The 72,089-nt window shown below is 36.2% G+C and overlaps 3 protein-coding genes, 1 long non-coding RNA gene and 1 pseudogene across 7 annotated transcripts; 3 read left to right on the top strand and 2 right to left on the bottom strand.

Annotated features, from left to right (window-relative positions):
* Positions 1-9,939: 9,939 nt before the first annotated feature.
* On the top strand, positions 9,940-14,643 carry LOC110792762 (protein FAR1-RELATED SEQUENCE 5-like). The gene is made up of 4 exons (XM_056829784.1): positions 9,940-9,961; positions 12,013-12,108; positions 13,692-14,529; positions 14,622-14,643. Exons 1-4 carry the CDS (start codon positions 9,940-9,942, stop codon positions 14,641-14,643), a joined length of 978 nt encoding a protein of 325 aa, XP_056685762.1.
* Positions 14,644-25,287: 10,644 nt separating this feature from the next.
* Positions 25,288-29,886, top strand: LOC110792035 (protein FAR1-RELATED SEQUENCE 5-like). 3 transcript variants are annotated; one of them, XM_056830430.1, is made up of 4 exons: positions 25,288-25,568; positions 25,948-26,015; positions 26,412-27,294; positions 27,520-29,063. In XM_056830430.1, exons 2-4 carry the CDS (start codon positions 25,967-25,969, stop codon positions 28,982-28,984), a joined length of 2,397 nt encoding a protein of 798 aa, XP_056686408.1. In that variant the 5' UTR covers positions 25,288-25,568; positions 25,948-25,966; the 3' UTR covers positions 28,985-29,063. The 3 variants fall into 3 exon arrangements, with proteins under 3 accessions (XP_056686408.1, XP_056686407.1, XP_056686406.1); XM_056830429.1 differs by lacking the exon at positions 25,288-25,568 and adding an exon at positions 29,319-29,886 and having other exon boundaries at positions 25,771-26,015; positions 27,520-28,973; XM_056830428.1 differs by lacking the exon at positions 25,288-25,568 and having other exon boundaries at positions 25,771-26,015.
* A 185-nt stretch (positions 29,887-30,071) lies between these two features.
* LOC110799339 (uncharacterized) lies at positions 30,072-38,925 on the bottom strand. The gene is made up of 14 exons (XM_056830436.1): positions 38,565-38,925; positions 38,448-38,482; positions 38,314-38,361; positions 37,960-38,040; positions 36,399-36,515; positions 35,019-35,904; positions 34,316-34,564; positions 32,872-33,755; positions 32,533-32,688; positions 31,634-31,811; positions 31,425-31,553; positions 31,193-31,336; positions 30,804-31,007; positions 30,072-30,409 (listed from the first exon to the last, which is right to left on the bottom strand). The coding sequence occupies exons 2-14, from the start codon at positions 38,480-38,482 to the stop codon at positions 30,287-30,289; spliced, it is 3,234 nt and encodes a 1,077-aa protein (XP_056686414.1). The 5' UTR covers positions 38,565-38,925; the 3' UTR covers positions 30,072-30,286.
* Positions 38,631-41,752, top strand: LOC110792764 (cell division cycle 20.2, cofactor of APC complex-like; annotated as a pseudogene).
* A 1,041-nt stretch (positions 41,753-42,793) lies between these two features.
* On the bottom strand, positions 42,794-44,405 carry LOC130460720 (uncharacterized). 2 transcript variants are annotated; one of them, XR_008920800.1, is made up of 2 exons: positions 44,244-44,405; positions 42,794-43,457 (listed from the first exon to the last, which is right to left on the bottom strand). It is a non-coding gene; the product is annotated as an uncharacterized lncRNA (long non-coding RNA). The 2 variants fall into 2 exon arrangements; XR_008920799.1 differs by having other exon boundaries at positions 42,794-43,219.
* Between the last annotated feature and the right edge of the window lie 27,684 nt (positions 44,406-72,089).

Genomic DNA, 72,089 nt, shown 5'->3' with positions numbered 1-72,089 from the left:
CATAAGTATTCTTGATCTCAATCTAGTTGATCTTCACTTAGATCAATAGAGATTGGTATATGTTCGTCATGCCTAAAGTCATACGATACGTTTTTGGCGATCCTCATATTATATCATACATGATAAATTCTTTTGCAGAATAATTCCCAATTGAATTCTATTCATGTAACTTTAACTCATTCAATTTCAGTAGATACTGAATCCAGCTAAATTCTTTGACATATAATATAGGTTAAGAATCTTACTTAGATCCTTTGATGTTTAACTTTAGTAAATGCTTATACATAGTTCAAACATTCTTTACTTAGATTTATTCATATGGGTCAAATGTCTCCAATGGAGACTTTCGTGTTTGATTTAGTAAATGCCATTACTTAATCCAAAACATTAATATAAGATCTTTGTAAATAGATCTTAATACCCATTATGTACTAAGTTTCGCCTTGGTCCGTCATTGATGAATAATTTCAAATCTAAGTCATTAGCATTTGAATGTTATTTTACAATAGAGAGATATGTGTGTGATACACATAGGACCAATTAAGTTTTATGTACTCCCACTAAACTTCTTATATATCTATAAGAATCATGTATATTTTATGAAACTAAAATACTTATTAGCTTCACTAAAATATAGTTCTAATTCCCAATTGCTTGCTTAAATCTGTACTTAGATTTTATAAACTAGCTTTTCTTTTCAAGCATTTATTTGGATCTACAAATCCTATGACATACCATGTACATAGTTTCTTCCAACATTTGACTGAGGAAGATGTTTTGTCATCCAATTGCCATATGTACCAATATGCAATCATTGCGTGAATTATAGACTTAAGCATTACGATTTTGCATGAGGTTTCAACACAATCCACATCGTGAATTTGCTTGTAACCTTTAGCAACTAATCTAGCTTTGTGTGTGAACACAATTTCATGTTTGATGGTTTTTATCCTTAAAATAAACTTTTGCAACAAATAGGTGTGAAACTATTCTTGCAAATCAACAAAATTTTAATTTTGTCATCAAAACATTGAGTATGTTTTATGGCCTCTAACCATTTAAAACATTTGAGTCTATATATGGCCTCTAACCATTTTAGGGAATCTGGGTTTCGTCATAGCTTTCTTACAAGTCACAAACTCATTAATCTACATGATAATAGTTTGACTGCAAGTTGTAGGTTTCTTCACTATCTAATAGAAGAATTCTCATAGTTTCATTGACCAGAACTCTATGTTTCTTTATAGAAGAATCTCATAGTTCCAGTGACTTGAACTCTTTGCCTACTTGGGTATAGAACATCAAACAATAGAATATCAACAGGCACTTTGAGAGTCCTTTGAATATTCAATTCTCTTTGAAGCACTTGTAAAGTCTTCTAAGAGATGTCTATTCTTTAAAGCCACTTCTAAAGTCCTTAAAGAATAAGTTCGGGTTTTCTGAAGCACTTCGAAAAGCCTCCGGAATGTCCATTTATGTTTGTTGTTTGCCTCGAAGACTTTCGAGGTCTATTTTCTCCCACTTGTCATTTTGGAAACGAATCTCCAAAAGGACATCATTTCGAGCAAACAAACATTATGTTCTCAAAAATTCGTGGTAGAAACAATACCCTTGTGTCTCATTTGAATAAATCACAATGAAACATATATCTAGACTTGGGCCTTAGTTTGTTGAATAACAAACACTAAGCTCCCACTGAGTTTAGCAACTCTTTAGATATATATAATTGAAAAGATATCCTGAAATTACTTTTCAATAGCTTTGACGAATTTGGTTTAGTTTGGTGGTAGTTGAGCATTTTGTTTTAGAAATTATAGGAAAAGTCTTTATGATTCATCATTGATCGAATCAAGTACTAATTGACTTCGATTATTCCAACTAAGATATGCCATATCTTATGGACCTAGATTGTGAAATTACAACACACAATCATTGATGATCATATTTGGTCTCAAGTAATCATCAACATGATCTAACCTAGATCTTTATGATTTCTTGCCAAGTGGATTTTATACTTCTGAATCTTGGAACTACCCAAACAGATTCAACTTATATCACATTTGAGTCAATAAACCTATATTCACTCAAATCCATGTGAAATAATAAAGTCATAAAATCTTTCTTTAGCTTTGAACTCTATCGTCTAGGCGTTCTAACAATAGTTCATATCTTTTGTTACTTTCAACAAGTAAGACTAGCTTGTCTTAAGTTGATCTAGAAATCAACCAACTTTCAAAAGTCCATTAAAATAGAGCTTTTGAATGTTAACTTGTTGATATGGTCTAAGCAACAATGCCAAAGATTAGTGGAACTCAAATCAGGGGGTTGATTTGAACCTAGTAAAGTTTTTATTTTAAAGAGTTGTTTGTTTTAATCAAGCATATTGACTCATCCCGTAAATGACCATTTCATTCAAATAAACAAACAAACATTGTTTTTGTTTTTCTTGAATGTGAGTCTTTCTGTTTTTGAAAACAGAAATTTAGGTATGTTGATTATGGAACAAAATAGCCATTAAGTTCCAGCCTTTGAAAGGACTTAAAACAAACTAGATGACCCTACAACTAATGTAGCATTGCCATGCTTCATTTCCCACTTGCAGGTCATTAGTGTATCCTAGCTTCCATTGTTTGAGTTATTACCGAAATAAGAACCTCAAGCGGTATATGATACCAAGGAAGTTTGATTGCTAGGTCACTTCTCTTTAAACATAAATTTATAGGTAGAAACGGAATCGTAAATTCCTTTCATTTGTTCCTCGTTTTCCTATTTCTTGTACCCTTTCTTATAGTCTTAAGAATTGAATTCTTTAGTGTTGACTTTTATACTTTGTTAGATATGTCCAATGTCACCAACAAGGTTCTTTACCATTTTAATTTATGTTGAATATTTTGTTTCAACTAGATGATCTTACCAGAAGCTTCTAAAGTTCTCTAAGCATCGATCTATTCGAATGTCTAGGGACTAGACTCATTCGAGAATTAAATGGACAAAGATATTAGGTTGTTAACCATTGGTAAAGCTGAGCGTATTAAACTCAATGCTTTATGATCTCAAAACTACATTGTATTTTGAATTCACAAGCACCAATTGGTTTGCCATTCGATTTTGATATTCGAAAACAACCATAAAAGTCGCTAAAAGAAACGTACATTTTAAATTGCTCACTTTCTCTCATTTCCGTGAATCGTTCTTGGATTCACTACCAATCGAGGAAATTTACTGTTACCTTTCTAAAAGGATTTATTGCAGTGCAAGATATTTAATTATAAACAATAATTAAAACATACATTGAAGCATGCAAAGTCTAAACATTTATCATGAATAATAACTTGAAAATCAAAGCAATCATGCAATTTCAACAAGTTATTAGCATTTTATTCGAATTTTTTGTTCCGGCAGGTGTGAATAAAATGATTCCAAGATCCTAAAATCATTGAAGAACTAAGCACAGTTTGTCGACTTAATCCTAAAACATCTTAGGTAAGCAAAAGCCTTTTGCTAATAGTCTAGAAACTATTCTTGGTTGATAGGTACGTCTAAGAACTTATTAGGTAAACCTATCGATTTTGCCACGACATAAAAGGACTCCTTACTTATATCGTTGAGTTTCACCAAAACTAACATGTACTCACAATTATTTGTGTACCTTGCCCCTTTAGGACCAATAAGTAACACCTCGCTGAGCGAAAACTATTACTAGATTGATGTAAAGGATATCCAAGCAAGTGTATATTTTGGCATGGCACCTTTTAACTCAATTTTTAAGTTTGGAACTTAAGGCTCTTACTATGTTGGTTAGATTTTAAGTGAACTAAAATTCTTAATCATGCAACATAATCAAGCTTTTGATCTCATGCATTTTAAGACATATTTAAAAGCAATAAATAACTTAAAACATGCATAAGATAAATGTGATCTAGTATGGCCCGACTTCATCTTGAAGCTTTAACTTCAAAGTCCGTCTTGAAAATCTCTGTGGGAGGCACCATTTTCTTCAAATAGGATAAGCTATAATTAAAACTAATTACAACTATTTGATGGTACGCAGACCATATTTGAATTGAAAAACAACTTTGGTACTTTAGACCAATTACATTCAAATTAATGGTACGCAGACCATATTTTCTATCCTATTTGGGCCATACTAGTCACTTCATAATCTGCAAAACAGTACATATACAATATATACCATTCACCCATTCATTATCATGAATGGCCCACATAGCTGGTTAGTAAAACACATTATGCATCACGTAAACATTTGCAGCAATTAATCAAGGGCACCAATAATCTACCAATTATTCAGTCCTTATTAATTCTAATCAAGTTGTTTTAACCTTAAGGATTTGTAGACCTAATCAAGAGTTTATGACTAAAAGGGCTCCCACTCAAACCAATAAATTCATATGCTTTACTAATTTTAAACATAAAAATGTATTTCTAGTCTAACCGGAAACATACAAATTTAATTAAAATTTAAAGCTCATATAAATTTATAATTGAATCCAAAAAGTTTAATTTAATTTCAGTCGCATTTAAATTAATTCATGATTTTAATTTTAGTAAAATAATTAGAATAAATAAAATTTATTATAATTACAATATTCAAATTAAAATCCAAGAAAATAATTTAAATTATTAATTTTAAAATTAATTAAAATTACGTAAACTGAAAATTTCAAATTAAACATTCAAAACGATCTAATCGTAATGCAAACACCCTACGCATCGCACGCCCATGGGCCACACGCACACAGCCATCGCTGGCCATGTGCGCGCAGCCCATGCGCTCGTCGCATAGCTGCTGCATCTACCCATCGCAAGCCATCGCACAAGTTGGTACTCGCTGCGCGCGCGCCAGCGCTCGATGCACGCGAGCCATCGCTCGCTGTGCGCGCTCGCCAGCGCTTGCTGCGCGCGCTCCAGCGCTCGATGCACGCGAGCTATCGCTCGCTGTGCGCGAGCCAACGCTCGCTGTGCGCGAGCAATTGCTCGCTGCGCGCGATCGACGCTGGGCGCAGCGCTCGTGGAACGCGAGCTTGCGCTCGCTGCGCGCGAGACAGTGCGCGTTGTGGCGCAGCTCGCTTGCTGCCCACACGCGACTGCCGTGCCTTGCCTTCGCCCATGCCCATTCGTCCATAGCTCGTGGCCCACGACACAAGGCAGGGCTGCTGCCTTGTGCTCGTGCACCATGCCCTTGCTCATTGCATTCGTGCCGCACGGGCGACGAGCTCCCTTGCTCGTCGTCGCATGCCCGCACTATACAACACCCCTTAAGGGTAACACGAAGCGTCCATTGCTTTGTGCGTGCAAGTTATATGAACGAATCGCATAAAAATTTAAAATTTATATTTAAAATTAATGACAAATTAATAAATTAATATTAATTTCATAATTTTAGGGCGAAAAATCGAAAATTTATTATTCAATTGATTTCCGATTATCATGGATTCAAGCCTAGGTCATAAAAATTTAAAATTTATCATAAATTTACAATTTTTATGGTGGTTTTTAATCATAGGTTTCTAATTAAATTATAATTAATTATGAAAATCAAATTAATTCTAAATTATTCTAATTTTCAACTAATTAATCATAATTACAAATTAGATTGCATAATTAACAAGGCTAGGCATTCAAACTTGTTAAACATATACAGTAGGTCAATCAAAAATTCAAGATTTATCAACAAGAATCGCAAATATTTAATTTAACATCTTAAATTTACGAAATTTTGCATTCGAAAAACTAAACCCTTCGAAAAGTCATAGTTAGGCTTCGAATTTGAGAATTCTTGGTTCGGCAGAAAAATACTATTTTTGTCAAAATTTTAGAATGCCTTTTACATGCGGAATTGACACAAAAATCACTCGATTTGGATGAGTAACGAAGAAACTGCCGAAAAACTGCGTACGTATAATTAAATAAACGCAATTTGCAATTAATTAAGAATTACGAAAATTAATCACCCCTTTTAATTCTTGCAAAATTTGTAATATTTAACCATGTTCATGCAATTTAGATTATGAAAATAATAAGAGGCTCGTGATACCACTGTTAGGTTATGATACATATGACAATTCATAAATCATGCGGAAACAACCATTAAGCCAAAAATACATATTATTTACACATAATCATTTAGCATAGTTAGATGCATACTCTTTGTTGCGTGCCTTCCCTAGCTGCGCCCGAACCGAACAAGAACAAGTCATTAGGACTCCAAGTGTCGTCCCTCCGTAGATAGTCCACAGCACGTCCGGATCCGCCTTAAGATTGACCAACTAGAATCGCCCCTAAGGTACTATAAATTTTCGGCACTTTTGAGCAAGATGTGTGACTGAATTTTTCTCTCAAAAACTCACTTTGAATACTTGAAATACTCGTTATAAATTGTGAACCCAGGCCACATATTTATAGGGGTATGGAAAGAGAATTGGAATCCTATTAGGATACGAATTAATTAAATTAGAATCATAATAAAACTCTTATTTAATTAATTTATCAAATAGAATTAGGAATTTAATCATTAAACGAATCCTGTACGTTTTAGGTTTCGTATGTGAACACAAACACCCACGCACGCACAGCAGCCCACGAGGGGCGCCATGCGCGCGCGCGCACAGCCCGAGCATCGCAGCCCACGACTGCCGCAGCCTTGGGCGCGCGCTGGGCCTGCCTTGCGGTGGGCCTGGCGCAGCCTTGGGCTGGCGTGTTGTGGCGCGCGTTTCCCTTGCTGGACGTGTGCCTTGCTTCGTGCTGGGCCTTCGTCTAGCAAGCTCGTCCGATGCTAATTCGTACGACGCGCTTCCGATTAATTTTCCGATTCCGGAATTCATTTCCGATACGAACAATATTTAACATTTCCGATTCCGGAATTAATTTCCGTTTCGAAGAAATATTTAATATTTCCGTTTCCGGAATTATTTTCCGATTCCGATAATATTTCCAATTCAGACAATATTTCCGTTTCCGGCAATATTTCCGATTCCGGCAATATTTCCATTTCCGATAATATTTTCCGATAAGTACCATGTTTCCGTTTCCGGTAACATCTACGACTTGGATAATATTTGTATTTCCGATACGATCCATATTTCCGTTTCCGGCAATATCATCGTTTCCGGAGTATTCATTTCTTGCCTGTGACGATCTCAGCTCCCACTGAAACCAAGATCCGTCGATTCCGAATATCCATAGATGGAGTATTTAATGCCATTAAATACTTGATCCGTTTACGTACTATTTGTGTGACCCTACGGGTTCAGTCAAGAGTAAGCTGTGGATTAATATCATTAATTCCACTTGAACTGAAGCGGCCTCTAGCTAGGTATTCAGCTCACTTGATCTCACTGAATTATTAACTTGTTAATTAATACTGAACCGCATATATTAGACTTATGCATACTTGGACCAAGGGCATTATTTCCTTCAAGCGGCACTGTGTTCCAATCGCCGCTGGAACCACGCAAGATCATACTCTGGCATGTGGTTTTCCCAGGCATGCTTAACAGCGTCCTTGGCCGCTTGCTCCCCCTGATCATAGGACTCCAGAAGACGCTCGCGCAAGGTGCGAACTTGCGACCTGGCCGTCTCCAGTTCCCCCCGAAGATGCTCGGCTTCCTCAGCCGCCTCTTTGACTTGAGGGTACTCCCGCAACTGGTCCTGAAGCGTCCGTATTTCCGCCGCCGCTGTCTTGGCCTCCTCGACCATCGCCACCATGTCTTTGTCCTGCGCCAAGATCTTCTTAAGCAGCTCGGCCTTGTCAGACCTCAATGAAGCTACCTCCTTTGCTTGAAGGTCTATGGTCGTCTGCATCTGCAGGCGGACCTCTTCAATGGATTTGAACGCATAGTCACCATGGTGGGTGGACTCAGCCACCTGAGCTTTGAGCTCCTCAGCAGTGCGGGTCTTCCAACCCTTGCAGAATTCCATCCGGCAGAACAACTGCAAAAGGAGCTACATGTTAGTAAATGACTTGAAAAGAAAAACAAGTACAAGGAAAGTGGGAAATAGACTCACGTCGAGTAGAGTGGCCTGGATTGCACCAAACTGGGCGTCAGTCTTGCGGCCAGGAAGAGAAGCAACATACTCTGCGGGGACGGCCTTAAATACCTTACGACATATAGCCACCCTATCCTTTGACGAATAGTGAGGAGTAGCGGGTACGTTCTCGTCCTCTGCAGCAGTTGCATCCTTCCCTTTGTCTTTAGCTATAGGAAAAACAACGGCCTTAAGATGACGCGGAGAGTAAGAAGAACTGCCAGAGGAGGCTCGATACGTCTGAACGACGTTCAAATAATACTTACCGCCCGATGACCTAGCTCGGCGGGCCACCTCCGCAGGTATCTGGGAACGAACGTCGGTCGGAATTCCCGAAAGAGGGTCCTCCAACTCGTCAGGATGCCCACCAGACTTTGATTTGGACACCAAGTCCACAACCAGAGACGGCTTGTCCACGCCAATCTCATCGTCATCGGGGCGACCCCCCTCAGCAACTTTGACTCGCCCTTCTTCACCAGACGGCAGGGTATAGGTCTTGGCTTTTTGAAGGTACTCGGAGTCTCCGAGCCAGCTGGCACGACTCTTTTCTTCAATTGGGACAGAGTCGTCCCCTTTTTCTTCCCTGACGCCTTAGCCGCGTCCTTAGCTTGCTAAAAAAGAACGTAAAGGACAGTCAGATATTTGGCCTCGTGATGAATTACAAGTCACTCACTGAATAGTGGCTCGTCATTAAAAAGGACGCCCGTCTTGAAAATGATGAGGCGTACCTTATCAATCTCAAGTCACTCACTGAATAGTGGCTCGTCATTTAAAAGGACGCCCGTCTTAAAAATGACGAGGCGTACCTTATCAATCACAAGTCACTCACTGAATAGTGGCTCGTCATTCAAAAGGACGCCCGTCTCAAAAATGACGAGGCGTACCTTATCAATCACAAGTCACTCAATGAATAGTGGCTCGTCATTAAGAAGGACGCCCATCTCGAAAATGACGAGGCGTACTTATCAATCACAAGTCACTCACAAGATAGTGGCTCGTCATTCAAAAGGACGCCCGTCTCAAAAATGACGAGGCATACCTTATCAATCACAAGTCACTCGCAAGATAGTGGCTCGTCATTCAAAAGGACGCCCATCTCAAAAATGACGAGGCGTACCTTATCAATCACAAGTCACTCACTGAATAGTGGCTCGTCATTAAAAAGGACGCCCGTCTCGAAAATGACGAGGCGTACCTTATCAATCACAAGTCACTCACAAGATAGTGGCTCGTCATTATAAAGGACGCCCGTCTCAAAAATGACGAGGCGTACCTTATCAAGTGCAAGTCACTCACAGAATAGTGGCTCGTCATTAAAAAGGACGCCCGTCTCAAAAATGACGAGGCGTACCCTATCAATCACAAGTCACTTGTGAAAAAATGGCTCGTCACCAAAGGGACGCCCGTCTTAAAAAGTGACGAGGCGCACCTTGGCAACCGCAAGAAAAACACTAACTTAAGGGCCCGTCATTAAAAAGTGACGAGGCCTACCTTAGCAAACACGAGTCACATGTCAAGATAACGGCTCGTCACTAAAAAGACGCCCACTGTAGACACTGGACGGGAAAAGCTTAACTTGCAAAGACAACAACCTAAGAGAATACTCACCTTCTCCTCCAACTCGGCCTTGGCTTTCTGCATCTTGGCCTCATAGATGTCGGCCATCCAATCGGTCATGTCGCCCTTCCCAATATCCGCCGCCGATAACTTGCTCATCCCTTCCTCTGTGAACAAAAAGAAATCCAAAGTTAGAAAAAATGAATAGACCAACGCGGAACGACACATAATTTGGCATACAACCTCGAGTCATAGAATATCCTAAGCCTACGGCCGCTAGAAAGGCCTCATTCCGAAACTGGCTAATGTGCGGCAACCACTCGGCCGGCACATGGAATGTCTTGTCAGCGGTTAAGTGGTAAATGTTGGCCTTGAACAAGACCATTATTTGATCCCACTCCTCGGCAGTAAGGGGTGGGAGGGGCTCGTCACGGTCCATATAGTTGGCGTTGCAATTCCAGCGGCTCATCCTCTCGTACATCTCCTGGTCGTCCGTGTAAAACACGACCCACCTTTTCCTCCACATATGCCATTTGCTGAGCTTGCCGACCACTATCTGGTATGTACCACGGCTGCTCAGATTAAACCACCCTTTGGCGGCACTGGGGATCGAGAGAGGGAGACCAGATGCAGAAAAGCGTTGAAAGACGGCTCCACGTCGTTCATCGCACATTTGGCAATATAGCCAAAGATATCATCCCACGAGTTGGGGGTCAGCTGGGCCACCCCAAAGTTAAAACCATCTAACACTTCCACAACGAAGGGGTGTGGAGGGAATCTCATGCCGAGCTTGATGGATGCGGCATACACTGGGAATTCTCCCTCGGCAAGCAGGCTGACGGTCGAGTCCAGACCGGCCGGCACACATCTGGTACCCTTCCCCCACGCAGAGGTCGTCCCTCATCTTGGCCCCATGCCTGTCTAGACACCGCATCCAGCCTATGTCTGGGTGAATCTCCGACGGAAGCAGTTGGGCCTCCTCCCGTCCTCTGGGCCTAATAGGCTGGGGAGCAGCCTCTTGCTCCTCGGCGGCCGATGGCGATGGAGCGACGCTCGACTCCCCCACTGCCTGGCTCGCTGTACCCCCTGACGAGATTGCCGTTTGCTCCTCCACCTCGACATATTCGTCGATCTCTTGAAAGAGTTCGGCATATTCTTCGTCGGCTGCCGGGGCGGTGGAAGAATATCTCTCCCTAGGGGGTGTGAATGTTTCCTCCCGCAGGCGCAGGCGCGTAGGATCTGCCGTTTGCTTGGTTCTAGCCATGCCTTCTGCATAGTGAACGAACCACGGCTTAGGAGTGACCAACAATGAAGAAAAAGACGCGATTGGACGTCTGCCCCGATAAAAGACGAACGGCGGAAAAATCTCAATTAAAACCTTCAAACCTTTACCTAGTACTAGGAGGCCGGCCGCTAACAAAGGGAAAAATGACGAGGGGATAACAAAAACAAGAAAGAAAGGCGAAAACTAACCTTGAAAGATCTGTGAAGTACTTGGTGAAGAACAAGTTGAGTTTGGTGAAGAACAGGTTGAGTTTGGTGAAGAACAAGTTGAGTCTCGCGGTGGCCGGAAATCGCCTGCTGGTGGTGGGAGTTCGCCGGAAATCGCCTGTGTATAGCTCTGTGAAAACGAAATGTAATAAATGAATTTTACCCCCCTCTATATATAGGGAAGGGAAAAATGGAGAAAGGTGACACGTGTCACCACCTCAACACCTGTCCCAAAGACGAAGATGCAAATCAAAGGTCAAGAAGCGATATCTGGAAAGTGTTTCCAGAAATGCCCTTCTTGAGTGGCAAATGTTGTGGGCAAAATTACCATGCCTTCGTGTACCAATGAGGATGCGACACATGGCACGTATTACGCCCCCTAAGTAGAAACCATACGAAGACTACTCCACAGCATGGGTATCAATCTACGTATCTACAATGTATATGTATTTGTATTTAAGAGTGTATAAATGTATGTAATGCACCTATACCTGACAAGGGGCCTAAGTAGTAGGTATCCCAAGTGGTATGAATAAGGACAATAGGCTCAAAAAGCCCACTATTGCCAAAAGGGGCCAGAGAATTGTAAGGAGAAATGACACATGTCCTCCTCCCATACCCTAGCCAATCATGTAAAGGGAATATTAGGTCATTCCCACAAAAACCTAGTACTATAAATAGTCTCACTTCCCTAGAAAAAGGGGTCACAATCAATACAATCAAGAGCAATTGCTGCTCTGCCTTCTCTCTCTATAAAAATACAATCTTGTGAAATCCTTAGAAGTTACCGGAAAACCTCCAAGGTATCTCACCGGAAAAACCCCACAACAATTATGACAGTAATATTCGAATCCTAATAACTAACTACGAAGAATTATAGTAACTTTCATACTCATTGAGTAATTATTATTATTTTAGAAAATTTAGAGAATCATAGAGAAGTATATGACGTTGAAGATGAAGATGAAGGCACATCTCAGCAAGTTATGGTTGCAAATCAATGTATTGAAGAAGGTATGATATAGTATCTCTTAATATATATATAGTAACTGTTATGTTGATATAGTTAACCTATTATAATTGCAGTAGTGTAACTAACATATAAAGAGGAATTATATTTAACGTAGAGTAACTATAACATACAAAGAGAAACTATGTTTAATATAGAGTAACTATCTCATATAGACAGGACTTAAGAGTAACTATAAACTATAGAGACTAACTATATAACATGAAGAGTAACTATAACATATAAAGAGTAACTATATGAACTGTAGAGTAACTATAACAATTAATAGATCTAAAATAACAATGTTAAATATAGAGTAACTATAACATATAAAACGTAACTATATAAAATGAAGAGTAACTATCACATATAAAGAGGAACTATATACTGTAGAGTAACTATCACATATAAAAAGGAGTTATATTAACTGTGAGTAACTATAATATATAAATAGTAACTGTATAAAATGAAGAGTAACTATCACATATAATGATAACTATATTTAAAATAAAGTAACTATAATTTATGAAAGGTAACTATATTAATTATAAAGTAACTTCACAAAACGAAGTAATCTATATAAGAAATAAACTACATTTAACTTATAGTAACTACTACCTCCGTTTCAAGAAGACCTTTACACTTACTATTTACACGGACTCCGGTGCAATGTTTGACCGTTAATATATCCAATTTCGTATGACAAAAAATTATAAAAAGTTGATATTTATAAAATACATTTCGAGATGAATCTAACAAGATATCTCATGATAATTTTTTATAGATATAATAGTGAGAATTTATGGTCAAAGTTTTGGTTTTTGGACACATTTTTCAAAGCGTAAAGATCTTTTTGAAACGGAGGTAGTATAAGATATAAAGAATAACTATAGTAACTGTAGAGTAACTATAACAAATAATAGATCCTAAGTAAGTATGTTAACTATAGAGTAACTATAACATATAAAGAGTAACTATATGAACTGTAGAGTAACTATAAGAATCAATAGATCTTAAGTAACAATGTTAAATATAGAGTAACTATAACATATAAAAAGTAACTATATAAAATGAAGAGTAACTATCACATATAAAGAGGAACTATATACTGTAGAGTAACTATCACATATAAAAAGGAGTTATATTAACAGTGAGTAACTATAATATATAAACAGTAACTGTATAAAATGAAGAGTAACTATCACATATAATGATAACTATATTTAAAATAAAGTAACTATAATTTAAGAAAGGTAACTATATTAATTATAAAGTAACTTCACATAACGAAATAATCTATATAAGAAATAAACTACATTTAACTTATAGTAACTATAACATGTAAAGAATAACTATAGTAACTGTAGAGTAACTATAACAAATAATAGATCCTAAGTAAGTATGTTAAATATATAGAGTAACTATAACATATAGAGAGTAACTATATGAACTGTAGAGTAACTATAACAATCAATAGGTCTTAAGTAACCATGTTAAATATATAATAAGTATAACATATAAAGAATAACTATATAAAAATGAAGAGTAACTATCACATTTAATGATAACTATATTTGTATTTGTACAGGTTCAATAATACATTCAATTGATACAAACCACAGCATCTTTGAAAATCTAAATAATGAGCAGGAAGAAAACATTGATAAAGAATTAGATGGCAGTTTAATTGGAGAAGCAAGGAAAACAACCGATGAGATTTATGATCTATATTGCAAACATGCTGCTATTATTGGTTTTAGTGTACTAAAAGGGAAGAATAGATATAAAGAAGGAACTACAATTGTTAATGGAAAATACTTCTACTGTTCTGCTGCTGGAATAAGAGACCCTCCTAAAAACAAAGAACTAAAAAATGAAGATGATCAATCAGATGCAAAGAAGAAAGAAAGGAGAAAGAGGGTTATGATAACAAGAAAAAAATGTGAAGCTCAAATATTTGCAAAGAAGAATGAAAATGGAGATTTTGAAATAGAAAAGCATGTAGTGGTATATAATCACCCATTGACAAGAGAAATAAGTAATTATCTCCACCGATCGGAACGACAAATGACAGAACCTAAAAAAGAAGCTATTGAGGCAATGTCAGAATGTGGTCTAAGACCAATGGAGTCTTATAGGTATATGTCAACAGAAACTGGCGGAGACGACTGTGTTGGTCATACGATGATTGATCATCTAAACTACTGCTACAAGTTAAAAATGAAGCAAATTGATGGCAAGGATTCACAAACACTAGTGAACAAACTGTATGACATACAATCAATAGATCCCGAGTTCTTTTTCAGAGTAAGACTCAATGCTGAAGGAAAAGTTGAGTGCCTATTTTGGAGGGATTCTATGATGAGAGAAGATTACAAAATATATGGAGATGTTCTAGTTTTTGATACTACATTTAGAACCAATAAGTACAATATCATATGTGCTCCATTTGTTGGTATAAATAACCATTGGAAAAACACAATGTTTGCTTGTGCTTTCATTGGGGATGAAACCACAGAATCATTTGTTTGGGTGTTTGAAACTTTTCTGAAGGCTATGGGAGGAAAGCACCCTATATCAATTTTCACTGATCAAGATGCAGCTATTGCTGCTGGAATAGAACAGGTACCTCTTCATATATTATAGTTACTATGTTGACAATATAGTAACTCTTTGTAAAAAAATTTACTATTTTGACAATATAGTAACTCTTTATAAAATATAGTTACTATTTTTACAATATAGTAATTCTTTATAAAATATAGTTACTATTTTGACAATATAGTAACTCTTTATAAAATATTGTTACTATTTTGACAATATAGTAACTCTTTATAAATTATAGTTACTATTTTGACAATATAGTAACTTTTAATACAATATAGATACTATTCTGAAATTATAGTAACACTTTATAAAGTATAGTTACTATTTTGACAATATAGTAACTCTTTATAAAATATAGTTACTCTGTTGACAATATAGAAACTCTTAATACAATATAGTTACTATTTTGACAACATAGTAATTCTTTATAAAATATAGTAACTCTTTATAAAATATAGTTACTATTTTGTGGAACTATATATATTCATTATTGTTTTTCAGGTTTTTCCTTCTTCAAGACACAGGTTATGCTTGTGGCACTTGAGTAAAAATGCAAACAGTAGGTTTGGTTTATTGAAGTCTGATAAAAATTTCAAAAACGCATTCTACAAGTGTTTAAGTGGGTGTATAACACCAAATGATTTTGAAGAAACTTGGAAATCTATGATCAACACTTTTAAGTTGGAAAAAGATGACTGGTTCAACAGATTGTATGGTCTTAAAGAAAAATGGTGTACAGCTTTAAGTAAAGATTTTTTTTCTGCCGGTATACTTTCTTCACAAAGGAGTGAAAGTACAAACCATGCTGTTGGATTTAAAGCAAATAAAAGTACAACATTAACAGAGTTCTATAGTATTTTTCAAGCTACAATAAATCGATGGAGAAAAACCAAAGAAAAAGACGACTTTGACTGTACAAGGGGAATACCTACTTCAGAGCTAAGTATGAGTGCTATATTAAAACAAGCAGCAAATGTATACACGATAACACTTTTCCGTGATTTTGAAGAAGAGTTCAAGCTTTCTGTGGCAAGTAATACAATGTTCAAGGGAAGTGTTGGAAGAACAGTGTTTTTTGAAGTGTGGATAGAAGGAATAACAGGTAAAAAAACTATAAATCTTTATTTAATATTTGGAGTAGATGTTCTTTTGAATAATATTATATTATATGTAAATAATCTAACAGGATCAAGGCAAGAAGTTCAATACAAAATGGAAGATTCAACCGTCACTTGCACATGCAAAAACTTTGAAGAATCTGGATGGTTGTGCTTCCATTGTTTGAGAATATTGCATTTACATTCAATCAATACAATTCCCGATCGTTACATAACAACAAGATGGACTAGATATGCAAAGAAACAGATATGGAAAAGGGTTGATACAATAAAAAGGGAGAAAGGTGAAATCAACAATTTTACTGGTTGGAGATTACATATGATCAGAAGGTAATTTTTCAATATACATTAGTTCATTTTCATATAGTTACAATTACAGTAGATATTTGACTTCATGCTTAAACTTTATACCACAGATACTATAACTTAATTTTGAAAGGGCATAAGATAGCAAAGGCCAGAAAATTTATCAAGGAGAAGTTTAAAACGGATAATAAAGCAGTTGATGAAATCATAAAAAAGGAAGAAGAAAGGAAGGCAAAAGAAGAAGCTGCAAAGATAGCAGAACAAGAAAAGGAAAAAGCTGAAGCACAACGACAAACACAAGACGAAGAATCAACTAATTCTGAAATAACAATTGTGATTGATCCTGATCGTGCTAATACTAAAGGAAAGAGTAAGAAGAGAATAAAGGGTCAATATGACAATTACAAGCAGCCATCAAAGAAAGGAAAAAAGAAACACAAAGAATTTGGATCCAAGACACCAAATATTCAATTATTTACACCTAAAGAACAACTATTTTAGTGATGTTCTTGTTTTATATTATAGTTTTGACAATATAGTTACTCTTAGTACAATATAGTTACTATTCTGAAAATATAGTAACTCTTTATAAAATATAGTTACAATTTTGACAATATAGTAACTCCTAATACAATATAGTTACTATTCTGAAAATATAGTAACTCTTTATAAATTACTATTCTGAAAATATAGTAACTCTTAATACAATATAGTTTACTATTTTGACAATATAGTAACTCTTAATACAATATAGTTACTATTCTGAAAATATAGTAACTCTTAATACAATATAGTTTACTATTTTGACAATATAGTAACTCTTAATACAATATAGTTACTATTTTGATAATATAGTAACTCTTTATAAAATAGTTACTATATTGACAATATACTAACTCTTTATAGTTACTATTTTGACAATATAGTAACTCTTAATTACAATAGTTACTATTCTGAAAATTATCTCTTTATAAAATATAGTTACTATATTGACAATATAGTAACTCTTAATACAATAGTTACTATTCTGAAAATTATCTCTTTATAAAATATACTTACTATTTTGACAATATAGTAACTCTTAATACAATACAGTTACTATATCATACAATATAGTAACTATATATTCATCAAATAATAAAATACCATAAAAAAGAGAGTAACTATATCTTATTAAAGATAACTATATCTGTAAGATAGTAACTATTTAGATTTATACACCAAATTATTCACTATTTATGTATACTAACTCTTCACATTTAGTGGCCACCCTTCTTTACATATAGTAACTGTTTATAAAATATAGTTACTATTTTGACAATATAGTAACTTTTGGTATGTAATCATATAACTTACAAATTTATAAGAGTAACTATATTTTTAAAAAGGTAACTATTTCATTGAAATAGAAACTATATTCGTACTTAGTAATTGAACAATATGACACGAATACTGTAAAAGTCATAATTACTCTCATATATCAAACAATTAAAAATCACTGAGAGTAACTATATCAAAACTAGAATTAATTGTATTTTCTAAACAGTAATTTGACTATACACTAACACAAAAAATTAAATTGTTTTTTCACCAACAATCATTATTAACCACGTGAAGCACCTCGTCCACGTCCCTTACCGCGTTTGCCTCCTCTAGCGCGTCTCCCGCCTTTGCCACGTCCTTTCTCTTCGACAATGACATCTGTCTCAGCTTCATCTTCTGTTTCAACATATTTGGATTTCCTTGCTGAACTATTTTTTGCAACAATTTCAATTTTTGAAGGGTCATTTATGTATTTCTGCGTCAACTCTTCCCTTTGTTTAATCAAGGCATCCAAAACATCTTGTTTCCTGTTTCCCCTAAATGCAACCATTTGTTTCAGAAATTCATCCCTGTAAACATTCAAATTTGACAACACAATGGTGCTACACAAACAAGCTATGAGAAACTTCCTGAAATCTTCCTGCAAATATTTGAGCAGAAACTATTAGAATAAAAACAGTAACTATAATAAAAAAAAACAATAACTATGATGAGAAAATAAAAATAACATTAATTAATTTAAACACAGAAACTTACATCTGCCAAGGGATCAAAGTCAAAAATCCCAACACCATCTTGGATAGTTTCAACACCATGAAAGACCATCATAAACATCATCAAATAGACACAACAGTCTTTGTCATAAGCTCCTCGCTTCCAATTACCACCAACTGGGATAAATCTGAAGCTTCTTATATCTTCATGATGAATGTTATCCATCTCTTTCAATAGTTTTTCCAATGGAGAACACTGTACAAAACAAAGTATTTGTATTCAATAAGGACATGATTAACTATTAAAATCATATAGTAACCATTAAAATCATATAGTAACTATTAACAACATATAGTAACCTTTGGAATCATAGAGTAAATATTGTACACATAATTATTTCTAAAAGAGTATAGTAACTATTGCACACCATATAGTAACCTTTCATATAATATAGTAACTATAGTACACATAGGGTATCCTATTAAATCAGACACTAACTATTTATACTGTTTTAAAGTTAAAATTACTTTCTAAAAAAGATAGTAACTATTTTAAAAACATAGTTACTGTTTTAAAAAAAATAGTAGCCTTTTTAAAAATATAGTTCCTCTAAAAAACTCAGACTAGTATAAGGGTAACTATAAAATTTATAAAGTAACTACAATAAATATAAGGTAACTATATAAAAACTTACCAAGACAGAAAAAGATTTCTTCCTTCTTTCAATCTCTTTGGGTTCAAGAAGCATATTATCAATGAAATAGACACTTTTGTCTTTCATACTAACCACAAACAGATAGTAATGCTTCGGATCTTCAATCAGAACAGGAGCAAAAATCTATATAAAAAAGAAAAACAACAGATTACAACTACAAAAAGTAGACAAAAAAAAGAAAATAATATAGTTATATAAAGAAAATATAAATCATACCATATTACAATCTTTCAAAGATTGAACTGCATTAACATCTTTCACACCATAAGAAAGACAAACAGACAATTCAGACATAACTTTTGCATCGTCTGGTTTCTCAATCAATGCATCAACATATTTCTGCAAATGAATATTAGAAGAAAAATTAAACAAAGGCCAAAAAAATTAAAATTATTAACATTCTATATTATTAAAAATATAACTTACACAGTATGTGCCACCTAAAAACAGCTTTTGAGGACAACCAACAGAATTCCTTTCATTTTCATTCAATAAGAAAGCCCAAGCTTCAATATGAATCAAAGGAATATCAAAGGTAGAAGGAAGTGTCCACATGTCCTCTCTTGCTACCGCAATAAACGGATTGTATTCAAGAACTTTATCACTGAAAAATATAAAAAAGAAACAATATCTAGGTCAGAAATATTATAAAGATTACTATAATAAATAAAAATTAACAATAGAATATAAAAGGATACTATAGTAAATAAAAGGGTACTACAGTATATAGAAGGTAACTATAAAGTATAGAGAAACTATAGTATACAAAACATAACTATAGTATATGAAGTTACTATAAAATACAGAGGTAACTATAGTATTCAAATGGTAACTATACGGTATAAAAGGTAACTAATATATATAAAAGATAACTATAAAGTATAAAAGGTAACTAGAAAATATAAAAAGGAAACTATAAAGTATAGAAAGAAACTACAGTATATAATAGGTAACTATATCAGATATAAAGATACTATATCAAATTATAAAGTTACTATAACAAATATAGAGATACTATATCAAATATAAAGTTACTATAACACATATACAGAAAAACAATAAATTATGAAATGAAAAAAACTTTAACTTACTCAGTCAAAATATCCTCTCCATCAGACAAAGCAGCAAAATCCACAACTTCTTGAACAAATGCTGGAAGATGTCTCATTAAATCTTCAAATTCAATCATAAACGGAGACATGAACAACACGTTCTCCTCTATGCCATAGGCACTCACATCCACATTGGATACAACATTGTTGTTAATGATGCATTTTTGGAATGCAACCCACACGCGCTCACATTCATCCATTTCATCATCATCATCCTCTGTAGTTCCTTTAATTTTGCCATTCAAATCATCAAGAACTTCATATATTTGAGAGGTAGCTTGAGCTGGATTACCAACTGCTTCAGTAGATGTTGTTGGATCAACAACGGCAGCAGTAGACAAAACTGCAGGCTCATTTGGAACAACAGCAGAAGGTTGAGGGGCAACGGTAACAACAGGATTGTTACTATCATCAAAAAGAGCATCCCAACCATTTGGTAGATTCTTCACCATTTGATGAAAATCCACCAACTCATCAACCATCTTTTGATAAGTGGAATTCTCCAAAATATCATCACCATGGCTCTGTGCTGCCATCGAAGCCTCTATTTTGAACAGCTCGTCAGCATGGATGGCCGAAACGACATCCAAATCTCTCCTCATCAACAACCACTGACCATGAAACTTCTGTAAAACAAAATACATAAATTTAAATATGGAACATATTAGGAAAATTTAATGAAAAATACAACAAATATTATAAGAAAAGGTATCTATAGTATATAAATATAACTATATAAAAGGTTACTATAGTATATGAAAGGTAACTATAGTATATAAAAGATAACTACAGTGAATAAAAGATAACTATAGTAAATAAAAGGTAACTATAGTATATAAAAGGTGACTATAGTAAATAATAAGTAACTATAGTATATAAAAGATAACTGTAGTATTTATTGTATATAATACAATTACTAAAACAAAGTAATGATAACTTAGTGTATCAAAGATAACTATAGAACATAAATGATAACTATAGTATATAAAAGATAACTATAATATATCTACAATTACTAAAACAAAGATAATGATAACTATACTGTATAAAAGATAAGTATAGGATATAAAAAATAATTATAGTTTATAATGACAAATATATCAACCATAAAGTAAACTTACATAAGTGGCTTTGGAGAGAATTTCTTCATCACTAGGATGAGAATCAGGGAGCTCAAACTGAAGAATCTTAGGACGCCGACTTGGACGTCGACGGCCAACAGAGGGCTGTTCAGCACTTCTCCCACTGTTGTCAGGTTCACCTTCTTTGGAAATAGATTCTATTTGTCTCAAATCTATTTGACCATCAACAAAAACAAATTTTTTGGAAATTGGATACTTCTCCTTCTCCAAAATTCCAGAACCATATAATGCACTCATATTTGCATTTTCAGCATGAATCCGATCAGTTACCATCTTCGATGTCCAATGCTGAATAAGAGGTAATTGATCAGGAATACTACTGGAATTCCTAAACTTAATCCTCTGAAAATAAACAAGTTGCAAAAACACAACACAGCCTCCAAATGTCTTTTGATCTTTGCCTTTCAATAGACAATTTTTAAATTTCACAGTTTCCTCACATAATACGTCAAGAACGTATTTACACCAATTGTATTGGGGAATCATTTTAGGATCTTCCAAAGCCTTAGCCAATCGTAAATCTACAGTCCTATTGGCTGTAGGAGTAAAAAATGTAGAAAAAGCAACAAAAACAAACAATTGTTTAAACAGATCACCACCGTCTGTCAACAATTTGATCTTTTCCTCAAGCAACCTCACAGGAATTTGAGCATTGACTTCTTCAAATCCAAACTCTTTTCTCCACTTGACCTTCAAATCCAAATCAGGATTAGTAGAATTGCGCCCGCGTTTAACCCCTTCAACCTCCAGCTCAGAAAGGGGGAGCATAAACAAATCGTACACATCATAATCAGTGATTTCAAACTGCTTGGAATCACTGATAGTGAACAAAGAACTCACTCCATCAAAGCATTTGATGCACCAGTACATCATTTGAGTGTTCTTTCGACTTAATTGAAGGCATAACAATCCTCCAAAGCCTATCTCTTGAACAGCTGCCTTTTGTTCAGGAGAGAAGTCTTTAATTAATTTACACAATGATCCTCCTGAACATTGTGTATCAAAATTAAACCTGAAAATAATGAATAATGAAAGTAAGTCAGGTATTTCAATCATATAGTAACTATTTAGAACACATAGTAACTGTTTAAAACATACAGTAACTATTAAAAACACATAGTAACTATGTAGAAGATATAGTAACTGTTACAAATATATAGTAACCTTTCAAATAATATAGTAACTATAGTACACATAGAAACTATTTAAACATATAGTAACTGTTTAAAACATATAGTAACTATTTAAAACATATAGTAACTGTTTAGAACATATAGTAACCTTTGGAATCATATAGTAACTATTGTAAACATAGTACACATAGAACCTATTTAGAACATATTTAAAAACATATAGTAACTATTTAAAACATATAGTAACCTTTTGAATCATATAGTAACTATTTAAAACATGTAGTAACCTTTGGAATCATATAGTAACTGTTTACAACATATAGTAACTATTTTAAAAAATATAGTAACTATTTATAACATAGTAACTATTTTGAACATATAGTAACTATTTAGAACAATTAACTAAATTAAACTAACACTTACACGATAAGCAGGCCATCAGCGCCAACTTCTTTCAAAACTTGTGAATGAAGTTGATGAGATTCAGGCTGTGGAACGTCAACCAGAGAAGAATTTTGTAAAACTAGTTGATTAGGTTCTTCTTCTTCAATTGGTTCTTTTTCAGGTACAAGCTCAATTGCTTTTGTTTTCGGATTGCCAGCTTTTTTGTTCTTCTTTATAGACACAGATTCCTTAGCAACTGAAACAAAACAATTAAAAAACAAAATATTACTATATAGTAACCATTACAATCACATAGTAACCAATAAAATCATATAGTAACCTTTCAAATATATAATAAATACATAAACATAGAGTATCCATTTAAATCAGATAGTAACTATTTATTAGACATAGTAACTGTTTAATTTTATAATAACATTTAAGAAAGATAGTAACTATTTATAACACATAGTTACTGTTTTAAAGTTATATTTACTTTCTAAAAACGATAGTAACTATTTATAACACATAGTTCCTATTTTAAAGTTTATTTACTTTCTAAAAAGACAGTAACTATTTATAACACATATTTACTGTTTTAAAGTTATATTTACTTTCTAAAAAAGATAGTAACTAATTATAACACATAGTTACTATTTTAAAGTTAATTTACTTTCTAAAAAGACAGTAACTATTTTAAAAACATAGTTACTGTTTTAGAAATATAGTAACCTTTTAAAAGTATAATTACTCTGAAAAACTACTAGCACTACGAACAAACCAGTCACTAATAAAAACACTTAAAAACTTCGTAACATAAAATAAAAGGTAACTATATCTTTGAAACAGTAACTTCATGAAACACTAACCCTAATTTCAGCAAAAACCACAAACATTTCAATAATTCAAAATCAAACAAAAAATAAGTTCGAATTACTAGAAATTTCTTCAGAAACAGCAAATAAAAGGTAACTATATCTTTGAAACAGTAATTGCATGAAACACTAAACCTAATTTCAGCAAAAACCACAAACATTTCAATAATTCAAAATCAAACAAAAAATAAGTTCGAATTACCAGGAATTTCTCCAGAAACAGCAAATAAAAGGTAACTATATCTTTGAAACAGTAACTGCATGAAACACTAAACCTAATTTCAGCAAAAACCACAAACATTTCAATAATTCAAAATTAAACAAAAAATTAGTTCGAATTACCAGGAATTTCTTCAGAAACAGCATTTGGCCTTCTTCCTCGCCTTCGAGGAGCTTCAACAGCCATTTCAGCGATGGAATTGTCGATTTCAGGTTTCTTCGCTGCCGGTTTCTTCGCTGCCGGATTCTTCGGTGCCGCTGTCTTCACCATTTTTTAGAAAAAAGAAGATCGGAAGAGTAATTTGATGCAAATGGATGAAAATAATCACTGAAATTAAATTTGAAATGGAGAGAGAAATTCAGAGAGAAGTTCGAAAGCAGTTTAGAGAGAGAAGTTGAGTGAGAAGTTCAAAAGCCGGGAAAAAGGAAATTAAAAAAAAACATATATATAATTAAGAAATCACGTGGCAGTTACATTTCAGCAACACGCAACTTCTCACACACGAAACCACTAAGACAATAATACCCTGGTCCATAGCATGGACCCGGTTTAGCATAGTGTAAATAACATTTAAATTCTCTTAATTAAATGAAAAAGTGAGTAATGTTTTCCTTTAATGTTAGCCCACACTGGTTCTATAGCTGAGTAATTTAAAAGAAACACTCATGGTTTATTTAAAATAGTTTACAAACAAAAGATTTGGATTATATCCGTGTATTTACGGCCCCCAACATGCATCTTTTATTATTATTTATATCTTTTGTTATACTACCTCGATCCGTTTCATAAAAATATTTACAGTTATTATTTGTACAAGTAGTAAGACAAAAATGAGAAAGTTGGTTGAATATAATAAAATATAGATAAATTAAAATAAATGTGTAAAATTGTGGGTGAGTGCAAGAAATTAATGAATAAAGTAAGAGAAAGTGAGTGAGAAGATGTAAATATTTTAGGGTAAGAAAAGTAAGGTAGTAAATATTCATGTCCAAAAATAGAATAAAGTAAAGTGTAAAGAACATTATGAAACAGACTAAAACGAAAAGTTTATATATATATATATATATATATATATATATATATATATATATATATATATATATATATATATATATATATATATATATATATATATATATATATATATATATATATATATATATATATATATATATATATATATACTTCCTCCGTTCCGAAAATATCGCACCATTTATTTTTTACACTATTCACACTACGACTTTGGCCATTTTTTATGATCCGTACGTAAGGAAATTTTATTCATGTGGGATCATGTTAGATTCGTATCGATATATATTTTTTAAATATTAAATTTTTATTATTTTACTTGCACACGTTTTGAGATATTAGAAGTCAAAGTAATGGTTAAAGAAGTAAAAGTCAACCATGGTGCATTATTTCCGAAACGGAAGAAAATTATATATATATATTATATATATATATATATATATATATATAGAGGAGGGCTCATATGAGAACACCTCCTTTATGTGAGAACACATCCTATGTGAGAATAGATCTTAACCCTTGAATCATCTCTAATCTAACAGCCTGAAATGAAGGATTATTAATGGCAATTTGGTAAATTCTTTTAAGTATAATCAGCCCATAAAATTCAGTTTTCACGTAATTAGTTTCTCTCTCTAATCTCTGCTTTCTCTCTCTGTTTTCTCGCCTTTCTCTTTGATGTTGCTGCCGCCATTAGAGCACCTTAATCAAGGTCCAATTCGTCTCCAAATTCGCTTCAGAATTCAATTCAATTCTCGAATACATTCATCTACTTGATTATTTCAAGGTATTTTTTTATCAATTTTCGCAATTTTGATTTGTGTATTTTGCTTGATAATTTTCCAATTTCTGACCTAGTTTTGATTATCGATTCCAATTCTATTAGTATTGAATTGAAATTATTAATTGTTGATTATCGAATTGTTTATTTGCTGAATTTCGTGAGCTTCTTTTATAATTTGAATTGTCGAATTGCACTCATATTTGGTGAGTTGTTTTTGTTTTGTTTTTTATTTTCTGATTTGTTTTTTATTTTGATTTTTGATTTGTATTTGTTATATATTTTAGATTTTTGATTATCTATTTGTTCCTTTGAATTTTGTTTTTAATTTATGTGTTCAAATTTGTATTCAATCATGTATGTGTTTCATGTTTTTGATTTACAGATCAGTATTCTTTCGAGCAATGGCATCAGAATTTCATCATAGTTCGTCCTCATCATTGACGGAATCAAGTGAGTTTTCTTATTATTGTGTCTAATTTGTTAACGTTCTGAATAATCGCTATAAATGTTCTGAATTTGTAACCCAATGTTCTATGTACATATTATACACGTTCTGAATTGTTTTTAAATTCGTTTTTTGATCATGTTGTGAATAATGATCACCTCTAATGAACTCCAAGTTGTAAATTATTTTTGATGATGTGAATGATTGCATTATATCTTCGGCATAGTCGTTTAAAATGTTTTGAGTAATACTTGCTTCTAGGATTTTGTATAGTTCTCTATTTTCCTGTCTCATTCTTTCTGATGTTCTGAATTATTCTTACATTGTTCTCCACTTTTAACCCAATGTTCTATGTAAACTTTATACATGTTCTGAATTATTTTTTTGTTATTTTTTTCTAGATTCTGTTGTGGATAATGAACAATATGCAAGTTGTTCTAATTCAAATGTGGCTGTTACTCCTGAAGTAATTCCTATATTAAGTCCAGGGGGAACGAGAGAATGGATTCCATGTTGTTCTGATGAGTTAAAACCTGTTGTAGGGATGAAATTTATGAGTGTCGAAGAGGGTATTTCATTTTATAAAGCATATTCAAAAGCTGCTGGTTTTGTGATGAGGAAATCTACTGCTACAAAAAGGAAGGCACTAGACGTTATTGCTTTTCAGTATTGTTTATGCAACAAGGCTGGTTTCAAAGAAAAAGCAATAGTTAAGGTTGGAGGCATGCCAAATGTTAAAAAAGGGGAAGGTAATGAAGATAAAGTACCTATACCTCGAAGAAGGCTAGTTACTCGTGTTGGTTGCAAGGCTCGGATGGTTATGAAGTATAAAAATGAAGGTTTTTATGTGGTGACTGAATTCCGAGAGCCACATGTTCATGCTCTTTACACCCCGGGTTGTCTAAAATTTCAGAAAGCGGGTAGGAAAATGAATATTCTTCATAAGAAGATGATTATTGATAATTCGAAGGTGAACATTGGTCCGGTTAAGACTTTTAGATTGATGAAGGAGTTAGTTGGATCGTATGATAACGTTGGTGCATCCAAGCAAGATTTCAAAAATTTTCATAGAGATTTGAAGGCTTACATTGAAGGATCGGATGCCCAAATGTTTGTGAATAACTTTCAGAACAAGAAGTTGTTATGGAGTGCATTTTTCTTTGACTATGAGGTGGATGAAGACGAGCAACTTTGTAAAGCTTTTTGGGCAGATCCAATATGTAGAAAGAATTATGCACTCTTTGGTGATATGGTTTCTTTTGACACCACATTTCAAACAAATAGGTAATTTCTTGTCATGTTCTGAATTCATCTAAATTTTGTTCTACATAATATTCATGATGTTCTAAGTTAAAATCTGCATGTTTTAAACATTACTCATCAAGTTCTGAATGCATGGTTATCTTGTTCTAATAACTGTACATATGTTCTAAATATTATTCAGCATGTTCTATATAACTATTCATATGTTCTGAACATTATACTGAATGTTCTGAAATTTGTTTTTAGGTATAATATGATATTTGGCCCATTTACTGGAGTTGATCACCACAAGAAGTGTGTTACTTTTGGTGCTGCTTTAATAGCCCATGAGGACATCGTGTCTTTTGAGTGGGTTTTTAGAACTTTCCTCAAGGCAATGGGAGGTAATGAGCCAGCTTGTTTGATTACGGATGAAGATCCGGCAATGAAAATAGCTATTCCTAAAGTGTTTCAGACCGCTGAGCATAGGTTTTGTATGTGGCATATAATGAAAAAAATGCCTGAGAAAGTCGGCCGTCAGATTACGCAAGATACCCTGTTTCTTAATAAAATTTGCAAATGTGTTTGGAGTGAAGAGATTGAGCCAACAGAATTTGAAGAGAAATGGGGAAAGGTTCTTGCTGAGTTCAAGCTTCAAGACCATGAGTGGTTGAAGCAGTTGTATGAGAAGCGTCAAATGTGGATCCCAGCATACTTTAGAGATTCGTTTCTATGTGGTATCATGAGGACTACATCAAGGTCAGAGAGTGAGAACAATTTTTATACAAAGTTTACCAATCCCCATCTCACTCTAGTAGAGTTTTACATGAGATTTGAGAGTGCATTGGATGCTCAAAGACATACTCAAGGTCAATTTGACAATGATTCTAAACACAAGCATCCAGAATGTAAGACTTCCTTTGCATTAGAGAAACATGCTTCTAAAATCTACACTGTTTCAGTCTTTTATGATTTTCAAGAGGAGCTCGAGATTGGTTGCTTTCACTGTGGACTTGAGGAGTACAAGAAAGAAAATGGGTTTGAAATCTTTACCATTAGAGAAGGATGTAGAATAAGAAAGTTTGATGTTAGTTTTAACCCGGCTAACCTAGATAGTAAGTGTATGTGCAAGATGTTTGAGAGGTTAGGGATTCCTTGTAGGCACATGATTTGGGTGTGGAAGGCAAAGATGATTGAGTATATTCCTGATGCTTATGTGCTAAATAGGTGGACTAGTTTGGCAACTAAAACGCCAATTTTTGATTTAGAAGGAAATATCTTGGAGGCATGTGTTAACTTTGTTGATTGTAAAAGAATGTTAAATGAGTTATGGTCAGAAATTCACACATGTGTGAGTTTGGCTCAGGGTAATGAAGAAGATCTTACTGATCTTGTGAAGAATTTAAAAGGTTTAAGGTTAAACTTGGAAGCTAAGAAGAGTTCTAACAATCATGAAAACAATGGTTCTCCTAGCAAAGCAACAGACATCGAGCTACTGATTGGAGCTACCCTTCCTACTGAAATTGTGGTTAAGCCGCCTAAAATTTCAAAGAACAAAGGCACGGGGGTTCATGTTCCAGGTACAGGTAGTGACAAACGATTGAAAGGTGACAAGGAAAAGGCAATTGAGCAAAGCCAAAAGAAGAAAAGGTTATGTAGAGGTTGTGGAGAGCTTGGTTACCATGATATCCGGAATTGCCCACATAAAGTGAAAGAAAATTGTAAGTTATAAGTTTTTATAACATGGTTTGGATGTAAAAAATTCTATTACCTTGATGTTCTGAATAAATTATCATATATTCTAATTAATATACATGATGTTCTAAACTTATCACTATATGTTTTAGGGAATTCTGCATTCTGTTCTACACAATATTCATATTGTTCTAACCAATCTATATCATGTACTACACTTAAAACTGCATGTTCCAGGAAACTGTGCACTATGTTCTACACAATATACATAATGTTCTAAACTATAGAATTATAATGTTTTAATTTCAATGATGCTTTTTATTCATTATTTAGTTCCCTTGACACAATTTGTTTTGTTTTTTTTTTTTCAGAATTGTCATTAAAAGCTTCTCGCCAAAGAATACACAATTTCATCATTCACCATCGCCACATAGATCCTCTCACTTTTTGAAGTGTTATTTTTTTATAGTTTTTTTTTTTTGTGTTACGTTTTTGGACATTGTCATATTTTCCATGAACAATGTATATCTATATAGTTTTTTCATGGCTCTGAAAAATATACTTTATGTTCCTTTTGCTTAACTATTATTTTCAACAATTAAAAGGTATCCCCATGCATATTGTTGATATTATTATTTTCGCCCGCATGACTTCTCATTTTAGCTTATCGTTGTACAAAAGTTCACTTCATTCATCTACAATACAAACACTAAACCAAATTTTAAGAAATAAAGTTAAAAGTTCGATGTTATGAGTAAGTAAAGTAATTGTTCTAATTCAACTAAGTAAATGTTCTGAATTCAAAGAGACAAAGTTCTTAATTTAAAAAGTTCTTAGTTCTTAAAAAAGTTAAAAGTTAGTGCACAAAATGTAAATGCTCTAAGTCAACTTACCATACGTTTTGAAATAACATAGTATTTGTTCCGAATCACGTTCAACAAGAAATGATTACAAATTATTGGAATATATTTTATTTGTTTAATAGACTTGTTTCTATTTGCATTAATTAAATCAAGGATAACAACAAATTATGAAACAAAGTCATTGCATTGAATATTTAGTTTGACAATACTAAATATCAATAATACTAAATTTTGATAATGCTAATTCTCACATTTTTCAACTAATTATGCTAATACTCATAGTATTTATAATACTAACAAGAAATTCACATAAATGTTCTAACCACTTCAGAAATATGTTCTAACAAGAAAGCCAAAAATTCTAAGCATTTAAGCTACATCTTCAACACAACCTATTTATAACAAGTACGAAATTTGATGCTACATGTAAGCTACATGTTTCTAGCATTGATCTACAACTAGCTATTACAATTTCCTCAAATTTTGTTTTCTAGTGCCCATGTTCTTGATTTTGAAATCATTGTATGATGTTCATCATTCTCTTTGTGCGCCAATAACTTTCCACAATATTCAACTCTCAATCTCTTCATTTGCTCAAACTGCAATGACATCAATTTGAAGGTTAGAACAAAAAAATAGATGTTAAATACACTTTGTTTTAAGCATTTAATCCAATTGTTCTAATAACTAACCCTATATGTTCTAACAAATTCAACAATATGTTCTAAATATTTTCTGAACTCATTTAATATAAGTTCTAACAATCAATACACTTTGTTCTAAGCATTTCATCTAATTGTTCTAATAATTAATTCTACATGTTCTAACCTGTTACGGTATATGTTCTAACAAGTTGAACATGTTCTGTATCAACAAGTATATGTTCTAACTAGTTAAGGAACATGTTCTGTATAACCAAGTATATGTTTTGAGTGTATTCCAATGTTCTAAACTCATGAGGCTTAGCATTAAATTTAAATTTTAAACACTTACGTTGTCTTTTTCCAGTCCCGGATTCCATTCCTTTGCACTCTCTCCATAATAAGTTTCCATGTGCTTCAGCAAAAACACTCCACAATCATCATAATTGGCGTTGCTTTTCCATTTCATATTCAGGTTTCTTGTTTTGAAATCAGTTACAGAACTTTTGTTTCCTCCATTGTGTCTTGCAAAATAATATTCTGCGAAGCCTTTCAACTGTGAAATTGTCAAAGTGAGAAACATTATTTTTTCTGAAGTTTAGGAATATGTTCTGAATTTGTAGCACAATGTTCTAAATATTCTTTCTATATGTTCTGAATTTGGAAAATTTTGTTCTGACAATAATTAGTTAGTTAAAATCTATGTCATCACTTTAACACAGATTTAGATAGAAAGCGTACCATATTTCTTGGTTCATTCTTGTATTTTCCCAAATACGTCATAGGGGGTGTAATGCATTGGTTGTCAATCACGTCCAAACTGCCATTCATGAAGTTAATGCACAATAGATAGTAATGACCACCATTAACTATCGGAAAAAACACCTGAAAATTTAATGTTTAGAGTTATGTTGCTGTTTGTGAAAGTAGTATAATATTACGTCAACACTGTCACACATAATTAGAATCATACCAATTGAACTCTTTGCAAGCTTGTTACTTTAGCATGTGCTAGTTCTTCATCCATTCTTTTAAACAAAGCAGGATATCTTTCATTGAACTTGATACTCGAAAGAAAGTACTTATCTTTGCATAAGATGTCCTGAAAATGTTTAAATATTTGTCAAAAAAAAGTGCTACTCGAATTTTAATTTAGACATCATTTTATATGTATTAACTTACATATGGCTTTGTGCTGAAGAAAAATCTACTTTCTGTTCCTACACCTCGCCTTCTGTTTTCAACATTTAAAAGGTATGCCCATGCATCAGCTATATTGTTGAGCATATGATTTTCGCCCGCAAGACTTTTCATTTCTTCTCTTGTGATTTTGTTTAGCTTATCGTTGTACAAAAGCTCACTTCATTCAACAAAAACACAAATATTATATCAATTTTTGAGAAATAAAATTAAAAGTTAGATGTTCTAAATCAGGAAAGTAATTTTTCTAATTCAACTAGGTAAATGTTTTGAATTCACAAAGATAAAGTTCTGAATTCAAAAACTATGGATTGCACAAAATGTGAATGTTCTGACTTAACTTAGTAATTGTTCTAATTCAACTAGGTAAATGTTCTGAATTCCTAAAGATAAAGTTCTGAATTCACAAAGATAAAGTTCTGAATTCAAAAACTATGGAATGCACAAAATGTCAATGTTCTGACTTAACTTAGTAATTGTTCTAATTCAACTAGGTAAATGTTCTGAATTCACAAAGATAAAGTTCTGAATTCACAAAGATAAAGTTCTGAATTCAAAAACTATGGAATGCACAAAATGTCAATGTTCTGACTTAACTTAGTAATTGTTAAAATTCAACTAGGTAAATGTTCTGAATTCACAAAGATAAAGTTCTGAATTCACAAAGATAAAGTTCTGAATTCAAAAACTATGGAATGCACAAAATGTCAATGTTCTGACTTAACATAGTAATTGTTCTAATTCAACTAGGTAAATGTTCTGAATTCACAAAGATAAAGTTCTGACTTCACACATATAAAGTTCTGAATTCACAAAGATAAACTTCTGAATTCAAATAATATATAAAATCTTAATAATGAAAGTGAAAATTTATAACTTACTCAATTGGTCCTTCAGCAAATGCATAATCAGCCATCCTTCTTTTAGCAACATCTACTCTCTTGAACGCTGCATCATGTTTGACCATGAAAGGCGATCTTAAATATTGCGGGAGCTTCTCAATGCATCTTTGACTCTTTCTACTTTCATCATTTCCCCTGTACATAAAATCAAAGTTCTAAATCATAACACTTTGTGTTCTAAAAAACATTAAGCATTCGAATCTTTAAACAATTCTGAAAATAATAATTGTTCTAATCCATCAAAATACCAAAATACAATTATTTCATTGTTTCACGGTTTTTCCAAAATAGGAATTACAATAAATTATGTGTAATTACCCTTCCTGCTCATCTATTTTCTGTTTTGGCTCCTCATATTTTGGCGAACCAGCTTGCTTTCCATCAATATCTAAACCAGTTGGTGTTTTAGTAGTTTCTGTTCCCATTTGCTGATCATTGTTACCCAAAGTAGCCTCTGTTGGAACAACATCAGACGCTCTTTCCTTAGGGTCATCATCTTTACCCGAACTTGGCTTGTTTGTTGCATTTTCTGTGTCTGTTTGTTCTTGGCTTTTGACATTGTTTGCTGCATTTTCCAAGGATTTTTGAACTCCAAGTGCCAGATCCAAGTCCAAATCCAAATCCATATTTTCAAACGATTCAGCACTGTCGAGAGAAATCACTTCTGTTGGCTTTAATGCAGATGAAGATGGAATATCCCTAAGGATCACTGGTGATTCTGATTCTGGAACAAAGATGTGTGTCGTTGTTGTAGCAAATGGGAGGGGTTGCTCTTCTTCTTCATCGGTTTGGCTTTGGGTCAACAATTTGAAGCCTAATATATCAGATTCATCTCTTGCCTTCTTTTTCTTTTTTGTTGGACGTGGCTTGACAAATTTCTTACTCATACCTATTCTCTCTTGGTAATCTTCCCATGCCTTAGCCATTACCACGTCCAATTCCTCAATGAATCCAGGTTCATCAAACATTTGTTTGTCCTGGCTAAGAACTGAAGGACTCTTGACTTTTTCTTGTGCTTCGGGCAGAATTGGCTCAGTTGGCTTATTTGTGTACTTGCTCCAAATATTATCGACCAGCCTTTTCAGTTCCTCTGCTGTATCGCCTTCTTTGAAAAGGTCAGATGCTTTATCTACCATAACATACATCTCGTTGATATTTGAAGCCAGTGCCTTAGCCAAATCCCCAAATTTGTCCAGAAAGCCCTTCATTCAAGTAAAACAGATTCATCAATTAGATATATGTTCTAAGAATTAAGTCTATTTGTTCTAAATATTCTATAATATGTTCTAAGGAATGTATTCAATGTTCGGAACTGTGCTAAAACTATTTTTTGAATTCATTTAATATAAGTTCCAACAACCAATACACTTTGTTCTAAGTATTTCATCTAATTGTTCTAATAATTAAACCTACATGTTCTAATCTGTTATTGTATATGTTCTAACTAGTTAAGTAATATGTTGTAAGTATTTAATCCAAATGTTCTATTAATTACTTCATATGTTCTAACATGTTACTGTATATGTTCTAAATTACCAATTACCATCAATCAAGGGTGAGAAAAATGGAAAATACAAAATCTCATAGACGGCAATGCATTCTAGAATCATAACCAGAGACTATCTTGTTCTATGGTAAAACAATTATGTTGGAATCACCAAACAATATGTTCTAACTAGTTAAGTAATATGTTCTGAATATTCTAACCATGTGTACTAACTTGCATGGTAAGTATTTAAATTCTATGTTTCCAGTTACTTACCATAATGTTGTAGGATGAAGTTGATGAGCCTGCTTGCAAGTCAGGATCTTTCTGGTATATGTGTTCTTCAACTTGTTCTTCTAGTAATCCTTCATAAGCTATTCTTTTGAGCACAACCCCCTTTCCAAAGCCCCTCTTGTTTTCAATCTTCATTCTTTCTTCTATCCTCTCACTGTTCCAGACTGAAAGGAGAGGGAACTCTCTTGGTTGCACAATCTTCTCCCTTTGCAACCGGTCAAAATATGTAATCTGTATAGAGTTTGAATATTTATAAATATTTTGCTTCAAGTAATTAAGACATACGCAATGACAAAACTCTTTGCTAAAAGCAGAGCGACTTTCAAAACAAAGAAGGGCAACTTTTAATCCTAATCTGTAATAATCAAGCAAGTTTAAGACTTTAAGATCAAACTAGCAAATTCATAGGCTATTTCAATTAAGTAAATGTTTCATTGTAGATTGATATTCTACCAATTAAAATTATATGTTCTAACAACTTTATCAATATGTTCTAACAACTTAATCAATATGTTCTAACAAAATTATTTAACATGTTCTAACCTATTGAGGAATATGTTCTGCAACTTAAGATATATATTCTAAGCAGAAAAAGAATATGTTCTAAACATTTAAGTATGTGTTCTAACCAGTTAACATAATTGTTCTATACTTTTAAACTATATGTTATGGGCAGTGTACATACCAGTAAGAAAGGCAATGGTCCAGTGAAATAAGCATTTCCTCCTTTCCATTTTTCAGCAGCTATCTTCATATTTACAAAAGTGTAATGGCACCAGTCTAATTCATGAATTTTCTGTATGTCCATGCAGCTATACAGAAACTTGTATGCCACTTCCGGTCTTGATGTTGAGCATATACAAGTATTCACTACACACACCACGAAATGCCATAAAAATTCATCACACAAGTCTTTTTCACATAACTCATTCAACCTATCTAATACTTTTGACAGATATGGACTTCCACTTTCCATGTTAAAGAATCCCCTCCATGTTCTCAGAAATGAAACCCATTCTTCATCTTCTTCCTTCTTCGGTTCCACTATTTTCATTCCTCCTATTGGAAGCCCGTACACAAGGTGTATGTCTTTCAACTGAATATCTATTTCTTCTTTATTATCCATCACCAAATTAACTCTGTTGGCGTCTAAGCTTGTTACAAGTTCAGCAGAAAACGCAGACTTATGGGCACCAATATCTAAATCAAGGAAGGCACCAAAGCCTATTTTCCTAATGGCAGCTCTGTGTTGTCTCGGAATTTTAGGAATAAGTGCCATGAACCAATTTGGTGGTATTCTTTGGACCAAAAGTCTAGCCTTTTTCTTCTCCACCGGTTTTGATTTGTTATCCACTTCTACACAGTCTTTTGATCTCGAGTGCACAACAACTGCAGACTTGTGCTTCTTGACATCTCTAACAACAATTTCATTCCCTTGTTTCCTTTTTGCAATATGTTTCCTTCTTTTGTCATTCTTCTGATTCACTTCCTCTTGTTCTTTGTTTACATTGGCATTGGTTTCTTCATTGATGATAGGTTCAGTTTCTGCATTGGTTTGAGTTTCGGTTTCCCTGCAACACATGAAACAAATTAACTTAATGTTATAAATATGTTTATATGTTCTAACAATTGAATTTATATGTTCTAACAAGTGAATCTATATGTTCTAATCAGTTAAGCTACATGTTCTAAGCAATTAAGCTATATGTTCTAGCACAATGAGAGGTGATGTTTAGATAGATTAGAAAGATTTTATTTTGGATTAAACCTTGCAAACTACTTAAGTCATAGAACTAAAAACCAAAACAACAATATAGGAACATCATAACAGCAACACAGATTATAACTATTATTAGAATCTTAAAAACCATTTTGGGAATAGGTATGGTACAAATTATATATAGAAACATAGAAAAGTTTAGTAGGTCCCAACTTGTTGCATATTGATACACATGAATACTAATCTTGGGGCAGAAATCAGATACATTCTAACATACATGTTGGTGATTTCAAGTCTAATTAATCTACTAGTTTTCTATTTGAAATATTATGTTTTGTCTTAAACCTGACAGTCTCTTCCCGTCCTTTAGTGAGATCAGGCTCTTGTTCTTGGTTTCCATTATCAATGCTTTCTTCATTGATTTTAACTTCAGTTTCTTGATTGGCGTGATCTTCGGGTTCCCTGCAACACATGAAACAAAATTAGTTCTTTTTTAAATAGGTATAAATATTTTAACAATTGAATTTATATGTTCTAATAAGTGAACCTATATGTTCTGTAAATTGTTCTATATGTTCTAATCAATTATGCTACGTGTTCTAAGAAGCTAAACTATATGTTCTGTAGATATGGAAGGCTTTAGAATGAAACCTAATCATATATCTAACACAGTAACACCCAAAATGGAAGATTAGCAATTTCCATTCAATGTTGAAGGTAGCGGTAACAATTAGGAATAATGTAACTTCACTTGTGCAGAGAAAATGTTGTAATTCTCAAGAAAATGTGCATGACCAAAAAGACTTTAAGTCAGCTAAACTTAGAAACAAACTTAAGCCATGTTACTCTTCTGAAGGTAGCGGTTTCACACAACAGTGAACGACATTATCACTGGTCTTTTTGCAACCAAATAAGCTATTTATTATATTCTCTTGCAGCATTTGAATTCCACCAAACATGAAAATGATATTTAAGTACATAACCATCATGCCAAATCGATCCCATGTCTTGTCACAATTTCAAAATACTCTACAAGCATCAAACTGATTAGAAATCCACATGAAACATCAAGCACAAAAGTAATCTTGCTACACAACTAATCTTGCATGCGGCAGAAAGTGACTAACCTAAGTTCTGAATTTACAGTATGCTAAAAGTTACTACAAATGGCTAATCAGGTAATACAGCAAAGGCAATCCAAATTAAAGTTTGATGTTACTTGGACTAGAGATAAGGAACTGGATAGTACTTTGGTTCAATACAAGTAATTGGTTTAGATTGAAGTGCCCAAAGGTCAAACACAGATGCATGAACATATCCAACTACTATCCAAGGTTGGCGTTTTCTGATCGTCACATTTAAAAGTCATAATTCTTATTAGAACATGCCGCCAGACAATAAAGTTTAAACTAAGACACCATACATGCCTCAAGCTTGGTTGAATCGACACGCGTTTTGTTTCATAAGATGAAAGTAAATTTTATGCTAGTCACACCAGCAACTTCATCAAACATTGTTAACTTTGCAGAGAAATCTTGGAAATAGGGTTCAAACTTTACAAAGTTATCACCAAAAGAAGTACTACAAGAAATCATCTGCACTATGGATACATTTTAAATATTAACAACGTAACTGACACATAAAAAAGTTAACAACAACACAGGAACAAACCATCAGGGAAACTCAAACACCAAAACTAATAGATGGAAAGAGATAATGGCATCTAGTAAAACTGTCAAACGGCAGATAACACAACATATAATTAATTTCACCAGCTAGCTTTCAAATCCAGAACATGTGCACTTATATTTAGAACATATGCAATTATGATGTTCTACAAAGTGATCTATGATGTTCTACATAGTGATTTATGATGTTCTAAAGTATTGAGAGTATAAAGTATTACTCTAAATCGTTCATGATGTCGTTCAAAAGTGATGACGGGACAATTGGCTCCGTTTCTTTGGCGCGTTCATTCTTATTTCCTCTGTTTAAAATTTCAAAACAAAAATATCAATTAATGTCGAAAATATCTTAAAACTATCAATTCTGAAATTAATTCAAAAAATCACAAATTAAATTCTTTTAAAAAATTCTGAAAATTCATAAAAGTTCATAAAAATTCTCAAAATCGCTAGAAACATACAAATATTAGCAGAATAAATAATTACAAAAATAATTTCGAAAAATTACGAAAAAATTACAAAAATTACGGAATTAATAAATAAATTTCTCTACAATTAAAGCACTGAATTCTTACTCTTCAGTATTGTCTGGATTTGTTGCTTGTTTGTCATGTTTGTGTTTGCTGAAAATCAAAATTCAATAAAAAATATCTTCAATTAATGTATATACAACGAACGAAGTTCGAAATTAGGTTACAAATTCGCTTACCTTCGTCGTTCGTATTGTTTTTGTACTCCAGTCATCTTCAATTGAAAAAATTAGGTTAAAATTTGAAAAAATTGTAGAAGGAGAGAAGAAATGTATAACAATTGAACTCGAATTTACCTTAAATCTTCAATACACCGGCGGCGAACAGAGAGTCTTGAACGGAGAGAGAAAATCGGAGCTGCGATGGTGGTTTTCGCGAGAGGAGAGAGAAAATCGCTGAGGTTTCTGCGAGAGGAGGGAGAACAGAGAGTCTTGAACGGGAGAGAGAAAGAAGAGGAAAGGTTTTAGAGAGAGAAAGTGGTGGGGTTTATTGATAGAGACGTGGCTTAATGGGGAAGGTGGATGGGTTTGCTCAAATTAATCCTAGCCATTAGATTGAATCTAATCCTACGGATTAGATTCATTCTCATATATACTAGTATACTCACATAAGGATGTATTTTCACATGATCTCTTCCCTATATATATATATATATATATATATATATAGATGAGAACCTCCTTATAATGAGAACCTCTAATTATCGTCCGATTAAACCTAAATTAACGGATGAGATCGGATCTTAACCAATCTAACTCCCGACCACCTTTGGTTCCAAATTCCAAACCAGGCGTTTCTCTCTCCTCCTTCCCAAAAATATCGACTTTCTCTCTCTACTCCCTGAGAAATCGACTTCGATTTTCCCTTCAAATATCTTCAAAATTGTTGCGAATTTTTGTGTGAATTTTTAGAGCTGGTTTTTGTGCCGATTTCGATAGATTATGGGATTAATTATGTGAGAATTTTCAAGTTATTTGGTGAATTAACTTCAAAATTTATCAATCATAGAGGTAAATGTTGATAATAAATTCAATTAGATTTCTCGAATTTTAATTCCTCTAATTTTCATTGCTAATTTTCAGTTATCTTCGCATGGTAAATTGAATCAATTTTCTCCATGAATTGCAATTTCATCGATAATTTGCTGCGAAATTCCCTTAGATAGAGGTAAGTGTCATTACTTCAGTGCAATTTAATTTCTAGGTTTTTAAATTGAATACTGAGAAGATCCTCTTGTTTGATGTTCTCCCCTTTTGGTTACTGGATTGATTGTCGTCCTCCATGATTATTAATTGAAAAACCTCATAACTAAAGCGAGTACAACAAAAATAAGGTTGATTAGGGTTTACTATTTGTTTTGGGGTTGAAATTAGGGGATTCAAATCAGCAATTCAGTTTAGAATGACGAATTGGAGAGGGAAAATGAGTGGAATGGAATTATTTATAGAGTTTGCGAGTGTCTATAATGTTTTTCATACAATGATCTGATTGAATTTCTGATCGATTTTAAGCTTGATAGAAGTAAATTAATTTAGCTACATTAAAATGTGTTGAAGTAAACGAAAATTGTGCAGAAGTAAACTTATTATCGCTAAAAGTAAACTGAACTAAACAAATTTTCTGTATTATGCATTTTTGTGGGTGACTCAAATTGTTTAGCTTAATTTTAGAGTACGCAAGATTACCTGAATGTGGACATAGGATAATAGGATGGACAGCTGAATTATGCCAGAGTTTCACAGTTTGCAGGGTAGCATGTATATTTTCTTATATTCTCAAACATCCTGATGTGGTTGCGGTTGCGGTTATCGCTGCTGCTGCTGTTGCAATTGTTGTTGAAGCAGCGACTTTTTCAGCATTAGCTTTTGGTATTTTGATTGAGCCTCTTCTCTTTCCTTAAGCAAGGTGTCTGTAGGACGATCAAAGCTCTACCAAACTAGAATGTCATTGTTGTTTCATTTACTTTTAAATTAGTTCCATTTACTTTTTTTAGTTATTTATCTACTTTTAAAAGTGTGATGCAACTTGAGATTTTGTTTATGTGAATTACTTTAAATCAGTTCCATTTACTTTCAAATTAGTTCCATTTACTTTCCTTAGTTCATTATCTACGTTTTTTGAATTGTGTTGATATAGGCTGCTACAAGTTGGGGATTGGTGTGGCTCGGATGAGCACCTAGTTCTTTGTATAGATTAGTAGTGTGAACTGACGGAGGAGGACCCGACTACTAGATCACCTGCGAAGGAGGCCTACCAGAAGCAGCTGGGGGAGGTATTCAATATGAACAGGACAAGGATTCTTGCATTCAAGAACAAGCCACCTAATCCTGTTGAGTTCATGCCCTAGGAGTATACTTCTGTCCACCAACCTAAGTCCGTTAAGCCTCACAGACACATCCCTCAGGTAATTTATTATGCCTATTTGTATATAAAATCTACAAATCGTTTATGTTTATTGTTGTTCATTTAATTGGGTTGTTTGGTTAAAGTAGGATAAGAAACCCTAAGCAGGAATTGTTCTGTTCTTTGTATATTGAGTGTATAGTTGCAGACTTCAGAGCGTACATTGGATGCCCCCAATCTGTTAGACAACTACTACTTGAATTCGTTGGATTAGGATAGCAACAATGTTCTTGCAATAGCTCTTGGAACCACAATGTACCTTTGGGATGCATCTACTGGATCTACTTCAGAATTGGTAGCCGTTGATGATGATAAAGGTCCTGTAACCACTGTAAAACTGGGCTCCTGACGGTCGTCACGTTGGTGTTGACTTGAACGATTCTGAAGTTCAGCTCTGGGATTCAACATCTAACCGGCAGGTAACACTTAACATCTAACTCTACAACTTTCAATGACCAATTAGTCTATTGTTTATTGGTTCAATTATGACATTCATTGTTTTGTTGTACCTGTAGTTGAGGACTTTGAAAGGAGGCCACAAAGCTCGTGTTGGGTCACTGACATGGAACAACCACATCCTCGCCACTGATCAATGGACAGAAAGATTGTTAACATTGATGTGAGGATTAGAGACCATGTAGTGGAGACCTACAGAGGACACCAACAAGAGGTTTGTTGCCTAAAGTGGTCAGCTTTAGGGAAACAACTAGGTAGTGGAGGTAATGACAACATTATTCACATTTACTTTAAAATTAGTTCCATTTACTTTTCAGAGTTCATTATCTACTTTTTTTTAATTATGTTTATATAGGCTGCTGCAAGTTGGGGATTGGTGTAGCTCAGATGAGCACCTAGTTCTTGGTATAGATCAATAGTATGACCTTGGTATACTTCAGATCCGATGCAGTCTACGCAGAAGCTTGAGATTGGGCTTTCGTATAAGGCTCGTTGCACTTCTTGTGGTCAGGTTATTGACAACATTATTAAATGATAGAAAAAGTAGGTTCTGGTCTGGCTGAAGCTGCTATTTTTGTTGTCTTAGTGGACAAAAGTTGACTCGTTGACTTTGGTGCAAGATTAACCTCTATATCTATTAGGTATTAGCTCTTGATCCCTAATGAATATTGACATGCTAGGCTTTGGAGCGTGTATGGCGTGATGTCATTTGGAGTTGAGTATTTTGGTAGTAGATGTTCTTAAACCTATTAGCTCAAATGGTAGAGCACTATGCATATGCATAGGGGATATAGGTTCGATTCCTACATAGGTTGTCTCAAAAAGTAAAGTAAAAAAAATATAAAGTAAATAAAAGAAACTCAAAAGTAAATCACAATAAATCAAAAGTAAACCAAAATATTCTGAAGTACATGTACAATTAGTATAAGTTAAACTAAAAAGAAAAGAATTATAAAGCCTTTTTCAAATGGAAAGCTTAAATTACAAAAGTAAAGAAAATAAACATATAAGTAAACAAAATTGTTCCAAAAGTAAATTGAAACTATTTTCCACTTTCATTTAATCAATTTGATTCAAAGGTAAAAGTAAGTTATCTCTTTGCTCTAAAATAGGTTTGACATGATTTTTCTTTTGTTCAATTCTGAAGTAAATAAAGAACTCGTAAAAGTAAATAAAATTGATTAAAAAGTAAAGAATCACTAAATAGGAGAATTAATATTCATAAAACGAATGCAAAGAATTTCCTATGTAATGTTGCATCCGATAAGAACTGAAAATATACTAGAAAACAAGATTGTTACAGGATCAAGAGGAACATAAAAAAAAAATCAAAAGTAAATTAAAAAATCTCAAAAGTAAATTAAAAAAAAACTCAAAAGTATTTGTACAACGTAGAAACTCCGAGTATCGAAGTACATGGAGGCCAAAGTAAAGGTTTTCAAACTAAAACAAAACAAACAATACAAAAAGTAAAGATTAACCTACGTGGGATTCGAACCCACATCTTTTGTGCATTTGCACAATGCTCTGCCGGTTGAGCTAGTAGGCTAGTGTTTTTAAATAGAATCAACAAAAGTAAAGCAGAAGCCAAAAAAAGTAAATCAAAATAGTTCGAAAGTAAAGGCTATGTATTTTACAGAATACCTCAACTATTTGATAAAAAATGTCAACCAACAAAATTCACCACTTTTGGACTTTGCTTCTTATTTACCATCGCGTGATTCTGGTTTTAATCAGATACAGTATCACTTTTAGAATTCAAATAAAACTGGCAGACTGAAAATCCCCAACCTGTCAGATTCATCAGTTGTAGTACCTAACCTAACAACACCAAAGGATAATAAGACTATAGCAACAGACCAGTAGCAAACAGATTAGAGGCTGATCTACTGAACATCAACCCTTATGCCTATCAACCTTTACCAGCAGCAGTAGAAACCAAAGGGATCCGTTTCAATCACCACTTTCTCATACCCCAGTCTAGAAGCAATTAATATACCCCGCCTTGCAGTAGCCATCTCAGCAACACCCGCCTCCCATCCAGTCTTTCACGGCACCACTCTAGCAGCTACAACTCTTTCCACTGCAGTCCCTTATTTACAGATCCAAGTCAGACCAAATCCCATCTCAACAACGTTGCAACTATGTTTATGTTTTATTACCCCGATCCATTGGGGGGTTCCAATGAGAAAATGAAGTGCATTTGTTACTATCACCTCTTGGAAAGACTTTATCAGCATATTCAACATACTCATGTACCAAAGAGCAAAGTTTGCTGCCATTATTTCTATGTTGGGATATTCGTTCTTTTATCACATCAATTAGAGATCCTACAACCCCACATAAATTAATCTAAGGAGATAAACTCTAACCTCAACCATAATAAGCTTGAGAAAACACCAGTCAAAAGCTATAGAGCTCTCATTTCATAGCAGGAAAAGGAGATTGATTCTCAAAATGTTACTCATTTTCCATAGGTGCCACACGGAAACGGGATCCCATAAAATCATTTCAAGGAGAAAATCATAGCTAAAATTGATAACAAACCAATCATCCCAATAAAAACACACAAAGGAGGAAGGAATACAAATTTGGGCAACTCAAAGTTTTGGAAAATCTGGTTGCATCAGATGGAAGAAGAAAAGATAGATACAATACAAAATTTGTCCTTCATTATATTTGTTTTAAAAGTAGATAAAGAACTCAGAAAAGTGAACAATACCTATTAAAAATTAAAGAATCATAAGACAGGAGAATGTACAAATAACACGCCACACTTCATTCTCCTCATCACAACCTTGTAAAACTAAAGCAACAACATCAACTACTTAAAATCCAACTCAATTCGAGTAAAACACCTAGCTAATTCCAGAAAGGTAAAAACATCAAAAGTAAAACCCTAAATCGAAGATTGAATCGAATGAACTCCATTCAAGGAAACTAATAATTCACCGGGATCAATTGAATTCCAATACATAAACCTAATTCCACGAAATCGAAAGAAAACCACATATTCGAGCAAAATCAACTTGAAAGATTGAATCAAATGCATAAATTTCAATCAAAAATTGAATTGAAGAAAAAAATACAAAAGTAACCGAGTGAATTTAACTTACCAGACCACAGATTTGTGATGACAATGAATAAATTGGATCTTCTAAGGTTGGCACGAGAGATGTAGAAGAACGAGAGGAGGGAGAAAATGGCGAGAGTCTGCATGAGGAGAGAGAAAGTTGGAAGGAGAGAGAGAGAAAGAATTACGAAAAAGAATGTTTGTGAGAGGAGGTCATTCGCGTGAGTTAAATTACTAATCTAACCTTAATATTTTCGTTTTGTCGGGTTGATCTTCGGCCGTTGGATTGGTTTGATCGACGATTGAGATTAGTTCTCAGTTCTCATCTTAAGGGTTGGTTCTCACCGGATCCTGATTCTGTCCTATATATATATATATATATATATATATATATATATATATATATATATATATATATATATATATATATAAATATATATATATCATATTTGTGTGTGTGAGATTTTTGCCTACTGGTTAAAATCAAGGGTCTGTGTAGTGTGTGTACGATATGTCTCATTTCAAATCCCCTAACCCTTATTTGTTAAAAATACATGTTTTGGTGAATCTAACAAAATTTCACATGATAAAGTTTTATCGTATATGTAGTATATAAATTAAAATATATGTAGTCAAAGTTTAATTTGCTTATTTTTAACCTACAAATATTACTAACTCCGTCTTTACACTTTTCATTTAGTCCGCCTCATAATATAAGTTTTTCAAGGTAAGATGAATAGCCCTACCGGGTTGGAACCCCGCCCGGGTTAGCAGGCTAGACACTTTGAGAGTGGGGGGAGTGATAAGGGGAACCCTCCCTCAAAGTGCCCCTAGTGGGGATTGAACCTCCAACCTTTTGGTTGGAAGTTGGAATCCTTTCCACTAGGCCGAGACATACTTGGTTTAGTCCATCTCATAATGTATTTTATCTTTTGCTTTATTCTATTTTTAGACATGAAAATTTATTGTCTTACCTTAATTTCTTACCCCCACAACATTTATATTTTTCCACTCACTTTCTCTTACTTTAATTTATTTTTTTCTTACACCCACTCACTTTTTTACTCATGTATTACATCATCCATATTTTATTATATCCACCAATATTTTAACACAAATTTTCTATTTTGTCAAAATATTTGTGTAAATAGTAACCTTAAAGATAATTTTAAAACGGGGTAATAAGTGTAAAACCCGATAAGAAATTGGAGGAGCACATAAATTTAAACAAACATAGAAGTACTTTAAGAAAATAAGTTCATGCAGGTATAACTAGTTAATTATTTAAAATAGTAATTGGTGCATCAGGATCACGAACTAGTTGATTAATTAGATCCGACAAACCCCCCGCTTCAATAGCCACCACAAGCCAGCTGAAACTAACTATAGCAAGAGAAAAGCCATACGTGTTTCTCATTGGTTTGACAAAGAATCACCTCCTATTGACGTTTGTGCGTGATTATATCAACTAGCTTCACATTCACCATGAATAGTATACAACGTACGTACACACTAACTAATTGATGTAACCGGCCATTTACAAATAAAAATGAATTAAAATATAAGATTCCGTGAAGTTAGGAATTACAGCCACTGAAATCTGAAAACAAAGTAAAGGCAATTGTATCTTAAAGTTGAATTCGTGCAAGTAAGCCACTCATCATTAAGTTGAATGGCACCAAAGATGATTGTAATAACTCCTACTTTGGGAGTTTTCTTACGTGAAGTTATTTGTGTCGTCGGATTACCGTTATTAGCCGCAATTTATCTGATTGGCTAAACCCACACAAATATACTGTACTATATGCAACTGTAAGATTCCATTACTGTAGTATATGCAAGTGCTGATCAAGATTCCATTAATTACTGTACTAAATCTTTAACCTTTTGATTAACAAAGTATCTTTTGATTAGACTCGTGATTTTTACATGCTAATTGGTCCCGTCGAACATGAGTTTAGGTTCTCAAACTCAAATCGTTATATACTTATATCTACTTTTGCACTCGAGTTAACGTCATATTTAATTCACCTTATTTCAAAACCTTATTACTTATTTTATATCAGAATCAGATTTAAAAATATGTTCATACTCCGTATCATATTAGATTAGAAAATACAAAGTTCATATAAGATTAGATCAGAAAGTTCATATCAAATTAGGTCAGGTCAGATCATATCAGATCAGACCAGATCATATAAGTGTATTATTATTATTATTATTATTATTATTATTATTATTATTATTATTATTATTATTATTATTATTATTATTACTCCATATCATAATAGATTTGTGCAGAAAATGTCCAAATCAAAACTGATATGTCTAGAACCGATTTTTCCATGTCAGAACCGGTCTATCCAGATCATGTGCAGATCAGAACCGATCTGTCTAATGGATATGTCTAGATCATGTCCAGATCAGAAACCATATATTCAGATCAAAATCGATAAGTATAAATTAGAATTGATCTGTACAAATCATGTCTAGTTCAGAAACGATATGTGCAGATCATCTACGGATCAGAACCGATCTGTCCAAATCATGCCCAACACAAAACCGATGTGTCCAAATCATGTCCAGATTAGAAACTATCAATCTAGATCATGTCCAGATCAAAATCGATATGTCAAGATTAGAACCGATATGTCTAGAACAGAGTCGATGTGTCTAAATCAGAATATGATCTGTGTCTAGATCATGTCCAAATCAAAACCGATATGTCTAGCCGATTTGTCCAAATCATGCATGTGCAGATTATAACCAATATGTTCAGATCATGTCTAGATCAGAAGTACCCGTATGTCCAAATTTTAAATCGATTTGTCCAAATCATGTCCAGATCAGAACCATATGTACATATCATAACCAATATTATTCATATAATATCCAGGTCACAACCAATATGTTCAGATCATGTCTAGATCAGAACCCATATGTCCAAATTCTAAATAGATATGTCCAGATCATGTACAGAGCGGAACCATATGTACAGATTGAAGGAAATAATGCCCTTGGTCTAACTTTGCATTTAATGCATATAATGATAAGTCTAATGAATGCAGTTTAGTATTAATTAAGCAAGTTAATTATTTAGTAAGATCAAGTGATCCGAATGCCTAGCTAGAGGCAGCTTCAGTTCAAGTGGAATTAATATTATTAATACCACAACTTACTCTTGACTGAACCTGTGGGGTCACACAAATAATACATGAACGGATCAAGTATTTAGATAAATATTATTCAATAAATACTCCAAACAAACCATCAAAGGACAATAAAGAAAGAATAGTTGCCGGAAATGAAGATATTACCAGAAATAGAAATATGGTTCATTACGGAAATATTAATATTTTCGAAGTTGAAGATACTGCCGGAAAAGGAAATATGATTCGTATCGGAAATATTATCGGAAATACAAATATTGCCGGAAACGGAAATATTATCGGAATCGAAAATATTGTCGAAATCAGAAATATTGTCAGAATCGGAAATATTATCGGAAACGAAAATATTGTTCGAGTTTGAAATAATTCTGGAATCTGAAAATTAAATAAAAAGCACGACGAGCGACAGACCAGCGCAAGGCCGAGCCATCGCTTGACTAGCCAGCCGAGCGCACATCGCAGCACGCCAGGCAGCAAGGCCCAGGGCACAACAAAGCACACCAGGCAATAAGGCCCAACGCACAGCACGCCAGACCCAACGACCAGTGCACGCGCGGCTGGAGCTGGCCAGCACTGCTGGACCAGCGCGCACCGCAAGCCCGCAAGGCTTCGCTTGTAAACCAAGGTGGCCGACCGTGCCTTAGGGTTTTGGAGTTTAGGGAATTTTCACAAAACTGCCTAATTTTTTATAGGGGTTTGGCTCCTAGGGTTTCTCCTATTTTCCTATAAATACAGGACCATGATCATGAATTAAATACACCAATACAACATACTTTGCCTATCACGTAAAGTTAGATCCCGAATTCATAAACCTTAGATTATATCCTAGTTGGTAGAACCTAAAGGGATGTGTTGTGGACTTTCTACGGAGGGATGACATTTGACGTTCTAACTTGTTCTTGCTCAGTTCGGAAGAAGCTAGAGAAGGCACACATCACAAATTATGTAATCTGAATTATGTTAATTAACGATCTTCAATTGATTTGGATTCTGGCAATTAATGGTTTTTTCGCATGACATTGGATTGTTCATAACCTATCAGTGGTATCACGAGCCTCTTGTTAAATGCATAATCAATTATAATTAACATGGATTAAATTTTATAAGTGTGCAAGGAATTAAAAGGGTGAATTAATGTTGTAACACCCTAATAATTCCTTGCTTTTATAAAACCATTTTCCAACTTAAAATAAAGGAATTACTAAAGTATTACCGCCACCGTGATAACGGTTAAGGCTATTACCAGAATTACGCAGCGGAATTTAATGTCAACTAACTTTTAAAAACATAATAAATGAAATATCGAGGCCTCCTACAATTTGGAACCATAATGGCCAAAAACCAAAACATAAATAGTTCAAACATTTCAAACATAATTAAAGTATTATTAAATAGTTTCAAAGTACGAAAACATGCAACTCTCTCGATCATCCCAAGCCACATGATTCTGATCTACCAACCTGCTATATTATTCTACTCCCCATCAATGCAAGTGAAAATGATAGATCATCATAGGGTCATTAAGGCAAAGGCCATGACCAAAACACACAAAGCACGTAGTCAGCAAAAGCTGAGTACTTACAAGCATAGAGTGAATGAAACTAAAACATGCATCACTCACTAAGTACTAATCAACATGCAAAAGCCATGTAATAATAAACAATCAATCATGGATACAAGACTCGACTCTTGACTCGACTCTTGACTCACAATTCAATTAGAATAAGCTTCGAACGGGCCAAAAGAAAGTTCCATAAAGGAAAAGGTGATGGGAGCCAACCATACACCAAATAATAAATAACTAGTGTGTAGCCCGGGCGATGCCCCGGTTGCTACTTTAATAATTAAAATTCGATTTTTTTTTTCAACTCAATATTTGACTAAGATACATGTAGACCATAAAAGTGAAAAGATTCATTAAGTTCATCAACTACACATGTACATTACCTTCATCATGCAAAGTAATTTTTCTAATATTTTAATTGTTTAATTCACGGTTTTCCTAATATTGTAACTGTTCTTTTTATTCTAATATAGTCCATACAAAATAAGAAGTAACATAAAAATTTAGTTGTTTTAGACTTCATGTTAACATGTATTATAAATTAACGTGCATGGATAAACAACAATTAGTGGTTGGTTAAGATGGTAATGAAACTTAACTTCTACACATGAGGTCTTGTGTTCAAATCTCATTGCATTAGTTTTGGTTGTCTATGACATGGCATAACACTTGGTGAGTGGATGATGTGGCGTAAAGAGGAGAGTACTATGTGGCACATATACATTTTTCACAACGCCTTTTAATATATTATATAGATAAAATCGGGCCATACCGAGTGTCGGGCCATACCGACGGAATTCCTGCGCATATTATAAATGAAATAACGTCTTGTATCATTAGTAGGAGTACGAGCTTTCCGGCAAGACTCCCCCCATTGTTCATACTCAAGGTATATACGTTCCAAGAGTTTTGAAGCTTGTTTTGGTTGCACTTTACGTTTATTAATATTTTATTAAAGGCGAATTCGAGACTCAACAAACATACATACAATTAATAAACAACAACCAAACAATCTTATTTTAATTCTTTAAGACTTGTGATCACCCAAGCAAGACTCTTGTGAAATTACTACCATATTCCTCCTCACCAAAGTGAGACTCCACATCATGCACATTAACATGAGGGTTGTGCCCTTGCACGACAAATCCTAATTCATTTCATACCAAAAGGTTCCCAACTGAACCCTACATGTGCGGTGACTTACGTGAGCTAACCCTTCACATGTGGTAAAATAAATAGTACGACGAGGTACGAATAATTGGCTCAAAGTATGCTAGACATCCCGTACAATAGCATACAATTAAATAATCATCCCTTGCATGTGAAACAAACCATACATGCCTAAATATTGAACAACATGATTGACAATGAAATCCATACTCATAATAATCTCAACATGCTTGTTCAATCAACAATTCAATAATTCCAATAACATTAATCCATATGATCGTTCACCAAAGCATATATGAATCCACATAATATAATTCACATCATCAACAATCATGTAATGTCCTTGACAAAAGTGTGGTCGCCCTAGACTTGTACGTACCTTGAATACCTAAGCGTAGGGGCCACTTTGCAATAACGAGCACTCAACTAGAAATCACCTCCTATCATCAAAATAATCAAACTTAAATTATTTCCATGTTCATTAAATTTCCAGCAACTTTATAAAATCTAAAATCTTATTTAAACTTTAGAATTCGATTGTTTTTCAATAATATAAACGTCTCAGTTTGCAAAACCAATCCTTAGTACGAAAACATACTTTTTTCGTCTTTAAAATCAATAAAAATCAACACTTTAAGCCTTTAATCAAAACTGAAAATATAATTGATTATTATAAATTAAAATCATCACCTAATTATGCTAATCAATTGACTCATTAGGTCTAGGTTAAAACCCTAACTTGAAAATCCCAATAAAACTAACTTATTATCATAAAAATCAATTCTTTATTCAATAAACAAATCTGAAAATTCGTCCTTTAATAATTAAAACAAGCCTAATGAATCACAACACGCAAATCCTCAAACGATAATCATAACCGGTTCCCAGCATTTTAATTACTCAAAACAATATAATATTATAATTTAAAATACGGAATTGAAATAGAATAGGTAAGGAAGAAGAGAATTATACCAATCCGGCCTATAGCACGGAACAATCACGAATTAGGGTGATTGGGCGAAAAGAATTGAATTACTAACACGAACAACACACACACGTCCGTGTGTGGGTGCGCGCACGGCAAGGCGACGAACAAAGGGGCAGAGCAGCGCGCGCGGGCTGGCGCAGCGTGCGAGTGAGAGGGGCGAGCAAGGGTGTGAGTTGAGCACACGAGCAACAACAAGGGACGGCAGCAGTGCAGGGCACGAGTGCTCGCTGCGGGCTGCGAGCAAGAGAAGAGAGACGAGAGGGAGTGTGGGCTAGAGACAAGCACGAGGGCACGAGGCCGAGCGGCGCAGCACGAGGGCACAAGGCCGTGCGGTGCAGCACGAGTGGGCGTGAGGCCGAGTGGGCGTGAGGCCGAGCAAAGAGAGGGAGAGGAGAGAGAGGAAGAGTGGTGGGCAAGCAAAGCAAAAGAGAGGGTTTATGAGATTTTAGGGGTTCAATTAATGATGAGGAGTCCTATTTATAGGCTCCTTATTTTTAACGGGTTTTTCATGAAATGCCCCTGAGGTTTCACGAAATGCACCAAATACACCTGCGCGTTTCAAAATACATAATATACCCCTATTTCTTAAAAAAATGCACCAAATGCCCTTGAATATCTTTAATGGCTAACGGCCGTTAACTCCGTTAGTATTAACCTCTAATTGCCTCTAATTAACTCTAGCTAACAAATACAGTTGAATTTGAAGCCCAAAATTGAAGAACAATAAATCTGAAAATTCAAGAACAAAACCCAAAAAGTTGAAGAAGAGAATATGAAAATTTGAGAGTTTAATACCTAAAATCGAAAATCTAAACTACAAATTGGAATTCTAGTGGCTCTAATCTCTCTCTAATTTACCCAAATTCTGCTGTTTTTCGCCCTTTGTTGTTGTTGTTGCTGCTATTATATACTCACGAAGAACCCAGCTGCAAAATCTAAAATAGGAAAACCAACAAAAATCAAAATCTGAAAAACATAAAACAATTCCTGCTGCGCTATTCTCTATCTCCTCTAATCGTAGCTGCTCCCTCGAACCAAAAAGAAGAACATAAATGCTGAAGAACAAATTCTAGAACGAAGTTCTAATTTGTATTGGGCGAGGTAGAATAACAGCTGGGAAAGAGAATAGCGCAGGGTAGTTAGAATTAGATTAGAGAATCAGAAACACTTCGTAGATTAGAATGAATTTCGTCTTCAAATTTTAATTTCTTTTTCGATTTTGTTTTCTTATTTTCGTTCTTGGGGTTGAGTTCTTCTGCAGGAAGAGATATATAGCAGCAGTAGCAGCAAATAGGAGAGTAGAATAGCAGCGATTGGAATCGAGGGCAGCCAAATCAATGTCTGTGAACTTGACTTTCCATTCACGAGAGCAGCAAGCACAAATACAACCACCACCAGCAATGGAGGTCCAATCACCCATCAACACCACCTCCGCTTTCAACACTGTCTCTCCTCTTCCGCCGCCCTCAAAGCCTAAAACCACCCCTCCGCCCTTAAAGCCTGAAACCACCCCTCAGTCGCCACATCCTAAAAAATTCGCTCCTGAACCTCCCGATTTCGTCACCGTCCCAAGCTACTCAAGTAACCAACATATATCATGAAGTACATATCTATATGAGTTAGCAATTGATGTTTGATGAAGATGGTTTGAAGAAGGAAATATTGTGGTTGGGTTCACCATTTTAATACCCAGAAAAAGGCGTGAGATTGAGAGGATAGAGGAGAGTGAGAGGAGAGAGGGGAGTTAGAGTTGATTAAGGTTCATTAGGTGTTAATTAGGATTAATTAGACTAATCGGTATTTAATTATGGTTTAATTAGGATTAGTTAGATTAATTAAGAGTTAATGTTAACGGAGTTAGACTTCCGTTAATTCTAGGGGCATTTGGTGCAAATAAGTTTAAATAGGGGTATATTATGTATTTTGAAACGCGCGGGTGTATTTGATGCATTTTGTGAAACCTCAGGGGCATTTCATGAAAAAACCGTATTTTTAATGGGCTAGGGTTAGGAAAATAGGATTGGGCTTAGCAATTAAATGATTGGGCTAGCCAAGAGTTTGGAATTAAATTCTTTTGATTGGGCTCGTTTAATAAAACGAATTGGACTTTTCATTTAAAACCCGAAGCCTTTAAAAATCATTTGCAACCCATTTAATTTCCCGACTCAAGAATTAAATTTGTTTCGTAATTAATTAAATAATAAATATTCTAATTAATTAAAATACATTTAAATAAGATACATTTAAACATTATTTAAATGCTAATTAATCGTAAAATGCTTTATAAATATAATAAAATATACTTATAAATATTATAAAAATACGAGGTATTACAGTCAACCCTCCTTAAAAGAAGTTTCATCCCGAAACTTGGGTTCGGAAATCAAAATTCAATTCAAAACTTGAGACTTTATGAGACCTTTAATGCGTTCATTTGCAAAAATTTTAAGTTGGTGTACTCTTTACATGATTAAACAGGACAATAATAAGCGCAAATTCAATAGAAAGCACTAAATTGAGCATAAAATAGGGGAAAACAAGGTAAAAAGCGCGAAATTCTACCGCACTCTACCCCCCCTTAAAAGACACGAGTTACGACCCCGTAACTCAACTAACCTCGGGAAAAAGCTCGGGATATTTCTTTCTCATTTCGTCCTCCGCTTCCCACGTGGCTTCCTCATATTCTTGATTAGACCACAACACTTTGACAATTTTCACATCTTTAGGCGTACTACACACTTTGCTATCAAGGATTTTGCCAGGTCTTTCCTCAAAGGTTAGACTTTGGTCTAATTCTATGGTCTCCGGTTGCAACACATACGATTTATCCGGGATATATTTCCTTAACTGAGGTATGTGGAACCCATTATGCACTCTATGCAAGTCCATAGGCAAGGCTAGTCTATAAGCTACCTTTCCAATTCTTTCTAAGATTTCATATGGGCCTATGTACTTAGGACTTAACTTCCCTTTCTTCCCAAATCTCATGACACCTTTCATTGGTGACACTTTGAGCAACACTTTATCACCTATGCTGAACTCTTCATCCCTACGTTTCAAGTCTGCATAGCTCTTTTGGTGATCTTGCGCCACTTGAATCTTTGATTGGATGGTTCGGATTTGGTTCATGGTGTCCTCTATCATTTGAGGTCCCAACACTACGGTTTCACTAATGTAGTTCTAGCAAAGTGGACTTCTACACTTTCGTCCATACAAAGCCTCAAATGGTGCCATTCCAATGCTAGCATGATAGCTATTATTATAGGAAAACTCAATCAAATCTAGGCTATCTTCCCAACTTCCTTGGAAATAAATAACGCATGCCCGAAGCATGTCCTCCAGGGTTTGGATAGTCCTCTCAGTTTGTCCATCTGTGGCTGGGTGGAAGGCTGTACTCATTTTCAATGTCGTACCAAAGCTCTTCTGCACACTTTTTCAGAAATTCGAAAGAAACCTTGAATCCCTATCTGACACGATATCCTTAGGAACTCCATGTAACCTCACAAAATTCTTAATGTAAGCTTTAGCAAGTTGTTCCATTTTCCAGGTTTCCTTCATTGGTATAAACACTGCTGACTTAGTCAACCTATCTACCACAACCCAAATTGTATCATTTCCAGTCTTTGACTTAGGCAAACAAGTGACGAAGTCCATAGAAATACAGTCCCATTTCCAGCTTGGAATCTCTAAAGGTTGGACCTTCCCTTGAGGTCTCATGTGCTCTATTTTAACCTTCTGACAAGTCAGACATCTAGCCACAAATTCAGCCACTTCGTTCTTCATCCTTGGCCACCAATAGACCTTTTTCAAGTCCTTATACAACTTGTCACCACCTGGGTGCACAGAATATGGCGTATTATGCCCTTCTTTCATCAATTTCTCCTTCAATTCTCCACACTTTTGAGGCACGCACCACCTGCCTTTGTACCTCAAACTTCCATCATCATGGATTCGGAATTCTAACTCCTTACCTTGCGAAATCTTTTCCTTGATTCGCTCCAACTTCACGTCACCAGCTTGATTTTCCCTAATCTCATCAAATATTGACGGCTAGATGGTTAAGGCATTCATCATTCCCTCAAGGCTTTCACCACTTACTATTTCAAGGTTTAAACGCTGCATGTCCTTACACAGCTCGTTAGCAACTACTAACGCACTAACACTATGACTTGATTTCCTACTCAAGGCATCCGCAACTACATTGGATTTCCCTTCATGGTACTGGATATCCAAATCATAGTCCTTAATCAACTCCAACTACCTTCATTGGCGCATATTCAGGTCCTTCTGTGTGAAGATGTACTTTAAACTCTTGTGATCCGTAAATATCCTACACTTCACACCATACAGATAGTGTCTCCATATCTTCAATGCAAACACTATGGCCGCTAGCTCTAAATCATGGGTAGGGTAATTGGATTCATATGGCTTCAATTGCCTTGACGCATACACAATAACCTTCCCGTACTACATCAATACACACCCTAAACCATTCTTAGAGGCATCACTATAAACATCATATGCACCACTCTCATCTGGTAAGGTTAACACTGGCGCGGTTGTCAGTCGCGTCTTCAAGGCTTGGAATGCTTCCTCACACTGGTCACTCCATTCAAACTTTTCTTCCTTCTTCATCAAGGTAGTCATGGGCTTGGCTATCCTAGAGAAGTCTTGCAAAAAGCGTCTATAGTAGCCAGCTAATCCCAGAAAACTACAAATTTCAGTCACACTCTTGGGTGTAGGCCATTCACTAACAGCTTTGATCTTAGCAGGGTCAACTGCCACTCCTTCTTTAGATACAAAATGTCCCAAAAATGCAACTCTTTCCAACCAAAACTCACACTTTGAGAACTTGGCATACAACTGGTTGTCTCTCAAGGTACTCAACACAGATCTTAAGTGTTCAGCGTGATCCTCTTCACTCTTTGAATACACTAGGATGTGATTTATGAAAACCACTATAAACTTGTCCAAATAGGCATGGAATACACGATTCATTAAGTCCATAAATATTGCAGGGGCATTGGTTAACCCAAAAGGCATAACGGGGAACTCATAATGTCCGTATCTAGTCCTGAATGCGGTCTTTGGTATGTCATGATCAGCGATTCTCAATTGATGATAACCCGAACGCAAATCGATCTTTCAAAAGATTCCAGCTCCTTTCAGTTGGTCAAATAGGTCTTCTATCGTAGGTAAAGGATACTTGTTCTTGATCGTGACCTTATTGAGCTCCCTATAGTCTATATAGAGCCTCATACTTCCATCCTTTTTCTTCACAAACAACACTGGTGCTCCCCAAGGCGATGCACTTGGCCTAATGTAACCTTTCTCCAATAGATCCTCTACTTGGCCTTTTAACTCATTCATTTCTGCTGGAGCCATTCGATAGGGTGGTTTTGAAATAGGGGCGGTTCCAGGCACTAAATCTATGGTAAAGTCAATAGGTCGATTGGGAGGAATCCCCGGGATCTCTTCTGGAAACACATCAAGGAATTCATTAACTACTGCAATGTCTTCAGGCTGATCCTTGATCACATGCTCTAGGTTTCTCACATTATATAAGAAGACTGGGTTCCCTTTACCGACTAGCTTCACGAGTTCCATTGCCATGGTGATTCCTATGTTCTTAGTGTGAGGGGGTCGAAAAATGCGCGAGGCTAATGCGTGACCTGTCCCTCGTGGGTGTGACGATTCTTTTTATTCAATCAAGTGTAATTGGATTTCCTGTGAGTATACACCCAATTGACTAGTAATATAGGAGTCGCCATTCAGTTTTTAACGACAATGAGAAAAACTGACAAAACCCGATTATCGTGACATAAAGGGAGTGCAATTATGTTTGACCACGACGACCGTAGGTTCCCTTGTGATCCCTGGTGTGGGGATCTCTCAATATACACCCGCAAGGTAGAGATTGAGGGTTCGGGGGACTGTAACTACCGAGAGGAGTAATTCGCTCGTCGATAACTCCAGAGGCAGGATATCCTTACTAGCTCAGCATAAATAATTGAAGGGACATGCGTTAACTATTAAACTAATCTGAATTGATTTTAGCAACATGCAGCATATAATATTAATTCGATCGTGATTATCTGATTTAAATAGCATTAAGGGACCTAGCATGATAATCCGATTTCCCAAAAATATTATATTTATTAGGCGTGATAGAACAATCATATTAGGTTAGTTTAACAGTTCATAAAAAGGGTGAGAAAAGCAGTTAAATCATCGAAAAGGGACACATTACGACGCACCCTTGAGAGGTGCGTCAGGGTTCTCAGAAAACTAACCACTTTAACTTTGCTATTTCTCTTTTTTATTTAACGAATCTCGATTATGGGACAGGATACGTTCTGTTCGATTTATGGATCGATTGCGACAGAACGCGTGAACAGTTTCGCAGCGAGAGGCTTAGGCTAAGGGGTTCAGAGTCAATACTCAGAATATATTATGTGTTATTGTGTTTTCTTTCACGTCGAAACTAGGGGTCTATTTATAGGGAAGAGTTTCGTGGAAAGATAGAATTGCAGAGTTCTAATCCACAAAGAATTAGGAAAAGAAACGTACCCAGGTATTTTCAGCGCCCAGGCCTGGGCGCCGAAGATTTCGGTGCCCAGAGCCAGGCGTTGAAAATAGGGTCTGGGCTGTTTCCTTTAGTCAGATCCGGATTCTAAAATCCGTAGAGTTTGAGATTAATTTGAGTCTTTTAGCGCGTATCAATTTGTGACGGAATGCGTCTGGGCCCGTTACGAACTCTAGGCTCGTTAGGATTTTAATTAATACGTAACTCTTATTTCCGAATCCTTTTAGGAATAGGATTCTCGCAGTTTTCTATCTCATTTAGGATTTATGTTGGAATGCAACACCTAATTCTGACAGGTTTCTATCTTTTATGATTTGCCACTTTTAGACGCTACCTTTTACGGCAGTTACTATTTTAGCAGGTTTCCATAAATAGCAGGTTTCGGGTAAAATGAAATGGGGAATCGAGATTCGTTTATTTTATAGGAGATGCGTTGTCAAGTGGAGTTTTTATGTTTTCATCATCGAACCTTTCCCTTGCGGGAATGTGGACAAAAGTAGGTGTCTACAGTTAGCCCCCACTTTGACTGAGTCTTGGAGTAAGACGATGGTCAAAGTATTAGACGGAGTGCGTCACACAAGCCATGGTGTATGTGACCTGTTTTGCGAGGGTCTCACGAGCCCCCGAGTGATAACATTTGACTTAAGGGTCATCACTTGAAGTGTCGACATATCCCTCACGTGTCATTGGGATTTGTCAACTGATAGTATAGAAACTTCCTCACTTCGTCATTGGAAGGATCTAAAGGTGCGTAGAAACCCCCTCACTTTGTCATTGGGAGTAACTACAGATGTTTTCGAAATTAAAGCTGTAAAGTGTAATTGGGCCTGGCCAAGCCCAATCACGAGGTAAAACGTTTTTAAAGATTCTCATTTTCAGGGCTGGCTAAACGAGAAAACCCCCTTGTTTTTATAGGATGTAAAACGAAGGAAAATCCAGTACCCTTGTTTTTATAGGAAGTAAAACGAAGGAAAATCCAGTAAAAGTTATCGCTGCAGCGACTAAGGACCTGCGCTGTTAGTGATGCAGACCCCGCCCGCTGAAGGTGGGCGAGCCTGTCCTCTGAGGGAGACCCCCCGTCCGATAGAAGTGGACGAATCTGTTTGATGTTTTTGAAAATAAGGACCTACGCGGTTTGTGACGTAGACCCCGCCCACTTAAGGTGGCGAACCTTGTCCGCTGAGGGTGGACACCCCGTCCGCTGAAGTGGACAAATCTGTTTGAAATTTTTGAAAATAAGGACCTACGCGGTTTGTGACGTAGACCCCTCCCACTGAAGGTGGCGAACCTTGTCCGCTGAGGGTGGACACCCCGTCCGCTGAAGTGGACGAATCTGGTTTGAAATTTTATTTTGTTTTGTCTTTTTTTGAAAATAAGGACCTACGTGATTTTACGCCGTAGACCCCGCCGGCTGAAGATGGCGAGCCTATTTTAAATTTGAAGATTTTATTTCTTTCGAAAACTGAGGACCTGCGCGGCTAGTGACGCAGACCCCGCCCGCTGAGGGTGGGCGAGCCCATTTTGAATTTCTTATTTTGCCTATGTAGAAGGGCTTTTGTGATTACAACCTGTTGGTGGGTCGTAATTTTTCCTGATTAGATGTGTCCTGTAAGTGGGTCCACATTGTGTATATTTTTGTTTAACAATATTTTTTGAGATATCCAAACATGTTATTGTGCGTGGCGCAGTCTGGGAATGTGATTTTGATTGCACGCTTTTTGTTGGAGTCCACTTTTCGTGAGCCCCCAAGTGTTGGGGCTCGTCGGTTGTTTTTTGCGTCTTGTAATCATGTTCGGGGTCAAGCTTGTATGTGCGAGCGACCTCCTATAGTAGTGTGCTATTTTAGTGAAGCCGTGGAGTGCGACTTTAGCTTTCAGGTGACATCCGGTTTTGGCTTGGCCCGGATTATCCCTTTGACAGACAGACATTTTCTTTTTGGAAAACCAATGACTTGACGACACATATTTTTGGTGTTTCGAAGAATGACCATGATATTTAACTTGCTTTTTTTGAAAAGTGTACATGAGCGTTTTCTGAGATGAGTCTAAGTTTCGACCGAGTTTCAATGTTTTTATTATTTTTTGCTTATTTGGGAGCTAAAGGTGCTTTGGGCTTGATCTTACTTGTAATAGGGCCTTGTGTTTTAGCAACACGGTCTTAAGTCCTTTCCTGTTCCGTGTTCTTGTGAAATCTGGGCCTTGGGCTGCATTTTCAGCGCCCAAGCTCAGGCGCTAAAAATTTCGGCGCCCAGATGTGGGCGCTGGAATTTCTTTCCTGGTAATATTTGATTTTCCGATTTCTAAATACGTTTCCGAATGGGATCAGGATGTTTATTGGGTGCGTTCAGCTATATATAGGGGCTGGGTACGTCCTTATTTTCCACCACTCTCAAATTCTTTCTCTTTTTTTTTTTTGCTGTGCTCTAATTATTTACTGCTTTTGCCATGTCGATCCCTACTTTCTCACTCCAACGGACTGTTAGGCGTTGGCTACGAGCCCTTACTCCCACAGAAAAAGCTTTGTTAAAAGAATACCACTTAGAGGCACTTTTAGGCTTACAACAAATTAATATTGATTATAATTTTCTGCATGCTGCCCTAAACTTTTGGGACTCCGATCATCATGTTTTTTCCTTTCGGGGCAATGAAATATGTCCTTTGCCTGATGAATTTGCTGCGATCCTTGGTTATCCTACTAATGCTACTCCTGTTATCCCTGGCACTATTGAAGAGGGTAAAACAACCATAAGGGCTTTCCTAGGGCTAGATGATAACATGTTTGCTGAACTTGTCGTAGACGATAAGGTTAACTTGGAAAAACTCGTAAAACATCATTTTAGGCCTAGTAAGAATATGACCGAACAAAAATTGAACATTCGAGCCCTTGTATTTTGCTTGTTGAATCATTATTTGCTGTCGAATAATAATGGTGAGTTCGGTGACATAAGGCTGATCCCCTTGATTAGCCAGATGGAAAGTTGCTATTCTATTATGCCATTGGTTGTTGCTGAGACTTTGCTGAGTGCGGATGAGCTGAAGAAGGATGCCAAATTCGAAATTTTTAAGGGAAGCCCCCTATTACTGCAGGTAATCTACTTTTTTCTTTGCGCACATATACGCCACTTTTCTCTTTTTTTTTTTTGCCCGAGGCTGAGTTTCAGCGCCCAGGGCTGGGCGCTGGAATATTCGGCGCCTGGTCCTGGGCGTTGAAACTGCGCCCCAGGAACATTTTTTCTTTCTTTTCATTCTTTTGATTCGATCGTACCTATTTTTGCAGATTTGGCTTGCGGAACGGCTTAGACTTTTGGAAGCTCCTGCCGATCCTAAACATTATCGCCCTATAGCTTTGGGTAACCGAAAATACTTGCACCAAGGCCAGGACGAGGCCGAATGGACCTCCTTTTTTACTTACGGCATTTGTTCTATTAAGTGGGTGGTACCATGGTGGGGTTTGACTACTATGACAGGGGGGTCTGATGTATCGGTTTATATTTCTTTGTTGGGGCTACCTTGTCCCATTTATATTTTCCCTTACCGAGTAATGCGTCAATATGGTTTAAGGCAGACTATCCCCTTTTCTGATACGGTACCATCTAAGGTAGCGACCTTTGCACAAACACGGGTCTTAGCGTGGGCTAGGTATTATGATGGTCTCCCGCGTTGGGCTGTAGCTACAAATGGGTTTGTGGGTCTTTCTGAAAACTATAAGTTGTGGATGAGTTCCGATGACAAGGATGTGAGGACCGAGGCTCGTAATGGAGAGCCGGCTGAGCTTTTGATACCTCGTATTCGTGTTAAGTATGAGGGTCCTGATTCTGCCAGACCTCGTACCTATAGTTTTAAGACTGTGAAAGCTCGTCCTGATCGAAAGCGAAAGGAAGTTCTTCCCCGTTCCAGTGTCAGGCCTAAAAAGGTGCCTAACATGAAGGGGCCTGCTGTTGTTAAAAGAAATACAAGCTCTCGCGGAGATCGTCGCCGGAACAATGTATGGGTTAGGAAGGCTCAGCCACCTGTAGAAACAGTGGCTGGTCCAGTCGATGATAGTAATCCTCCTCCCACCATTGTTTGTGCCCTTGAGGCTGAGCAGGCTATAACTGAGAATGTTTCTAAAGCTTTGGCATCTTTGGAAGTTAGTGTCCAGGAGCCAGTTCTTATGGAGATTGATATTGGGGCAGCGCAGAAGACTATGGGGATGGATCCTGCGAACATTGCTCTCTTCAAGACTTTATTTGATGATTTGGAAGAACTAGAGTAGTGTCGTTCTTTGCTAGGGTGTAGGTGCCCTCTATTTATTTCAGTTGTGTTTGTTTTTTATTCCTAGCACTTTGTTTTCCTTCTTATTATATTTTAATAAAGGCATATTTTTAGTTTCCATTCAATTTTGTTTATATTTCTAACACTTTTTACACAAAGAATATAATTTTGTTATTATTATTTGGACCGAATCCTTGGTAAGGATTGCCTACGTATCCTGTCGGAATCAGGTCGTGCGTAGTTCTTAGCTTTAGAATAAGTTCTAGTATGCCGGATTTCGGTAGATATGTCCTGAAGTGGAAACATATTACTTAATCGGTCAAATGAGTGAAGTATTTGCCATTATTTTCATCTGCCGTTTTCCATAGGTTGCGTAAAATTCGACCAATTTGTTGGTAAACCTATTTGGATACGCACTGTACCCCCCAAGTGTTCGTTATTTTTCCGTTGTGTGCGGATAAAATGACGAGCACTTTTCGAAAAAAGGAAAACTTTGGCAGGCAGAGAGTTTCAACGCCCAGGCTGGGGCGTCAGAAATTTCGGCGCCCAGCCCTGGGCGCTGAAAATATCTTGGGCGGTCAACTTTGACGTTTTGCTTCACATGTTCTTGCGTTTATTTCTATTTCGGTTTTTGTGCCTTGATATTTTGCTTCATAGTTAAAGTTAATTTTGAGGCTGTTTTGGAGGTTTTTTGACTGTTAGCGTGAAACGCATTTTTGTCCAGATTAATTTTTTCTATTGGTGACTCAAAATAGTTTTGAAAATGGAGTTAGGGTGCGGAACTTATGAAGATCTTTCTGGAGGGTATGATGGAATCTTATGTGAAAGCTGTTGGTGGATTCTACGTTTTATGAATTTATTTTTTGGTAACATTTGCATTTGTTTTAAATTTTTGATTTCTTTTTGATTTTGGGTTGCATGGGTTGGCTCTCATGATGACATTGGTTGGCTTTTTAGGTTTTGAGGATGGGATAGTGTGGTTTATTTTGTGGGTTTCGGGAACTGGTTCACATGGCATTATTTCAAAACCGAGTGGGCTTTGTTTGTTGGGCCTATAGTGGGCTGCTTCTTTACTTTTTTATTTTGCAAGTACATTTGGTGTTTATTTAGTGTTAGAATAAAATATTTAGGAGAAATATTACGCCTTTATTGATTTGGAAAGTAAGGAAAACACACTGAAATAAAACTGACCCATATTCTAAAGGGCCTTAGGACCATCTAAAGTCTCTATTATTTTTTCTATCAATCTAAAGAACTACTAGGCGCTTTTTACTGATGGTGCCCTATGTGGCTCAAGCCTGGGGTTTAGTCTCATAAAACTTTGGTCCTTCACCGGTACTCATCTTGAATTCCATTCCTTTTGCGTTGACCCACTGATATATCTTCACCCATCCGTTCCCGACCTCTTCTAGTGTTGATGCAGGAGAGATTAACCGGGTTGGATCGAAACCTTCATCTTGTAAAGCTAGGGTAGTTATCACAGTCTCGTTCTCCATAGGCCTCGATTCGTTAAACAATGTCCATAGAGCCTGGTTGTCCAATATTTCAGCTGTTTTAGTCTTGGTGAGGTGGGGTGCCCCATCCAAGGTGTGGCAGTCATGGAAAATTTCAAATCCGGGTTTTAGCAGGCCATCCTGAACGAAGGGTTCAGGGAAATCACAGCATGGGTGTTCTTCTCCTTCCCGAACAAACATCCCGTTAAGGGTCCTTTGATATGGGGGAAGGAGGGTGGTTTGTTTGGCTTTGTTAAGGCGTAGCCTAGATAGGCAGTCAGCAATATCTTCCTCCGTTGGTTCATAGCCTAAGCCAAAGGGAGTAGATTTGTCGGGAAAAGGATGGAATGTGCATTCCTTCTTCCTTATGCCCAATGGGGTTCCTGGGAAATAACCTTGAGCCAACAGCATTCTAGGGATGACTCGGGATGCATGCGGGTCTAGGAATGCTGGATCATAATCTTCGATGAACTGGATTGCTTCTTCCATTTGAAACCCATAAAGGTCATCTGCAGTTTCGGCAGTTCCAACCATAGTACAACTGACGTCGAGAGGAGGGGCGCGGATTTCTAGTATTACCCCGTTATGGTTAAGTTTAACCATTTGGTGCAAGGTAGAAGCCACACCTCCTAAGTCGTAGAGCCAAGGTCGCCCCAAGAGGAGGTTGAAAGTGGGCTTGATGTCAATTATTTGAAACTCCGTGGTGCGTGCCACAGGCCCAGTTTGTATGGTAAGGTTGATTTTTCCCAACACAGGGCTTCGGGAGTTATCATAAGCTCGTACCCCTTGTGAGGAGGTTTGGAAGTCATCGTTTCCTAGCCCCAAGCAATGGGCGGTTCGCAATGGGCAGACATTAACCGCCGAACCATTATCTACGAGCGCTAGGGGGATGTTTTGTCCTTCGCATCCAACCACTAAGTAAAGGGCTTTATTGTGAGCACCCCCCTCTTTGGGTAAGTCTTTATCAGTGAAAACTATGGCTTTTTCTCCGGCATCTCTCGTGACATGGCTAACCAATGAGTCAGGTGTGACATCTGTGGGTACTGAGATTAGGTCAAGTGAGCGAATAAGCTTTTCGCGATGTTCCTTTGAAGTACACATAAGATCCCAGATGGTAATCTCAGCCTTGGTTCTTTTCAGTTGTTTCAGGAGAGGATTTTCAATGACTTCCTCGACGGTGGTGTGCCGCCCTTTCTCAGGAGTTTGCCTAACCGGGATGTCGCCCATAGGAGGTGGGTGAATATCCGGTTGGTATATCCTTCCGGATCGGGTGAGGTTGTCGACCTCGGGCTCCTGAGGGGTGGTGTCAATGAGAGCATACCCGAGCCAAGTTTCAGTGAAGAGGTCCTGGCCCGAGACTTGAGATAGGTAAATATCTTCAGCATCATCGTTCCACACACCGCACACTTCCCCCTCGATTCGATCCATAGGTACCACAGCGAGTGGTGCACCTTGAGGTGTAATATACACCGTGGGGTCGAAATTCTCTGGTTGGTCGAGAGAGATGTGACAAGAGCCGAGTGGGCTCTTGTTGTTGTTGGGATTGCCAACGTTCGGGAGAGGTATTACTTCATCCTCTATCATGTTCTGGATCGTATGTTTTAGATACCAGCAGTTTTCAGTGTCATGCCCATTTCCTTGATGGAATTTGCAGTAAGTACCTTCGACCCAATATTTGTTTTTGACAGGAGGGTCGCGGGTGGGGCCTATAGGTCTCAACTTTCCTTGATTGGTTAGTCTTTCAAAGGCTTGTACCAAAGTTGACCTGAGTGGGGCAAACTTTCGGTCTCGGACCCATCTTACAGGGTATCTTCGGGCGGGAGCCTCTTCTACAGCATGGACTTCTTGGGCTTGGGGTGTGTTACCCCGATTATAGGTGTTGGTCTTATATGCAAGTTTGCTTTGTATGGTTTTGGCGAGGTCATCCTCGATTTTTATTCCCACATCATAAACCCTTTTGAAAGTGTCGAGTCCCAAGTACCTAAGGTGTTGCCTGTAGGCCGGGTCTAAGTTGTCAATGAATTTTTGGACCAATTCTGTTTCGGGAGGCCTATTGATTAGCTAGGCCGCCTGGTCCCTCCATCTAGCAAAGTAGGTTGTGAAACCCTCATTTTTCTTTTGGAAGAGAACTTCCAGCTCGCGCATGGTGACTTGGAAATCCATGTTCGACGAGTATTGCTTGATGAAGACATTGACAAAGTCTTCCCAAGTGGGGAAGAGCTTAGGGTCCTGGTGGTAGTACCATTTGAGCGGCACAGGTTCCAAGGATAAAGGAAAGGCAGGTAGGTACATGGACTTGTCCACGCCTTTCAAGTTCATGGTATTCACAAAGCTCAGTAGATGATCACGGGGGTTATCCGTGGCCTTGAACTTTGGTAAGTCAGATGAACTGAACTTTTCTGGTAATTTGTCAGAAAAAGGTTTAGGCTCGAGAGAGAAGTATTTGCTCCCCATGGTTTGCTGTAGGACCATTTTTTCAATCCTCTTCTCGTTTTCGAGTTCATTTTTGGCTTGTGCAGCCGCTAAGGCTTCATTTTCCATTTTCAGTTGGCCCATGAGTTGGGTCATTTGGACCATCTGGTCTCGCAAATCTTCGATGGACATGTTTGGAGGTGCGAATCGAGGTTGGGGAAGCGGAGATCCTTGAAATGAGGGACGACGGACGGAGCTTGGAGTTACTAGACTTGGTGTTGGTGATGTATCTTCGAGACGCACTAGCCGTTGATTCCCTGATCGGCACCAGGTGGCAGGACCAGTCCTAGGCATAAGATAAGCTAAAGTTTAGGTTCCCAAAGTTTCAGGCATTACTTAGTCTAGACTTCGACTCTCTACATTGGTTTTTCACTTTTTCGCTCTTTCTCCTGTCGGTACACTTTTTGGGGTTTTTTTTTTATTTTGGTCATTCTTTGGATTTTCGAAACACTTGCCTGTGTGACATTCATAGTTGTTAGCATGTTCGGTTTTGGTGCCGATCATTGCCGTCGTAGGAGGCCTAACGACGACACAAAGAGTTATTAATTTTTCGCGAGTCGCCTTTTGAAATCGAGTGCTTTTCTTACGCCCTCGTAGCAATTCTTTTGATGAATATTTTTTTGTGCTACGTACTTTCTTTTTGCTTGGGCACCGAGGCTGCTGCGCCTGACCAGAAAGTCAAGCAGCAACTTCAGCGCCCAGCAGTGGGCGTGAAAAATTTTGGCGCCCAGCCAGGGGCGTTGAAAATGCGTCCCTGGCTGGTTCTCGTTTTCTGTTTATGCGACTTTGATTTTCGTGCTTGCCTAATAACGTCCTTTACGCGTGACAATGTTTGTGGGATTCGTTACAGGCCATCCCGAGCGTCGCTTATTTTGTGGCGATCATTCGGGTTTGCGGAACACGTGCTTCGGTATAACTCTTTGGCGAATTAGTCTATGAATGTTTGGGCAATTTTTAATGTCATTGGTTTTCTAGGATAGTTTGTCACACAATCACATATTTCGCTACACATAACTACATTACAAACATGGATTTGAAAATTAAATATGCCACGTAGTTTATGATAGGCTTCTATGGGTAGTTTATTTGCGCCTGGCTTGGTACCGCTTCTATCGTAGATCCAACACATGCCCCGGTCGAGGTAGTGTCTTCAACAGACGAATTTCGCTCAAGAGGCCAACCCACAAGTGCAAGCCAAGGGGGCATGCAGGCGAGAGGGACCTAATGGGCGAGCGATTGGGTTCGGGATAGGTGTACTACCTGCACAAGTACCGAGTGGGAAACATGCGCGGCGTATGCACCCCCCTATTGGCGAAAAGGTATCCTTAGTCCCAACTCCCGAGGGAGTCGAGATTTGTTATGATGTTCTGCCCGTTCACATTAATATGCTGATTTTCAGGTCGTCCCAACTTGATGGGGAAATAAATGCGGGGTAGGATCGTTTCACCCTTCGACTATTTTGATTACCTACAAGCACGAGTATTTCCTTCACTATCCCCAGTGGAGTCGCCACTGTGAGGGGGTCGAAAAAAGCGCGAGGCTAATGCGTGACCTGTCCCTCGTGGGTGTGACGATTCTTTTTATTCAATCAAGTGTAATTGGATTTCCTGTGAGTATACACCCAATTGACTAGTAATATAGGAGTCGCCATTCAGTTTTTAACGACAATGAGAAAAACTGACAAAACCCGGTTATCGTGACATAAAGGGAGTGCAATTATGTTTGACCACGACGACCGTAGGTTCCCTTGTGATCCCTGGTGTGGGGATCTCTCAATATACACCCGCAAGGTAGAGATTGAGGGTTCGGGGACTGTAACTACCGAGAGGAGTAATTCGCTCGTCGATAACTCCAGAGGCAGGATATCCTTACTAGCTCAGCATAAATAATTGAAGGGACATGCGTTAACTATTAAACTAATCTGAATTGATTTTAGCAACATGATGCATATAATACTAATTCGATCGTGATTATCTGATTTAAATAGCATTAAGGGACCTAGCATGATAATCCGATTTCCCAAAAATATTATATTTATTAGGCGTGATAGAACAATCATATTAGGTTAGTTTAAAAGTTCATAAAAAGGGTGAGGAAAGCAGTTAAATCATCGAAAAGGGACACATTACGACGCACCCTTCAGAGGTGCGTCAGGGTTCTCAAAAAACTAAGCACTTTGACTTTGCTATTTCTCCTTTTTATTTAACAAATCTCGATTATGGGACAGGATACGTTCTGTTCGATTTATGGATCGATTGCGACAGAACGCGTGAACAGTTTCGCAGCGAGAGGCTTAGGCTAAGGGGTTTAGAGTCAGTACTCATAATATATTATGTGTTGTTGTGTTTTCTTTCACGTCGAAACTAGGAGTCTATCTATAGGGAAGAGTTTCGTGGAAAGATAGAATTGCAGAGTTCTAATCCACAAAGAATTAGGAAAAGAAACGTACCCAGGTATTTTCAGCGCCCAGGCCTGGGCGCCGAAGATTTCGGCGCCCAGAGCCAGGCGTTGAAAATAGGGTCTGGGCTGTTTCCTTTAGTCAGATCCGGTTTCTAAAATCCTTAGAGTTTAAGATTAATTTGAGTCTTTTAGCGCGTATCAATTTGTGACGGAATGCGTCTGGGCCCGTTACGAACTCTAGGCTCGTTAGGATTTTAATTAATACGTAACTCTTATTTCCGAATCCTTTTAGGAATAGGATTCTCGCAGTTTTCTATCTCATTTAGGATTTATGTTGGAATGCAACACCTAATTCTGACAGGTTTCTATCTTTTATGATTTGCCACTTTTAGACGCTACCTTTTACGGCAGTTACTATTTTAGCAGGTTTCCATAAATAGCAGGTTTCGGGTAAAATGAAATGGGGAATCGAGATTCGTTTATTTTATAGGAGATGCGTTGTCAAGTGGAGTTTTTATGCTTTCATCATCGAACCTTTCCCTTGCGGGAATGGGGACAAAAGTAGGTGTCTACACTTAGGCTTACCAAAACGACGATATGACACTACTTTGCCTAGGCTAGACCTCAAGTGAACCTTTTGTTTCTCACAATCTATTTTGGCTTTGAACATGGCCAACCAATCCATTCCTAGAATTACTTCTAGCTCTCCTAACTCAAACTCGATTAGGTTAGATAAGAACACGGTCTTGGCTATGGTCAAAGGCACATCTCTATGGATTTTGGTACACTTCACTATACGACCAGTAGGTATGACTATAGGTACTTCATTTATTTCAGGCTCTTTCAACCCTAGTTTCCCCAAAGCATCTACTGATATAAAAGAATAAGTCGCACCAGAATCAAATAGAACTTTAACTAAAACGGAATTAATAGAAAAAGTACCCGCTATGACGTCAGAGGAAGTTTCCGCTTCTTGCCTAGATATCACATTCAACTTTCCTTGGGCAACTCCTTTGTTATAGCCACCTCCATTGGTCTTCCGATTGTTGTTTCAGTTCCCATTCTGCTGTTGGTTTCCTCCAGGCTTTCCATGGTTCTGGTGATTTCCATTGCTGTTGCCACTGGTACCTCCTTGGTGGTTCCTTTGGTTCCCACCTCCATTTCCCCCATTTCGGTTCTGATTGTTCCAATTATTGCCTTGGTGGTTACCTTGGTTAGGCTTCCCATTCTTAGAATAACATTCATACTCCATGTGGCCTAACTTCTGGCAGAATCTACAAGTCACTAAGTTTCCATCACAATCCTTTCCAGGGTGATTCATGTTACGGCACCTACAGTCGTAGGTCCTTATTCCATTCCTACCACACTGATTTCCACCACTTTGGTTGTTGCGATTACCACCATTGTTAGCCCTAAACTGGAAATTTCTATTTCCTTTGTGCTTCTTAAAATTCCCCTGATTCTGATGGTTATTCCCTTGATTCGAGCTTCCGCCATCCTTTCTCTTTTCAGTACCATTATTCTTCCTTTGTTGTAACCCATACAGGTGAGCAGCTTTTCCGTACAGGGTGTCTAGTGAGGTAAAGGTCTCTCCAGACAACAACAGTTGTAAGTCCATGTCTAAACCATTCTCAAATATTTGAGCCCTGAGCTCTTCCGTTGCCACCACTTCAGGTGCAAACCTAGACAGCTCTATAAACTTAGCGTAGTATTCCGTCACAGACAGACCCCCCATTTTGAGTTCAATGAACTCCTGCGCCTTTCGCTTCTTCAGATAAGGTGGGTAAAACTTATTCCTTAGTGCAGTTTTGAATGCTTCCCACCCAAAGTTAGGTGTGGCTCTAAGGGTATTCTCACATCGTTGCCACCATAAATCAGCTTCACCTCTCTGGTAGTTCACAGCACTGTTCACCCTAAGGTTATCGGGGCAATTCACAGCTAAAATGAGCTTATCAAACTCTCTCAACCATTTTTCAAGCACATTTGGTTCAATCTCTCCGCTATACAGTGGAGGCTTGCTTTGAGCTATTTTCTTAAACATTTCCCCAGCCGGATCATGCACTGGGTTGGCTCTAGTTTGAGCTAGGTCTCGAACTACCTCAACTAGTTGTCTAACCACTTCAGAAATCTCTTGGTTAGCCATATCCCTTCTCCTGAATAAAATAAAAAGGCTAACTTTAATATTGGTTGGACATGACATTACTAAGGCATTAGTTCGACAACGAACCTACTCACAACAAGAACACATTTAGGCGCACCCTAGGGGAAGAGTTGGCGCCACTTTTGGGCCTTCTCACCCCACTATTCGATGCATGTAAATGTAGATGGTTGCTACTTGACCACCTTGAACATAAAATTTCATTGAAGAAATAACAATTAATCCCTTTGCGATACCCACGAGACTTAGAATTGAGAATTAAACTTAAGAGATAACGAAAAGGAAATTCTATTCTTTTATTAAAACTCCAATGAATAAGTATTACATCAACTAATGCCATAACATTTATAATCCAACTATAAGTAAACTAAAAACCATAAATAGTAGCTTTGCCACTTTATTAATCAATGAAAAGTAAAACTAAGGATTACATTTTTCTAGAGACTAACGTCATCACGACGATCATTTCTTTCCTTGTACTGCTCTGGAGTAAAGGCTTGATCATTAGGATCATCCAAGTCTTCTTCCGGATCCGAGTCTTCATCCATAGCCTCATTATTTTGCTGTGGCTCACTATCAACCACATTGTTCTCTTTAAGCTCATCTTCAGATCCACTGGATATCTCAATGGTTGGTTCAGGAACTATAGGATTAGGATTTTCAATCTCTACCACATCATCATCACTATATATCCTCCTCAACATCACTAACGTGCTCATCATGGATCATGCCATCCTCACCATTACTTTCTATTCCTCCATAGCCCATACCTAGACCCGCAGAATACTTCCCATCCTCACAGCTATTTCCGCAACCTCTAAGATAGTAGCAAGAACCTCAGAATCATACTTCCACCTACCATCACTAGTCCCATATTTGTACCAATTAGGGGTACCATCACCAAAATGCATGTCACTGAACTTGTTCTTGAGGTCTATGTAAGGGTTCTTATGGGGCAAACAATGTATAACCATACTAGCCATCATATCTTTGTGCCTAAGGTGGGGCATATCCTTGGCGGAAGCCAAATAGTCACAAGCAAACACGATCTTCTGAACATACATGCGAGGAGGCTCATTATCCATCTTCTCTAAGTATCCTAGACTGGTGAACTTAGAAGGTAGCATCCTTAATTCCTGAAAAATCACAACTAAAAAGCCTTACTAACGCGTTTCCATAGAAATTCCAACCCCAAAAGGATACAATAAATAGTTCGTGGAGCCATACAATTTTCAATGCACAAATATATGCTCAACATGAAATATGATGCAATTAATCACATAAAGCAAGATAAGACATGGTTAGAACATATACATGCCAATTAATAATCCACATAATCACATAAAATGCATACTTAAACTAATATGCCCTTTTTTTTTTGATAAAACAAATTAATTCATTGATAAAAAGTCATACGACATCTACATAAAGATATAAATCTAACGAATACATAACAATCGAATCAAATAAAAACTTCTTTTCACCATAGCTACGATCGTAGTATATCAACCATTCTGTATACCCTCTTTTATATCGCTGTGATTTACAGCCTTCATTGACGAGGGGGTCTATAGATCTGTTGTAGCCGTGACAAATATGATTTCCGTCTGATTCGTCTGATTGTAGTCGAAAGAT

The sequence above is a fragment of the Spinacia oleracea genome, chromosome 5 (assembly GCF_020520425.1).
Source record: "Spinacia oleracea cultivar Varoflay chromosome 5, BTI_SOV_V1, whole genome shotgun sequence".
In the NCBI taxonomy this organism is placed as follows: domain Eukaryota; kingdom Viridiplantae; phylum Streptophyta; class Magnoliopsida; order Caryophyllales; family Amaranthaceae; genus Spinacia; species Spinacia oleracea.
This window is presented reverse-complemented; position numbering and strand designations above follow the sequence as displayed.

Excerpts from the sequence above, each read along its gene's own strand:
- LOC110792035 (XM_056830428.1), top strand. The coding sequence starts at position 25,922 with ATGTGTTTCATGTTTTTGATTTACAGATCAGTATTCTTTCGAGCAATG. Across the intron at positions 26,016-26,411 it reads CTCATCATTGACGGAATCAA|ATTCTGTTGTGGATAATGAA; the intron begins GTGAGTTTTCTT and ends ATTTTTTTCTAG. Across the intron at positions 27,295-27,519 it reads ACCACATTTCAAACAAATAG|GTATAATATGATATTTGGCC; the intron begins GTAATTTCTTGT and ends ATTTGTTTTTAG.
- LOC110792762 (XM_056829784.1), top strand. The coding sequence starts at position 9,940 with ATGTCTTGTCAGCGGTTAAGTG. Across the intron at positions 9,962-12,012 it reads GTCTTGTCAGCGGTTAAGTG|AAAATTTAGAGAATCATAGA; the intron begins GTAAATGTTGGC and ends TTATTATTTTAG. Across the intron at positions 12,109-13,691 it reads AAATCAATGTATTGAAGAAG|GTTCAATAATACATTCAATT; the intron begins GTATGATATAGT and ends GTATTTGTACAG.
- LOC110799339 (XM_056830436.1), bottom strand. The coding sequence starts at position 38,482 with ATGACTGGAGTACAAAAACAATACGAACGACGAAG. Across the intron at positions 35,905-36,398 it reads GGACGGGAAGAGACTGTCAG|GGAAACCGAAACTCAAACCA; the intron begins GTTTAAGACAAA and ends CATGTGTTGCAG. Across the intron at positions 31,008-31,192 it reads AGAATGAACCAAGAAATATG|TTGAAAGGCTTCGCAGAATA; the intron begins GTACGCTTTCTA and ends ACAATTTCACAG.